Source organism: Pelmatolapia mariae, linkage group LG16_19, assembly GCF_036321145.2.
Source record: "Pelmatolapia mariae isolate MD_Pm_ZW linkage group LG16_19, Pm_UMD_F_2, whole genome shotgun sequence".
Lineage (NCBI taxonomy): Eukaryota > Metazoa > Chordata > Actinopteri > Cichliformes > Cichlidae > Pelmatolapia > Pelmatolapia mariae.
The window spans coordinates 41,339,943-41,412,031 of NC_086241.1; the positions used below are offsets into that span (position 1 = coordinate 41,339,943).

Sequence of the window (72,089 nt, forward strand, 5' to 3'; positions counted from 1 at the left end):
TAATGTGTGATGCTGCAGAACCACGTCATGTTGACGGAGTAGCGTATTATTTGGCATTATTGCAGGCAAACCAGCATATGAAATATGAAACAGAAAAGAAAAGTATGTTTATTTTTTTTTATTCAAGATCTGTTCACATGTACTTAGCAAGTACATACACATGAAATGCAAACTATTTACATGGCAACGCACAGCTGGCAACCTCTGGCTGTATCTTGGTCATATGGTCAACGTACTCACAAATTGGAGGCTTAAAAACGGCCAAATCTTGTACCCAACCGTTTGTGAATTAGATGTGCGCCTCCAGGAATTTATAATTCCGAAAATAATTCGCCGTGTATGCGCTGACTCAACAGACAAGGTACGCAAAAATATTGGGATAGGACAACGGCGGTAGGCTGTCTGGGTTTCCACTCCACTGCCTTTTTTCATACGGGTCCACATTACCGATGCACGCTATTTTTTCCATGTACCGTCTCTTGGCGTCTGGGCGCAATCGTTCGCGATACAGTCCTTTGTCTTTTGCGCTGATTTTAAGCATGGTTCTGGCAGTCCTGCTATCAACACAGTGTGTTTGTTTTGATTTGTGGCCTTCTGACATGGCGCCGCGATCCCACAATGCACTGAGGCGTGATGTCAACTCCAAAGCCCTGGAGCATGATGTCACGAGAGGGGGCGTGACCAGGTTTTTTGGTTGAGCCGCCATGTTAGTAGGCCAAACAAAGCACACGGGAGCGAAAGCACACGGAAGCATCAGCTATGGTTCGTACGTGCTGTGTTGTCGGTTGCAACGTTAGATCACACGATCGGGAAGGGAATAAGCTGGAAAATGGGCTCTCTTTTTATCGTTTCCCCTCTTGGAAGCAACGTGAGGGATCTCATGTATCTGATGTTACCAAACAAAGACGTCAGGCTTGGATAGCAGCGGTGAGATGAGCTGATATCGAGTTCTCTGCCATCATTTTTTGTTGGTGTGCTCCCGACATTTTCATTCCGGTAAGTTCTAAAGAAATTCATATTGCTCTTTATAGGCTTTTAGTTTTATTTTCAATGCGCTGAGGTCATAGAAAATTAGAACAAACATCCTAATGTGTGATGCAGCAGAACTATGTTCTGTTTATAGAGTAGCTTATCGGTGACAACTCCTCCAGAGTAGCAAGTGGAATTTCCCATTTTTTGCGTACGGCTCCTTTTGCCTTTCACTGCAGACGGTGTGTTTATGTTTTCATCTAGAGCAATTTTTTGGGGCAGCTGCTGAGGAGAAGTCAATGTTATGTGCAACCTCTGGCTGTATCTTGGTCATATGGTCAACGTACTCACAACGTGGAGGCTTAAAAACGGCCAAATCTTTTACCCAACCGTTTGTGAATTAGATGTGCGCCTCCATGGATTTATGATTCCGAAAATGATTCGCCGTATATGCGCTGACTCCACAAACAAGGTACGCGAAGATATCGTGATAGGACAACGGCAGTAGGCCGTCTGGGTTTCCACTCAACTGCCTTATTTCATACGGGTCCACATTACCGATGCACGCTATTTTTTCCAAGTACCGTCTCTTGGCGTCTGGGCGCAATCGGTCTCGGTACAGCCCTTTGTCTTTTGCGCTGATTTTAAGCATGGTTCTGGCAGTCCTGCTTCCAACACAGTGTGTTTGTTTTGATTCGTGGCCTTCTAACATGGCGCCGCGATCCCACAATGCACTGCGGCGTGACGTCAACTCCAAAGCCCTGTAGAATATGTAGGATTCCGCTCTGATTCAACCTTTGTCTATCAATAGGGCTTTGGAGTTGGCGAATCATTTTCGGAATTATAAATCCCTGGAGGCGCACATCTAATTCACAAACGGTTGGGTACAAGATTTGGCCGTTTTTAAGCCTCCACGTTGTGAGTACGTTGACCATGTGACCAAGATACAGCCAGAGGTTGCACATAACATTGACTTCTCCTCAGCAGCTGCCCCAAAAATTGCTCTAGATGAAAACATAAACACACCGTCTGCAGTGAAAGGCAAAAGGAGCCATACGCAAAAAAGGGGAAATTCCACTTGCTACTCTGGAGGAGTTGTCACCGATAAGCTACTCCATAAACAGAACATAGTTCTGCTGCATCACACATTAGGATATTTGTTCCAATTTTCTATGACCTCAGCGCATTGAAAATAAAACTAAAAGCCTATAAAGAGCAATATGAATTTCTTTAGAACTTACCGGAATGAAAATGTCGGGAGCACACCAACAAAAAATGATGGCAGAGAACTCGATATCAGCTCGTATCACCACCGCTATCCAAGCCTGATGTCTTCGTTTGGTAACATCAGATACATGAGATCCCTCACGTTGCTTCCAGGAGGGGAAACGATAAAAAGAGAGCCCATTTTCCAGCTTATTCCCTTCCCGATCGTGTGATCTAACGTTGCAACCGACAACACAGCACGTATGCTTCCGTGTGCTTTCACTCCCGTGTGCTTTCGCTCCCGTGTGCTTTGTTTGGCCTACTAACATGGCGGCTCGACCAAAAAACCTGGTCACGCCCCCTCTCGTGACATCACGCTCCAAAGCCCTATATGTCCCTTCCCATTGCTTTTCTTAATTTTGATATTACTATCACTGTTTTCACAAAAACCCCAGAACAAACAAACAAACAGCAAATCCTCAATGATAGATTTTTTAATGTTACTTTTATTTAACATCCATTGGTATGGCTCAGAAGCAGAGAAGTGATGGTACCTTTCACCCACTGAAAACATTTGTTAAGATGTGAAAGCAACAGTTTGATGCTATATGAAGTAAGAATCGAGAACACAGCATTTGGTGACGTTTGCTGTCAGGGTTTTGTTCAAAGAAACCAGTAGCCAGGCTTCTGCTTGTCTGAATGCTGTCATTGCATCCTGTTTTCACTTACATTTCACACAGACTTATTTATTTATAGTCTAAATAGTAGTAACGATTAATCCAATAGCAGAATGAAATATTAATAACCTGTAAACTGGGCAGCGTCAGGTTCAGTGTCACAGGTGTTCAGTGTTGCTTTGGTCTAGTTAAATCCGTTAGTGGTTTCCTGTCTGAGATGATCGGAGGGGGACCTCCACACTTCGTGCTCGGTACGGGGACTGCTATTCTGGTTCGTGTTAGTAGACTGGTGCGCCACTCTTTGACTAGCGGTTGCGTAGCTTACGTGAATGTTTTGTCGTAGCAGAGGCCCAGGTAAAAGGAAGTGGTCCCCCGTGGACGAGTAGCTACCGAATCGGGACGAGAGTAAATGGCACTTAAAATATTCAACGAATGAGTTTAAGCTAATCGAGGTGATAATCAGAAAAGCATCCAGAGGTGAGTTTATAGTCGAGTTGCTTGATTCTTCTTTGTAAAATACTGCTGTGGTGTTTGGCCTCGCTAGCTGTTAGCTAGCTGGCTGACATGATGATGGTGCATGGTGGCCGCAGTAACCATACAGATGTTGCACTACATTTAACGCTGTAAATTTCAAGTGAAGCCATGGGTCAGATTCGCCTGTAGCTCAGGGACAATGCGAGGAAAAACACACAGCCAGGCCAGTTACCGCCGCAATACACAGGCCCAGTCTTTCATTTATCGTGTGCTAGGCATGCTACGTTCCCTTACTGTTTTGGTCGCTGTGAAAAGGTTTTCATTGCAATTGTACACGTCTCTGCTCAATCGGCAACGCTTTGTACAATGCTAACGGGTTCTTAGAGACGTTTGATTCTTTACATCATAGTTTAAGGCAGCATTACGTAAATAAGTTATTTTTTGTAATATGGCACACTTAGCAGTAGCTATCGTTGTACTTTTATAGCAGTTCTCAGGCCAGGGACCTTAAAGTTCTCGTTTTCTTCTAGTACATTTTTTAAAACCACCAGTATTCAAATGTTTACTCAAACTAATTTAATGTCGAGTTCGTGTGCATCAGCTCGACTGGTTGTCTGAAGGTGTTCGGTGGAAATGTGACATTTAGCTGCTAACTAGCCATCCAACACACATTGTGCTCTTTGCCACTTGCTGACAAGTGGCGGTTAGCACTGTTGCTCACAACAAGAGAGTCCTGGTTCAAATTCACCATCTGGCCTTACTGTGCAGAGTCTGCGTGGGCTCTCCTCCCACCGTCCAAAGACTTGCAGTTAGTGGGGTTGGGTTAACTGATGATTCTAAATTGCCCATAGCTGTGATTGGCGACATGTTCAGCTACCTCTTGCCCTAAGGCAGCTGGGATAGGCTCCAGTCCACCGCAACCCTGAAGTGGATAATCAGAAGAAAAAGATGTTTTGCGATTTACCACCACCTTTTCAACAGCAAATTATATTTTTACTATATTCAATTTTTTGGCTGCAAAATGAGATTGTCAAGCACACCTAAACTGCTGCTAAAACTTCCCATAAGATAAAGTCAGTCTGCGAAATCATTTGTGACACTGGCGGTGGTCATTGACAAAGACTCATTCAGACTGATGGCAACATGTTGGCAGTCTGTCCCCTTTGATAACTTAGACAGCAATTATTTGCTTCAACAATCTCTCTCTGTGAGTGACTGCTGTCAGTCTAATTTAGAAAAATAGCCTCTTATCAGGCAACCTGTGCAATCGCCTTGCGATCAGAAGTGGTTGTGAGTGTGCCACACTCAAACTCTGGGCAACCATTTAGTCATCACAAGTTGCAGTCGGTTTCAGAACGTGAAAAAAAGTCAATACGGTTTCCAGGTACCCAGTGATATATTATTTACATTTTTATTATAAATTTTTCATTTTTGTGTAGATGTAAGCAGGTTAACACATTAGCTTCCTCAATTTTGTGATCCAAACAGTTAGCACCATGCACCTGTGTGTTTACATCTGTGTGGCCATCTTTGAGGTGGACTTTGTCCCATGATAAGCCACACAGAGGTCCACACTTGGTTTATAAATGCTACAGAATTTGAGCTTCTCCTCTTTCTTTCTTTCTTAACCTTTTTTTTTTTTTTTTTTTTTTTTTTAAACCTGCATGTTGACATCTCGTATATGAAATGTTAAGGCTTCCAGCATTTGCGTTACCAGTGTGGTCTGCTTTAATTTGAAACACTTACTAGATTTGTGTATGTGAAAGACCTCACTTCAGGCCTGTTGTGTCAGGTTGTAATCTTTTAAATTGCAAGCAAATGTGAACTGCTTCATTTACAGCAAGAAATGCTTGCTGCACCAAGCTGACTGCTGGGAATGGTTATAGCTGCCAGGGCTGAACAGCCTTCAGGCAAGCGTCAGGTGGTCTGGTGACGATTTCAGGTTTAAGATGTGTTGAAAAGTAGTTGATTGATGGATCAGAATAAGTGATTCTCATTTATAGATTACGTGAATCTTATTGACTGAGCTATGTTTGAAATACATGATCATAACAATGTTCTGATTTCTCAGGTCTGTTTTGAGCCAAATGTGGGGAAGCATTAGGAGCTGAAGATATATTTTGTCATGAAGCCCAGATTAACATTTGTCTGCCTAGCCCATGTGTCTCTGTTATCAGTAAGTATTTATTTATTTATGCATTTTCCAACATATTGTTAGCCATTCTTAAGTCTTAAATTCAACTTGTTTATACCTTAAAACACCCTAATGTTATGTCTGTCATTTGCAGCACCCTAACAAAATATTTTCATGTCCACTGCCAGTGAACTGTTGAAAAGAAGAGGATGACGAAATGAGATAAAGTGGACGACTGGAGGAGCCTAGCCCCCTCACCTCCACCAGTTTGAAGCATGGCTGGCCTACAGCTTGTTACTCCTGCCACCTCACCCATGGGGCCTTTCTTTGGTCTTCCATGGCAGCAGGAGGCTATTCATGATAACATTTATACACCTAGAAAATATCAGGCAAGAAGGCTACAATTCATGAGCATTTGAGTGATCATTTATTACTGCTGATTTCCTGTGTGTCTTATTATTATGTTTGTTTTAACTGATGAGACTAAATAATAAAAAAAATGGGCTCCTATGGCTCTAGTGCAGTCAACTCTATCTTTAATCATTACTCCGTGGTCTTCTGAGCAATGTCCTGAGCACAGGATGAGCATGGAAGGCAAACGACCACATTTGCTGTCAGGAGCAAAGCTCAGCTCTTCTGAAGATATGGAGGCAGACATCACTGATGTTGTACAAAGCACAATCCTATGAAAATGTGCTCCAAGTATCATACATCTTTCTACCAGTAGCAAAAAAACTGAACAAGTAGCATAAGCGGCAAAGCAGGCATTCAGTGACCTTAGCAGAGGTACAGCCACAGGACTAAGTTATCAGGCAGCCACTTAATTGCACAAACCTGTCAATGGAAAGCAATGAAACTAACGCCCCTCTGTTTTGTAATTAACAAGGGAAAGTGAGGACTCGGAATTGTCATTTGAATGTGCCATATTTTGCCATATAGACAATTTTTTTTTATCTGTAAGTCTTTGCAGTTTGATGGCTTATTTAAAAAACAAACAAACCCCAAAACAATAACAACAACAAAAAAGTAACACACTTATATAGGGACATTAATGATAAAGAAAGGATACAATATCGTAGTTTGCTTGTGTAGTCATTCCTCAGGATTTTGAGATGTGTATATTGACCTGTAATTGTCATAAGTAATCCAGTACTCTAATTTTAAAAGACATCTACTACTTTTGTTGTTCCCCGTTTTTATACCAAGGTGTTTTTTTTTTTTTTGTTTTTTTCTTTTGGGAGTGGGGGGGGGTCCACATATGTATACCAGTTCCACGTACTGGTTATCAGTCTAACTCATAATACTGGAGTCCTGTTCCTGAGTAATACTTGCTGATTGCTTATGGCTCAAAAAGCAGAGAAACAAAGGTTCAGAACTATGACATGTGAACATTCAATTATTCCATCACACACCTTAGTATATTTTAGTGGTAGAAGTATTAACAGAATTTAAGTTATAAATAGTGCTAGATCACATTAATCAGAATGTTCTGGATGTTGGTTTTGAATCATTTTTGATGAACTCCCAGCCTTAGTGATCAGTGATCCGCAGTGGTTTTAAAAAGCACTGTGCTTTGTCACTTTGTCTCTAGTTCTGCTATGGGCTTGCTGTCTGTAAATGTGAAACTGCCTCCACAGGTTGAACTTCTTGAAGCAGCTCTTGAACGCAATACCATCGTCTGCTTGAATACTGGCTCAGGGAAGACCTTCATTGCAGTACTTCTAACAAAAGAGCTCTCCCACCAAATACGTGGACCTTACCAAGAAAATGCGAAGAGGACTGTTTTTCTAGTGAACACAGGTACCTGTGCCAGAAATGTCTGTGAACTTGTTTATTCAGATTCAGCTGGTGTGACATTGTGCTTGATTTTTGTCTGTGTGTCGTTCTGTATCTCTGCTCTGTGTTCCACAGCTGCTTCTGTAGTTCAGCAAGCAGCTGCAGTCAGGACTCACTCTGACCTCAGTGTGGGAGAGTATACAGATCTGGAGGAGACCTTAGCATGGACTGACCAACGGTGGAGTCGACAGATAATAGAAAATCAGGTGTGCTTAAGCTGATGCTAGTTGCATGCTGGGATGCTCTTACAAGTTTGTCTTCCTTTACACACAGACTTGGAGAGTAAAACAAACTGTATGAAGGGCAATACTGATTAGATACAATAATATGTCAGATTGTTTATCTTTTTGTTTTTTTCACCCTTTTAACATATTTATACAAACTAATTGTTTTAGCTTCTTTCAGTGTACTCACTTTGAATGTACACAATATGAAACTGGGTCCCATTTAAACACAGATGGAACTTAAACTTTGGTCATTGTTGTTCCTGAATGTCATCACATTCACATAATAAGCCAACAGCATCCAGTTAAGCGAATATTGTCTGATGCCAGTGTTTTTCTCAGAAACACCATTACTGTGTCATAATAAAAATAATATCTGTACTTGCATTTCTTTTTCATACCTTTAAACACTGACTTATTGGGCATGGTAAGCCCAGCACTCTGTTTCCCTTCATGCTGCAGGGGGACTCTAAATCCTCCAGTGTACTTTCTGTCTGTGTTTTCACTGGGGTCTGCTTGGGACAGGGTGATAATTTTGTCATTAGATCGTGAGTGCGAGGGTGATTGCAGATGTTTTTTTTGTTTTGTTTTTTTTGGTGACTGTTCAGATTTGGCTGTGGGCAATTTACATTACATACATGGCACCAAATACACATCCAAGGAGGGAGCGGGAGAGACAGAAAAATAGAGATGTATATCTGATAGTTAGATATCCTGTACTCACTGTTGGTAGTAATCTCTTCCATTGTCCTTGTCAACTTTCTGTAAGGTGCTGGTCATGACTTGCCACATATTCCTTCATGTTCTGAGGAATAAAATCTTACCATTGTCGAAAATCAACTTGGTGGTGTTTGATGACTGCCACCTGGCCATCACAGACCACCCTTACTGTCAGATAATGAAGGTGAGATTATAGTCTTTAAGGAAATGGGATTACGTTTATTGTAATAGTGGCAGAGAATCATGCAGAATCATTGTGGATGACCTGGCTGTCCTCTGTGTGTGCAGCTGTTTGAGGGCTGCTCCTGCACTCCTCGTATCCTTGGTCTCACAGCTTCCATTCTGAATGGAAAGTGTGACCCATCAGAACTGGAACAGAAGATTCAGAATCTGGAAAGAATCCTTAAGAGCAATGCTGAAACTGCTACTGATCTTGTGGTCCTGGACAGGTAAGCCTTATAACTGCATGCATTTGACACTTTCCTCGGCTTAAGGCCCTCACATAGCATGCGCTGTGGTGAGCATGAGGTTCAGCAAAAATTTGCTTTGACTAGCCACTCGCAGGTTTATACTGTTGTGTTATTGTGTGTCTGTTCTTTGTTGTTGTTGTTGTTTGTTTGTGTTTTGTTTTTAAAACAAAAAATAGGGTTAGGGTTCTAATTAGGGATGGGAATCGGGTTCTCTACAAGAACTGGTTCCCAGTAGTCCAGTTGCTTGGAATTGTTAGTGCTTATCGGTTCTTGCGCTCTCAATACAATCAGCTGATTTCGGTTCACATGTGAGAGGAAGAAAATAGTGGAGTGGTCTATAGCCTGAATATAGACGTTACTTTTATTTTTATTGTGGTGAAGCCAGCTGCTGCTGAACTTCAACAGGTAACAAACTGATGAGCAGTCAGGCTGCAGTCTCCGTTTCTACCAGTTCGTGTTTCCACAGTAGAATCACTGTGACCATCACTTTGAAGTGTCTTTGTGCTGGTTTTCATCTTTGTTTTGTGTCTAAACTGAAATACTAAGAGAACAATCACATGTGTACTCATTAGGGTGTAATTAAGTAATGTACTGCATTACTTTTAAGTGTTCTGTGTAATACCGTTTTTACTATACTTTTTTCAATAATGACTCCAACACTGATCACAACAAAGATGGAAAATTTGACCACACAGCATGTAATTAATTTGCATGAATATATTGTCATTGATATGCTGCGTAGAGATGATGCTGACTCTCTGAAGCCAATGGGAATCGATAAGGAATCTAATCGATAAGCGATATCGATAATGGATTTGGAATCACTAAATTCTTATCAATTCCCATCCCTATTTATAATAGTGTGAGAAAGTGTTTGCGCCCTTCCCGATATTTAAATAGTAGACACAAAGATAACACAAGTAAACACAAAATGCAGTTTCTAAATGAAGATGTTTATTATTAAGAGGGGAAAAATTCAAGCCCCCACTCCTTCATTATAATGTAAATTAACTGTGGTGTATCACATCTTTGGAAAGCAGAGTTCAATTTCTCTAGCCACAGTCAGGCCTAATTACTGCCACACCTGTTCTCAATCAACAAATCACTTAAATTAGACCTGCCTGACAAAGTGGAGTAGACCAAAAGATCCTCAAAAGCCAGACATCATGCCGTGATCCAATATTTCATCAGAACAAATGAGAAACAAAGTTTTTGAGATCTCTGTCTGGAAAAGGTTGTAAAAGCCATTTCTAAAGCTGTGGGACCCCAGCAAACCACAATGAGAGCCATCCATCACAAGTAATGAAAACATGGAACAGTGGTGAACCGACTAAAATTACAGCAAAGACTCATCCAAGAGGTCACAAAAGACCCCACGACAACAACAACCAAAGAACTGCAGGCTTCATTTGGCTCAGTTAAGGTCAGTGTTCATGACTCCAGACACCCTGGAGTCAATATCTGAACCCCTGTAGCCTTGTGGGGTGGCTGTAGCTCAGGTGGTAGAGCAGGTCACCTACTAACTGGGTAGTTGGTGGTTCGATTTCAGTCTGCATGCCAAATATCCTTGGGCAAGATACTAACCCCATGTTGCCCTCCGATGGATGCATCGGAATGCGTGTGAATGTTAGACAGAAAGCAGTTAGGAACAGCACAGAAAAAACTGCTGGTGTGAATGTACATGTGTGCTCAGAGTAGAAAAGCGCTAAATAGGAACGGGTGTTTTGCTGCCTCACGACCTGGAAGACTTGGTAAGTGGAACCTGCTGGCTACCAAAACACCTTGAAGGAGAATGTCCAATCATCTGTTTGTGACCTCAAGGTGAAGCGCACTTGGGTTCTGCAGCAGGACAATGATCCAAAGCACTCCAGCAAGTCCACCTCTGAATAGCTTAAGAAGAACAAAATGTAGACTTTGGAGTGGCCAGGTCAAAGTCTTGAGATGAATCCGTTTGGGACGCTGTGGCATTGCCTTAAAAAAGTGGTTCATGCTCAAAAACCCTCCAATATGGCTAAATTACAACAATTCTGCAAAGATGAGTGGGCCAAAATTCCTCCACGATGCTGTAAAAGACTCATTGCCAGTTATGGCAAATGCTTGATTGCATTTGTTGCTGCTAATGGTGGCTCAACCAGTTATTAGGTTTAGGGGGCATTCAGTTTTTCACACAGGGCCATGTAAGTTTGGATTTTTTTTCTCCTTTATGGTAAACAGCTTAATTTAGAAACTAAATTTTGTGTTTACTTGTGTTTGTTTTAATATTTAAATTTGTTTGATGATGTGAAACATTTAAATGTGACAAAGGTACAAAAAATAGGAAATCAGGAAGAGGGCAAACACTTTTTCACACCATTGTATGTGACACATGTGAAACTAGACTGAAAACCAGTAATGGTGGCAGTGAAATGCTCACAATACAGTGTCATGTTTTAGATACGCCTCTCAGCCAAGAGAAGTGGTGTTGGACTGCGGTTCCTATGTGGACAAGAGTGGCCTCTCCTCCCGTTTGCAGGCTGAACTCAATGAAGCTCTTCACTTCCTGAATGACTGCAACATATCTGTGGTCAAGGAGGACCGTGATCCCACATTCATCTCCAAACAGGTCAGAGTTCCTGTTCCAAGGTCCTGTGCCTTTTAAAATTTATTGTTTCTTCATCTCAGTTTTATTTATCCTACGGTTATTTACTTCATCATACTGTGGAGGTGGTTTCTGTGCCTCTCACTAACAGCAGAAAAGACCAGCATCGTTTTTGCAGGTTTTGTATATTTGTACACGAAGATTGGGCGATATGTCAAACTTTTACAACCAACAATCATCAGTCCAATAACCGGCGATAGTCGCACAGGTCAGTTTTTGATGGGTGACCAATGTAATCGTGCACAGACTGATTTGCGCATTCAGAATTTGTTTTGTTTGGAGGGAATATTTTACCTTCTTTTCTTCTTTCTTTCAGGATTAATATAGTTTTTGGAATATTCATTTATTTATTTAATTGAGATGCGCCAACTCGCACAGAAGACTGTACATTACGTTGGAGATTTTTTTTTTTTTTTTTTTTTAAAAACATTTTTTTTTTAAATTTATTTTTAACTTACTTTTGGTTTAATTTTGTATTTGTTGTTTGGTCGAGTGTGTAAGTCAGACAAACACTGGAACGGCCTGTAAACACGGTTATAGTGGAAAAAAGAAGGCAGTTTCTCTTTGTTTCCCTCCCCACCATTGTGGGGTTTTTTTTTTCTTAATTTAAATAAAATGTTTTATTTTTTTCTGAACGTAGGCTACTGCCTTTCTTTTTTACTGTTATGAGTTTGAGTAAATGAATTGCTGCATTTGTTTGCAGCTAGAAGAGGATGCCGTTAAAATAGTGGCATTATTTTTTCCGTTGACTGCTTCTTTTAGCTTCAACCAACATTATTAGAAAACTTACTCATGGGCAAATAAATAAATAAATCGCTCTTGTAAAAACGATGGGTGAAAGCCTCAGCCTGTCGGCGATAGTCGATATATATGTCCAGTTGCCCAACCTTACTGTGTACACCCATGTGTTGGACTCATCAGGCTGTTGCTTTATGCATTTTCTGATCCCTGAGCGTTAACCATCGATATAATGCCTGAATTATGCTTCAGCACTAAATCTAAGACATAACTGGACGTGCGCCTCCCGAGAAATGTAACTACTCATCGGGCCGATGCAGTCAGCAGCTATTATGATTTCAGCACCATTAGTGGATTCTTCGCCGCACTTCTCAGCCATAAAATGTTGTGGTATTGTCGTCACCATGCCAAAATTGATACCATACTAGAAGGCTGAGGGGTACAACTGCCAGTATTTTTGAATTCATCAGTGAGAGAATAATGGTCATCATCCCTGGATAAGGAATAATAATTTTAGTATCAATATAAGGGAGGTTGCTGAAACAGTCATAATGTGGTATACTGGGTATACCACAGAAAAGAAGATTTTGTAATTTGCCATGCTTATTTAGGAGATTTTTTACTGGTGGCTATCCAGCCATGATGATGGAAAAATGTCCCCAGAAAAGATTCTAAAATTACAAGTAGAAAGGTGAGCTGTAGAACAGCCGACTCTGTGAACTTGTTGTTTATACTGTGCCCTTCCCGTCCAGGTCCTCAATGACTGCCGGGCCGTACTGCAGGTGCTGGGGCCCTGGTGTGCAGATAAGGCAGCAGGCATCATGGTGCGTGAGCTTCAGAAGTACATCAAACATGAGCAGGAGGAACTCAGCCGCAAGTTTCTACTCTTCACGGACACTATTCTGCGCAAAGTGCACGCTCTCTGTGAGGAGCATTTCTCCCCCGCCTGCCTGGACCTCAAGTTTGTCACGCCAAAGGTCCTACGGCTGCTTGAGATCCTGCACGAATATAAGCCGTTTGAGCGGCAGCAGTTTGAAAGTGTGGAGTGGTACAACAACCGCAACCAGGACAACTATGTGTCCTGGAGCGACTCTGAGGATGAAGATGAGGATGAAGAGGTGGAAGCCAAAGAGAGGCCTGAAGCTAACTTTCCCTCTCCATTCACAAATATCCTGTGTGGAATCATCTTTGTGGAGAGGCGTTATACAGCTGTTGTCCTCAATCGGTAAGGACTTCAAGGAATAATTGCTGCAGCAGAGAGACTGGTGTTTTTTCGTGTGTGTCTGTCAGTCAGTCAGTGCTGCAGACATCAGAAGGAAACTGGAGTAATACCAGCAGGAGAGAGCACTGACTCGTGGTTAATCTGCCTGTCATAGTCTGTAATTAGTGGACATAAGTGGATGAGATCATATAAAATTCGTCTGCATTTTTACAATTTTTCGAGGTGTTTTAAAAAAAGGAAAAAGAGGAAAAAAAAAAAGTATTTTTAAAGCAGCTGAGTGCAACAGTGTGGCAAAATAAGATACACTGGCTAGCTTAACGATCGTAGCTTTGGGATTTAAAAAAAATCCCCGGTGTTTAGAGCCATTGAGTTTACATCTTAAGGTACCAAAATACCCTTTCTGTTCTTACTTTGGTGGCTGAGTGATAGAGGCGTGTGGTGAGAATGAACGCGCCCTCTAAATCGTCAGTGCAGCAGGTAGTTGGTGATAAATCATAAAAGTTTGGAAAGATGGCATCTCTTGTTTGACTGACTGCATGTTTTTGTCCTTGGTGAGTTATCACTGACACTCTTTCTGTTCTCCAGTCTTATCAAGGAGGCAGGGAAGCAGGACCCAGAGCTTGCTTATATAAGTAGCAACTTCATCACTGGCCACAGCATTGGCAAGAACCAGGCACGCAACAAACAAATGGAGGTGGAGTTCAGGAAGCAAGAGGAGGTAAGTGAGAGATAACTTGGGGATGTCAGCCATCACACACTCTCCATATTAGCTTCTGAGTGGTGTGGCACTCTGTGAAAAGTCAAGTGTGACTATTTCTAAAGAGTCATTCTGACCCCACTGACCTGTGAGGACCTTGGAACAGGTCTTAAAAATTTGTTTGGAGTTATTTAATGGTTTTCTCTAATCCTGTGAGCTAGCACTTGTGGTTGTGTGCACAGTGAGCACCATGGCAACAACACTTTCTCTTTCTAGACTTTTCTCGGTCAGGTGCTTTTCGGAAATGTTGTGCACCTGGTCTCCGGGTTCAGACGCTGCCACTGAATCTGATAAGATAACTACAGGAAGAAATCGTGCTGAATATAAAAGAAAACTTGGATTTTGAAAATGAACGATGGAGAGATATGTGGATACCGTGCTAAATGCTTGGTTGTTTTGTTGTCATCACTTCCTGAACTCAGGACCCCTTTTCCTTCTCTGACAGGTTCTTCGCAAATTCCGGGCTCATGAAACTAACCTTCTGATTGCCACCAGCATCGTCGAGGAAGGCGTAGATATTCCAAAGTGTAACTTGGTGGTGCGGTTTGACTTGCCTACAGAGTACAGGTCCTACGTCCAGTCCAAAGGCCGAGCTCGGGCACCTGTCTCCAACTACATCATGCTGGCTGACACTGGGAGGACCAAAGCCTTTGAAGAAGATCTCAGTACCTACAAGGCCATAGAAAAAGTAATGTTTTCTCTTTATCTGACAAGACTGAGATGCTTAGTCTGTTAATGGATTGTAAGTGTGTCAGACCCGGGAGATGTTGGCAAAGGAGCCAAATGACCTCATTTTCTCTCAAACAGATCTTAAGGAATAAGTGCTCCAAGTCAGTGGAGGTGAGTGAGTTTGAAGTGGAACAGGTGATGGATGATGACAACATTCTACCACCCTATGTCCTGCGGTCTGAGGATGGAGGTCCTCGAGTCACCATCAACACGGCCATCGGTCACATTAACAGGTGTGCTTTCTGATTTTCAGAATGTGTTTATTTCCAGCTCAAATACTTTGTTATTGATCGAGACTGCCGGTTGCTCCAAGCAGCCTCTTTTTGTTTGTCACTTTAAATCCATGTGAACTGCTGCCCACGGTTTCTGCTTGCATGGAGCCAACATATACATGATACTGCTGCTTCTTTTTCTCTCACTCATCATTTTACATGTCAATATAGCTGAAGACGGTACAGGGTTCCCAATCCAGTGAGAGTGTCAGACACACACAGTCCAATCGCCATCACATCAGCACTAAGTTTGTAATAAAGAGATGAAGTGTTTGCATGTTGTCTCTGTGCCAGTGTGGGTTTCCTCGAGGTGTGTGTGTTTCATTCATGATTCCTGGGTACAAGTGCTCGTGGCAAAAAACAGTAAAGCACTTTGAGATGTGAGAAAGAACCAGCAGAGCTCTGTATCTATCAAAATATTGCCATAAATATTTGAAAAGTACTTTCTGCCCTGGTGTTCAGGTATTGTGCTCGGCTGCCCAGCGACCCATTCACACACCTAGCACCAAAATGTAAAACCGTGGAGATGGGGGATGGATGTTTCCAGTCTACTCTCTACTTGCCTATAAACTCCCCTCTGCGAGTTCCTGTCAAGGTAAGTAAGGCTGTTATAATTTTCAAAATTGCCATTGTAAACATTTTGACGTGCTCCTTTTACTTATATTTCTAAAGGATGATTGATATTTTGACTTGCACCTATTTTACTGATGTGATTGAAATTTTACAGGGTCCAGTGATGAATTGTGCCAGACTGGCAGAGAAGGCAGTTGCACTAGTATGCTGTGAGAAACTCCACAAAATAGGTAAAACCACAATAACAATCTTGCAGACTAATCTTGTTTTGTTTTTTTTTGTTTTTTTTTTGTCTTTATTGCTTCATCTTTTGCCTCTTCCTTCTAAGGTGAACTGGATGATCACCTGATGCCCGTGGGAAAGGAGACGGTAAAATACGAGGAGGAGCTTGATCTTCACGATGAGGAGGAGACCAGTGTCCCAGGCCGGCCTGGTTCTACGAAGAGAAGGCAGTGCTACCCCAAAGCTGTACGTCATGCTCATTACAACAAGAGTTCAGTGATAACCCAGAGCAAAAGTTAACGTGCTGGAAAATAGAGGCAGTGAAAGCTGCAGTCTCACTTCAGTATAGCAGGTATTTGATGCAGGGAGGGCATGGCTGAACCAGTTTACAGACTGTTTTTGAAGTAATTCAGCTGGGGGGCGGGGGGTCAACTGGCTGTATCCAAACTCATCAGTGACTCTCTGGAGTGGCAGAACCTTGCTATCTCGCACCAGTAAGTAAATGCATTGGCATATACAGCACTGTGCTCCCCTCATTTCTTTGTATTCTGCTTCCTTTAAAGTAGGCTTTAGCAGTAGTACTCTAGACTTCTTTAAAGAAAAACTGTGAAAGACCTTAGACGCTGGCTGCTTTCATACTTATCAGTCCAGTTTCAGTGCCTGACATTTTCAGAGCCAAGTTAAGCCATTTAACACTGACTTTTACATTAGCAAAGACTCATTTTTACATTGTATCTTTAAATGCTTTACTAGCAGCCTGTTGCTAAAGCACACTATTTGCTTTATCTTTATCTATAAAAATACTAAAGATGGCACAATATACAAGCATAAAATGGTTCCCAATGATCTATTAACTGTAAACTTGCCAAAATATGACATGGTGACCTTTAAAAAAAGGAAGGAAACTGGACAAGTGGAGGTCAACACAAGTAGCAGGCCTAGAAAAAAATAATCAGCAGGTGAACGGTAACTGAATGGTGCGCTTCATCCAGTTTGGTTGGAATTATGATTGAAGGAATTATGAATGCAAAAAAAGTACCGTCATATTTTGATCCACAGTGCACTACCATATGGAAAACATGTTACTGGTTAATGTTGAATGAGTTTTCATCCCAAACGCACTGCCAGTGCAGTAAAGGCAAACCCGGATGGAGAAACATGAGGGCTGACTCACATGAGCATACAGTACTGTGCAAAAATCTTGTGTCCCTTCTCTGTCATCTCCAGATACCGGAGTGTCTGTGTGACTGTTATGCAGTACCGGAGCAGAGCTACTACCTGTATGTGATTGGGATGGTGCTCACCACTCCCCTCCCTGATGAGCTCAATTTCCGTAGAAGAAAGCTCTACCCGCCAGAGGACACCACCAGGTGCTTCGGCATACTGACTGCCAAACCCATACCTCGAGTACGTTGCTTCCGCACATTTGAGTACCTCAGTGCTTCACAATATTCTTCAGCATTTATTCTGTAGACGTGTTATACATGTGAAAATGAGCAGCTTTGCTTTGATCCAGATTCCCCATTTCCCGGTGTACACTCGCTCTGGTGAGGTGACCATCTCCATCGAGTTGCAGAAGTCTGGCTTCACGCTCACCACTGCCCAGCTCGACCTCATCACTCGTCTCCACCAGTACATTTTCTCCCATATTCTCCGCCTGGAGAAACCTGCACTGGAGTTCATGCCCACAATGGCTGACTCTGCTTACTGTGTTCTACCTCTGAATGTTGGTGAGTGCTCAGTTCAGTTTGTAAATTCATTTCCACCTGTGTTAAAATGTTCGTTAACCATCTTTCCTTCTCTCCTTTGGCTTCTTCAGTTGGAGACTCCAACACACTAGATATGGATTTTAGGTTTATGGAAGACATTGAGAAGTCTGAGGCCCGCACTGGCATTCCTACTACTCAGTACACAAAGCAGAACCCCTTCACCTTTAAGCTGGAGGACTACCAGGATGCTGTCATCATTCCAAGGTAGTGGAGCGTCACGTGTCTGTACTGGTTTTGTGTGAACGTGTCAGCTGTATGAAGTATATGCTGAGCCAAACTACGTGATAATCGCCTCGCTGCTACTTTCCAGGTATCGCAACTTCGACCAGCCTCATCGCTTCTATGTCGCTGATGTGTACGCAGACCTGACGCCACTCAGCAAGTTTCCTTCGCCAGAGTATGAGACTTTCGCTGAGTACTACAAAACAAAGTACAACCTGGACTTGTCTAACCTTAACCAGCCACTCCTGGATGTAGACCACACCTCCTCCAGGTCAGTGGCACCAAATCTGGAGCCAGGTTCATAATTATGTGGACAAGGACAGTTTTCTCAGGCATGTGAGAAAACACAGAAAAGCACAGAAGCAGATATGCTGTTCCACTGGGCTTTGCATAAATGTTGTTAGGAATTGGAGCCTTTTTTTTTTTTTTTTTTTAGGAAGTACCTCCCTTCCTGAATAATAATGTTATAGCCAAGAGTGGAGTCTGTACTGGTTATTTCATGAAAGGCAATAAACAGATTAATGCCATTTCCAAGTGTGAATATGCTCACGTGCTAGCTTTTTATGGGAACTGTCAATATGTAATCCACAGAAGTGTGGAATAAAGGTCAGGAGGAAAAAGGCAAACCTGTGGGGGTGCTTGTTTAATACTATGCGTATATATAAATTTAAATGTTCACTATGGTGACCAGGCTTTCCAACTCTCTTGTCCCATCGCAGACTGAACCTGTTAACCCCTCGACACCTAAACCAGAAGGGCAAAGCCCTGCCACTCAGCAGTGCAGAGAAGAGGAAGGCCAAGTGGGAGAGTCTACAGAACAAACAGGTACTCGCTGCCTCTGTTAGATTGTAGGGTGAGGAGATATCCATCAGTGTAGGAAACCTAGTATAATTTTGTGTGTAAAGAACCATGGGACATGCTCATATTTCATTTTTGTGTGTTTTTTAAAGAACGTTTCTAGCTATCACTTTACTGCTGGTTAGTACAGTGGTCCTGTTTCCATCCACTGGTCAGCTGAAATCTTTCTGTGTAGAGTGGGCATGTTCTCCCTGTGTCTGTGTCCGGGTGCTCAGGGTTCCTCCCACAGTCCAGATACTGGTTCTGAATTGGCTGTGGGGTAAACGCTCGTCTCTCTGGCTCCAGCCCCACTGTGAATTTGAACTGGAAAAGAGGATGGATGGATTGATGTTGACGATTATTATTATTATTATTATTATTATTATTATTATTATTATTATTATTATTATTACTGATTTCTATAACCTATTATATCAAAGAATACTATTCCCATAGATGCATTATTTAATATGGCATGATCATGTGTGTGGACAGGGTTGATGGTGATCTGTTAGCTTTCAGGAATTATTAGACCAGTGAGTGCCAGAGACCAAGTCTTGTTGTGAGTTGCTGTTTATTCCGACAATCTCAGTCTCATGTGCTTTGTGTTTGTCAGATCCTGGTTCCTGAACTGTGTGCCATCCACCCTATTCCAGCCTCCCTGTGGAGAAAAGCAGTGTGTCTGCCCAGCATTCTTTACCGCCTACACTGCCTGTTGACTGCTGAGGAGCTCAGAGCTCAGACAGCTAGTGAGGCTGGAGTGGGAGTCCAGACCCTCCCCCCTGACTTCAGGTTGCTGTTACATACACAATAGAATAACAGATTTCTGCGTCACACTTTCCAAAAGACTTATTTCCTGCTGATTCATACACAACCACAATTAAAACTGTTCATAGGAGTGCAAGTGTAGAAAATGGGTGACTGTTGGTTAGATTATAAAGCCTTTTGACTTGTTAGACTAGGAAAGGACTATATAAATGTTGGTGTCCTTAAAATTGCACATTTTTTTCCTATTGCACACTAAAACAAGTTGATTGCATGATAAAGTTGTTAGAATGCTGGTGTGGGTGGCACATGTCAAAGTAACATCCACAAGAATGGCCAGACCAAAGTTTCCCATTGGGACTTGATAAGTTAGTGTTAATGTCTGATCTTAGTTAAGAAAACCAAATCTTCTCTTTTAGGATTTGTTGTTTGTGAACAACTTGTTTGTGTGTGCACACGCTAACATGTAGATGCTCTGTATGTGGCAGATATCCAAACCTGGACTTTGGCTGGAAAAGGTCTATTGACAGCAAAACCTTCATATCCTGCCCTGAGTCCTGCAGCGAGGAAGGTGCCAGTCACTGTAAGCACCAAGAGACTATAAGCCCTGATCCCAGTTCCCTAATGCTTCCCAGTGGTGAGCACTCTTCCATGTCTGAGCAGGAGGACTTCAAAGCTTTAGATTCTGAAGAAGCCCCCTGCACCAGGAACCTAACTAATGGCACTGCCTTCGTTGCTAGCTGTGACGATGGCAACCAAAATGAGCACCTTCCCCAATGTGACAATTGCCAATGCTCCCAGCTCAGCTTTGCTGGGCTGCAGAGCTCCAAATCAGTACAAAGCACTACCTCAGTTCTTGTGCAGCCCCCTCACACCTTGAAGAAGCCCAACTCCAGTCCTCCACAGCCTAGTGATGAATGTACATCGGGGAGGACTTCAGACCACACAAAAAAAGCTACCTCAGTCTGCAGCCGAGCAGCCACGAGTCCCAACACTCCCACAGCACCTTCTGATGTCTGTGCTCATCCCCAGCATGGATCCCACGCAGCAAACTCACCCAAGAGCTTGGGGCCCAACCCTGGTCTCATCCTGCAGGCCCTGACCTTGTCTAATGCCAGCGATGGCTTCAACCTGGAGCGGCTGGAGATGCTCGGTGACTCTTTCCTGAAGCATGCCATCACTACATACCTGTTCTGTACCTACCCTGATGCTCACGAAGGACGTCTCAGCTACATGCGCAGCAAGAAGGTGAGACACATGTTATTTCTCTGAACCGTGTGGGTAACACTGTGGCAGTAGTAAGGTACAGGCCGTACATGTGTGTACACAGTAACAGTATATAATGGAATGCAGCCCGGCTGAAGATGTACAGAGTCCCAAATGGAAATTGGCAAATTAGCATATCACATCAGACACACTTTCATTGCTGTCTACAACAAGGCACATGACACAAAATGACTTGGATGAATTAGCATTTGGTCTGTTGATTAGTGTCATTTGGGAACAGCTGCAAACCTGTTTGAGAACTCATCTTTGCACTGTGTCCTGGCTTGGCTAATGTCACAGTGTCCATTAAGACAAGGTGACTTCATTGTGTTACTCACACTCTGCCTGATGTCCAGGTGAGCAACTGTAACCTGTACCGTCTGGGAAAGAAGAAAGGGCTTCCTAGCAGAATGGTGGTGTCCATCTTCGACCCTCCAGTTAACTGGCTGCCTCCTGGATATGTGGTCAACCAGGACAAGAGCAGCACCGACAGACTGAATTCAGAGGAGGTCAGTGGATTACTGCAGCTTTATACGCTCTGTTTTTTTCTCTTTGTTGTGTGGTAGTCGATCGGTGTGTTCACTGAGGAGTTTCCAAAGGTTGTTTCATGTAATGATGATGACAGGCCAGTAGAGGGCAGACTTTCTCCATGTTTTGCAACTCGTGGTGAGATTGTGTGCTTGCCTGTCGAACAGGTCTGAACTCTCATCTGAACTCCTGGAGCTCAGATAATGTTTTTCATAATGAAGGTTAAAAACCAAAATCCTTAGACACACTCTTTTATACACCACTTGGGAAAAACGGCTTGAAATAAAACACAGTTAATGGTCAGATGTGAGCTAAAAAGGAACAACCTAAAACAGAAAAGACTAAAATCTTTTCCTTTTAGATAATAACCTTCAGTGAATCAAACCATATGCCCAAACATCCAGTCATTGAACATTTTAAGGAGATCTATTTGATGATGATACGTACCATAAAATTAGATGTTCACCTGACAGTTTGTTCATGGTTCGTGTGGTGGTAGCTTTCTATATACTTTTCATCCCTGGCATCCCTTTTCGTCATCCACATATGGAGGTGGGAAATTACACAATGCTTTATAGCCTTTGGTCCAGATTGTACCAATAATCTATGAAAGTCTGTTGCTAAGAGAACAGGCCAAAGACAAATTAAACTTTATGCTGAACTGAAAGTAACCTAGTGCCCCACATGATTTTAATTAGACACATTATGTGCATCAACAATGCTTAAAAGTGGCATAACAAATGAGATGGAGTAATGCTGTGTGAATGCAGGAAATATCCAGAGTGCTGAAAACAGGCCTGTGATACTGTGTTTTTGTTGAATGATATACTGTCCCAGAAATAACTGCAGGAAAATGTAAAACAGAAATAAATTGCAATAAAACTAATGCTTAACAATAAAAGGCAGTAAAACACTGAGACAGGCTCATTTTCTAATTTAGTTCAGATAGCAGTCTCCTCTGTGTTTTTACAGAAACATTCACAATATGGAGCAAGACACAGTCGCTATGCACAATTAGACTTTTATTAAGATTTTAGTTATGTTTTTTGATAATGCTTAGGACATATCGTCTGTTAATGTCAATGTGTGGTCTATATATGCATACTTCAGTAAACACACATTAAACTGTAGGCTATGAATGACAGCTCACATAATTAAAGTTGCATTTTGATTAATTTTGCCTCTGGAAATTGATAAGACTTCAGCAGTTCTGATTACGTTATTGTTATTGGTTATCGATTTGATTCCTTATCAATTCTCATTGGCTCCACAGCATATCAATGAGTTTACATTCATGCTAATTAATTGCATGCTGTGTGCTCAAATGTTTGTGTGCGTTGGAGGTGTTCCTTCTCTTTGCTGTGATCAGTGTTGGAGTTATTATTTTTAAAAAGGTAACATATTACATACATGACACAGAACAATTTTCTTAAACCTAATGCAGTACATTACTTAATTACTCCCAGGAGAAAGTAATTTGTGCTGAAGAGACTTCAGTGATTATACTATAGAAATATGAACTATTGATTTTTGGACTATATTGACTTTTTTTTTTCTCATGCAGGCCAAAGAGGAGCTTTTGGCTAACGGGCGATCTGGACATGAATATGATGAGGATGATGATGAGGGCGAGGATGTAGATGAAGATGGCGAGTTGATGCTGAAAGATGAGCCAAAAGATGAAGTGAACATGGAGGATGATCTTGAGTATTACAAGGAGCACATCCGCTTCATTGACAACATGTTGCTGGGATCTGGAGCATTTGGGAAGAAGATCTCATTGAGTGGCTTCCCTCCCAATCTTACTCCAGCTTCAGGCTCCTCACCAGCTATGGAATCTCCGTATGATTGGAAGACCCCCAAGAAGCCCTCCCATCCAACTGCAGCTCATTACCCCACAGAGCAGGTGCCCAGTGGGCCCTCACCTGAGGAGTTTGACTACAGCTCGTGGGATGCAATGTGCTACCTGGACCCCAGCAAGGCCGGTGAGGAGGATGACTTTGTGGTAGGCTTTTGGAATCCATCGGAAGAGAACTGTGGCACTGAGCTCGGTAAGCAGTCCATATCCTACGACCTGCATACAGAGCAGTGCATCGCAGACAAGAGCATCGCTGACTGTGTTGAGGCTCTGCTAGGTTGCTACCTGACCAGCTGTGGAGAGAGAGCTGCACAAATGTTCCTGTGTTCACTGGGCCTCAAGGTGAGCTCAGAATGCATCGCAATGCAGAATAAAAATGAACACACACAAAAATGAATAAATTGAGAATCCTAATAAAACCACATGTCCTTTTGATGAGCATAAACATGATGTGGAATATTTCCTGCTACTGCTTCTCCCACAGGTTTTTATTATAACATCTAACTATAAAAGAGTTCCCCGATTTTGGAGAATGCACTTTTTCCTTCGCCTGTTTGTTCTTTCAGGCTTGTTTAGCATTTGCAGAGAACCTGAGTAGTACAAAGTGAAAACCACAGATGAAAGTGGCTTCTTCAAATTTAGATTTCACTTTTGTAACAGTGGAAAGTGGCAAATACTTTGTTACTGTGTTATTTAATAACTGTAGAAAAAACTAATAACCTGGGCCTGAACTTAATACATGAATTTATAATATTGATTTGGATACACTTTACCAGCTTTCAGAACAAACTTTTTATTACTGTTCACTGTTTTGCTGTTGGCCTCAGCTTTGCAACACGCTTCACCTGAAACTAAAAACACACTTTTGGTCTTATCTTCCTGACTCGGTTCAAATAAATAGTTAATTATATTTGATAATATTTTTATAGTAATTATAAATAATTCAGTTACATGTCAATTACTGAACATGCCAGTTAGGAGATCGCAAACTTAAGCAAGCTCCTCCCCCTGCATCCTAACATGGAGTTTATGGAGTTTGAGTGGCGACATGTATTGTTCAGGAAAATATTGCAGTGATGTTCATGATGTTAATTTTTGTGATGCATAAAATATTGAGAATTATGGACCGAGTACTTACATCAGTTCAAATCTGGAAGGACCCAAGCTTTACAGACATAGCACTGTTTGAAAGTAAGGTTTTAAAGAATGCAAGGCAAAACTGTTTATTTATATAATCCATTTCTCGCTCTCTCTCTCTCTCTCTCGCTCTTTTTTTTTTTTTTTTTTTTTTTTTTTAATGACAACAGGTTTTACCATTGGAGAGAGGGACACTGACTGGAGCAGTGGCACAGGTTCACACTCATACTCAAGTCGCAGACCTGTGTTACGGCTGGCTCAAGATCCCACCCCGTTGCATGCTGGACCATCCAGATGCAGAACGAACTCTCAACCACCTCATATCTGGCTTTGAGAACTTTGAAAAAAAGATCAACTACACTTTTAAGAACAAGGCTTATCTCCTGCAAGCCTTCACTCACGCTTCCTACCATTATAACACCATTACAGGTCAGTAAACCTTATGCTTTACTGACTTTGTCCTTCATTCTTAGTTGTGCATCTCCAGTTGACAAATCTGTGCTTCTTTCACTTTTTCTTAGATTGTTACCAGCGGCTGGAGTTTCTTGGCGATGCAATTCTAGACTACCTCATAACAAAGCACCTTTACGAAGACCCACGGCAGCACTCTCCTGGAGTACTGACCGACCTGCGCTCAGCGCTCGTCAACAACACCATCTTTGCCTCTCTGGCTGTTAAATACGATTATCACAAGTACTTCAAGGCCATCTCGCCAGAGCTTTTCCACGTCATTGATGACTTTGTGCAGTTTCAGCTGGAGAAGAATGAAATGCAAGGCATGGACTCTGAGGTGAGTCCTGTTTCTCTGAAGAATGTGGTTATTATCGGTTCTGCAGGAACAAGCCTAATCTTTGTTGTTGTAGCTTCGCCCTCTGAAATAAGTTCAAGAACCGCTCGCCGCGAATAACGAGGCTGTCAGCTTTTATTAAGCTGTTTTCATATTCCAACGTTTGGGTTTCATTCGTCTGCAAAAGGCTAGCTTGGCACCAAAATCTCCTTTCATTGTGCTTAAGTACTTTTATGCCTTAGGGGACAGCAGGCGCATAAACAAGAACGCATTTATAAAAATAAAAAAAGTGAGAGAAAGAAATTAAGCAATAACTCGCACACTCTTTCCTACCATAGCCATTGGCTTAATCCTTTCTCAGTGTTTCTGCAGAGTGCCCTAAGCTGAACAATAAAATAACATATTTGGGGATCAAATCAGACAGAAAAAGCTGTAAAAGCAATGGAGAGATGACTTAATGTGAGTTGGTAACGCTAAACAGACAGAGGCTTAAATTCTGCAGCTTTACAGGAAAGTCACTCACAATGTCCCCATTACACAGAAGAAGATTGATAGCATAGAGTTAACATGGGGTGGCTGCAGCTCAGGTGGTAGAGCAGGTCACCTACTGAATTGGAAGGGTTATGGTTCGATCCCCGTCTGCTTGGTCAAGATGTTAACCCCATGTTGCTCTCCGGTGCATCCATCGGAAATAAATGCATGTGAATGTTAGAGAGCTTAGAAAAAAGTGCTTGTGCAAATGGGTGAATGAGAAAAGTTGTGTAAAGGTCTTTGAGTGCTAAAAGTAGAAAAGCACTATATAAGAAGCCTCAGACTGGGAACAGTACTGGACTCCATATGTAATTAACTGGGATCTGGTTATTGTGTTGCCATCAGTGCAACCTGTCAGAGTACAGATAGACATTGAGAAGGGAGTTTTTCCCTTCTAACAGGAAGGAACCTCTGACAGAAAGGGGCTCAGGGAGGGGCAGCTGTAACTGGTTGGGGGGTGTGTCAGCTGACGCACAGCTTTGTTGTTTTTGTGTCCAGCTGCGGCGCTCCGAAGAAGACGAAGAGAAGGAGGAGGACATTGAAGTCCCTAAGGCCATGGGAGATATCTTTGAGTCGCTAGCTGGAGCAATTTACATGGACAGCAGGATGTCATTGGAGACTGTGTGGCAAGTGTATTATCCAATGATGAGGCCACTTATAGGTGAGAAAGAGTGAAAGCATGTTTCTCTATTTATTTCTGTGTTTCTTGTTTATCCTCCGTGATTGATGGGCAGCGCATGCAGAGAGCTTGAATGACTGCAAACATTCATGATAATTTGCCACTTCTGTGGTTGTGTCAATTGAATCGTCATGATACCATCTCTTTCTACCTCACCAATCTTCATCCCCTTACCAATTACAGAGAAATTCTCTGCCAATGTGCCACGCTCTCCTGTGAGAGAGCTGCTTGAGATGGAACCAGAAACTGCAAAGTTCAGGTAGGACATGAAGAACACAACTCTGACACGCAGCTGCTGCTTCGCTACACTGACTGTACATACAGGGGCAAAAGTGCAGTGCTTTAAATTTATTAGGCCATCTCTGATTTAAAAACAAGGAAACACAATTATTTTGTGTGTCTTTCAAAAGGATTTTTAAATATCATCACATATTAATCAAGCGAAATATTCCACCACTAAAAGTAGTTTTTTCTGTTCAGGAATATATGTAAATAACAGCTTTACTATGCAGTACATGTACAAATTTATAGATAATAAAATAATTATATTTTCTTTAAGATGGGATCAACTATTAAAGAAACAGAAGTAAGGATTTTGTAGATGCTATTAACTCAGGGCAGCTGAATTTAGTGGTAAACTTTTGGACAGTGTGTAATTAGCATAATGACCAAAATATAAAAGGTAGACTAATCATACTGGACTAACACTGGTCTCTGACATCTTCTTACTTATGCAAAACTCCATCTCTGGAAGGATGTCTGTTCTTGCATGTATTTCCTGTTTTAGATGGCCTCATATATTTTTAACCCTTTAAAGCCAAGCGTATCATATTTGATACAAGGGTTTTTGTGTGTTTTTGATACTTCTACATCATCAGCGTGACTTTTCTTTTCCCTTAAAAAAATGATATAAATTGCATGATAAATGTTTAATGACTGAATTGCAAAATGTGGCTAATGTAGCAAATGTGATACAAATTAAAACTCATATATGCAGATTCAAATTTGATATATTTTGTTATATATTTTGTCTAAAGGTTCAACAAACACTGTTATCAAAAAATTAAAGATTTCTGGGAGTTATTTCATGGTTCATGTTTTAAAGGGTTAAGCCTCTATATAATCACCTTTTTTTCCTACCTTTTTGAATCATTTCTTATTGGACTTGTGATATTCAACTTGAATACTGAAAGAATGCTGGTATATTACTCAGAATAACAGTTGTTCCCTGTTCCCGCTCCTGTCTTTGCAGCCCTGCAGAAAGAACGTATGATGGGAAAGTCCGCGTGACGGTGGAGGTCGTCGGAAAGGGCAAGTTTAAAGGTGTTGGCCGCAGCTACCGGATTGCCAAGTCGGCGGCGGCGCGACGAGCTCTGCGCAGCCTCAAAGCCAATCAACCTCAGGTCCAAAACAATTGAGCTCTCTTACTGAGCTGTCAGCATTAGCACCTAAGTTACCGAAGCCCACAGAGCAACGTCGGCTTCCGAACACAGCGCGATACTAGCCCTGTATCTTTAGCCTGTGATGGCACAACAACGGCACCCAGGGAACACTGTGTGCAGACACAACAATTGAAGAAGACTGATATCACAGCCAATTTCACATTAGATATTCTACCTTTCTTCTTTTTTTTGCGCAAACACAATCTTTACTTTTCCTCTCTGCTTTGTGTAATCATGAGTGCTTTATTAACGTTTAGCAAAGTGTTTATAAAAAAAAAAAAAAGGTCAGGTCACAGTGTCAATTCCCCACTGTTCTTTTTGTTGTCATCTGTTTTTAACCTTGTGTCAGTGAGATGAGGCTTATGCTTATTGTGTAGTATTAGATTGTACATAGTTCAATCAGAGGTGTATGTAGGAAGAAAAAAAAAAAAACGCTAAACTCCTCAGCCTGTGCACTAGTGCCAGTCAGTTTTAAAGCGGTTTGTAAAACGCTAACGGCAGACGTGGCTAACAGATACCACTGGAGCAAACACCTGGTGGGATTTCTGTCTAATCTGTCTTGAAATGTATTCTTGATCAGTTTTGCACTTATTCCATTAGGATCTGTTATTTTTTTAAATGGTGTGGTCAGATTAACACCAAAATCATATACGTAGCAAAGTATATAAATATATATGAAATGCATAAATGATATTATTGGCCTTAGATGCTAAGGCTCACCGTCATCCTGCAAAACGGATAGGAATTACAACATTCCCAGTTACTGTAATTTAAACTAGTTTCTAACCGCACTTGAGGTTGCATGTTCTTGTAGCTTATGTATAAACCGAGACAACTGGATGGCTTCTATAAATGTTTCAAGTCTACGGCTATATGTAGTGCGACAGCCAGGTGAGATGTTTAAGGCATTAACTCTGCGATTTGGTTTTAGCGATACTAAGAGTGGATGGAGTCGACTTGGTCAGTCTTGCGCAATAGATGTCTTTCCACAGCAAATCATTCAGTTTTGATACGAGGAAAAAAGAGAGACATATCACCCGTTCAATATGCTGCAGAATTTTCTATGAATTGGATACTCGTGTGTGACACGGAATCTTTTCAGACCGTCTTTGTGAACAAGACCAATTCATTTCAACAGTGTTCCTCACATCCCTTACCTACCAAAGCTATAGTAGATGTGACACTATGAGAATGAAGTCAGTTCCTGAGGGTAAGGATACCAGCCTCGTCTGTGGTTTTTGCTTCTTGCTAAATGTCTCCCCCCTCCCCCTCATAAATAAGCCCTTTTCACTTGAATACCTCAGTTAATTGCATGCATTTTCTTGTCTTTGTTTTTCTTTTTTGTTTGGTGCTATTTTTTTTTTTGTATTAAGCTTGAACTTCTCATCTTTTTTGCACTGTAACTATAATACCTCTTTATTTGACCTCCTTTTTTTTTTTTTTTTTTTTTTTTTTTTTTTTTTAAAACTGTTTAGTTTGGTGGTCCTGTTTGTTTGCTATAGAGCTGTAAAAGAGAGCTGTGTGGTCGACTCTTCTCCCCTCTCATACTTGAGGCACTTGATGATTTTTAGAGGGCGGGGATAGTAATTGTTTTCTCTGCACATAAATTAGTTTCATCGTCTATTCATTTCAAACGATTTAGTTTCTTTTTGAATTCAGGGGTAAAACAGACGATTGATTGATCACACGAGGATACGTGCTTGTAGAGGTAATCGGATTGCACTCTTAAATTTGCTCCAAAAAATAGGCGGCGAAAATACTTGACTTAACTCTTCAGTTCTGTCTTCATAAATAAGGGTTGGAAAAGACTTTTACCTGTGTGACACCTGAACGATCTGGTATAGCGATCTGAAATCTAATCGGTCACAAAATCCTCCACACAGGTCTTCTACCTCAAAGGACCGTCCTCTCAGTGTTCATTTCTGCACAAGACTGCAGTTCAGTTCAGTGCACTCTGACAGCGCCGTGTACATCAGATCTTCAGTATACAATAAGCCAATCTCCAATTCCATCATAATGATTTGCGTCGCTTGTCTTGAATCAAAGATGTGACTCAGATCTTAGTGCCTTCTGTGGGAGGAAACCAGCGTGTGCACGGACTGGATCGCAGGCCCTGCTCGTATCTGATGTTAACATAGCTATTCAGTGTTCTGATCCAAAGTGGACAGCCCACTTCACTCCTGTCATTAGAATGCATCTCCGTGGGTGTAGAGTACCACTCGTGATTGGCTCTCAGTCCTCCACTCTGTATGCAAATATGTGCCTGCCTCGACACCGTTTTCAAAAACCACATGCCAGATCCTGCGCGGGTGCATTTTCCAAACCAGCGTTTGCCCGTGCTCGGACGGCTCGGTCATTACCTGTAGTCGTCTCCAGGTCAAATCCAGATGACTTGCCATGTATGGGCTACGGACAATGTTAGCTATGATCCTTGGCCAAGGTGGGTCATTGTTTAGAGTGGGCCTGTGGAAACTGACTTGGGGAAGGCATTTAGCTGCAGGATTGGATTTTTGGCCTGGAGTTTTGTTTTGTTTTGTTTTACTGGCAGGTTACCAGTCAGTGGAGTAGCCTCCTGAGTAGCGTTGTACACAGCATGTTCAGCGACACACTGAATACACAAATCAACATGAATGTATATGTTCTTGCTTTTGATCTAAACTCCCTAATTAAACTGAAGATTATTCCTAAATAAATCATGTCACTGATTGGCTCCAGTGTCCTTGGCTGACTGCAGACATTGTCTAACTCTGACCCGTGCTAAGTGTTACTAGAGAAAACATAAACCTGAGAGCTCAGGACAGGAACTGGCTCTGACTGGTTGCCCGAAAGGGTTCGATCAACAACAGAGGGCAGAAGTATTCTGTGTTAGAAACACCCAAACTAAGTTCAGACTGATAGCTGCTGCACTACGGTAGTTTTGAATATGTCGGAAGAAGGCCACAAATTCCAAATTTCCCGTTTGTTGACCCGTTTGTTGCAGCAACCTGATTCTTTCTTTTTCCCAGATTTCCATTCACTTCCTTTGGTCCTACAGAATACCACGTGAAGAGTAAATGTGAAACTTTGCAACACTTCAGTCCACCTTTTTACAGCTTATCACTGTCAGAGTGCAATCTGTTATTATTTCTCAAGCAGGCAGAGTGGAACTATGAAAACCAGGCTGTGATTTCTCATTCCCCCATTAGAGACACTGTGGGCTTGTCAGTTTCACCCTGCCACTCCTCAGTCTGTAGTAAACACACAGAGCTGAACACACTAATCATCAGTGAGACTCTGGGAGGGACAGAAGAGGGATTATTTAAAAAAAAAAAAAAAAAAAAAAGGAAAAAAAAAATGTGAAATCGCTCACGGTGCCACGCCCACTGTATTATGTGTGACCGATGGAAAACGAGGATCACGAATAATCTTGTCAGCCACGTGTGGCATCGGTCTTGAACAGCCTTTTCAGATGGAGATGAAGACGTGTGTGGGAGTGCTGAAATTAAGGTAGCCCTGGATTATTTGGAGTGGGCGATGTTTTCTTCTACTGGCAAAGTTTTTTTGTTTGTTTTTTTCTTTTTGTACATGTAGCACAATTGAGCATTGCACTTGGGCGCCATACCTTACCTCATGTCAAAGTGTGAAAGGGACTGAACAATGGAGGAAAAAGCAGTGTGTGTATATATGATGCCATGTTATTAAGGACTAACTTGTGGTTCAGGCTTTGCTGCTGTCTCAGTTGCTGGTGTTACACAAATCTATGTTTAAAATGAGAGAATGAGACGATTGGAGAGGAAAGATAAAACCGTGCCTGCAGGCTCTCACCTGACAAATACACTGTAAGAAGAATCTCTGTAATTGGGGCTAAAATGTCTGGATGTCATGTGTCGGATATCCTGCCTTAAATGTGTTTGGAAATGAATTGTAAAGTTAAACTGACACTTTGAATTGAATCCTGCTTTGTCACAGAATGCAAACTAGCCCACCACAGGAGGAGAAATGAGGCTGGCACATGTAATCAAACTTCCAACCTTTTGAGAACCTAAAGGAAAAATCTACTCATGCCCGTGAGAAGCAGCTCACATGAGCACGTCTGCTCTTCAAGTGTAGGTTGAAAGTGGTCTGTCATTCAAACGAATTGGACCATAAACTGTTTACATTTGATTGTCTGTGATCTTCTGTGAATTCTTTGCCTGTAAAATTACTGCTCGTTTCCGCTGTGGATGTAATTAGAATGTTTTGACACCAATCATGAAAAAAGTGACACTTTGAAGTCAAACTATATAGATTACTGTAGTAACACTGTTTGGTCTTCAAGTTGGGATTTATCAGAACACCTTCAGCATCAGCAGCAGTCTTCTTTCTGCAGCTGTTATAAACAAGCAAACACTGCACTTCTTGGTCCTTTGTGCAAACTCCAAGAGTTACTATGGAGACTCTAAAGTGGGTCTCCTCCAGTAGGTCAAAGTATCTAGCCCATGCAGCTTTGTGTCCACAGCTCACTCTGTAATTTTCCATTTAATTGATGTGACTACATAAAGTCTGTGGAAACAACAAATTGTCCTTTTCAAGGTAGAGTAGAGCCTAACCAAAACAGCGAACTTTCAGTACTGATATATTAACTGATACTGGCTTTGTAATACTTTACCATTGTGTACTCTGGATTTGACAAACTATGATTATGTCATTTCTTAATTACATCAAGCGTTCCTGAACTGTGGTGCTCTTAAAACAATACATTGTCTCAATAATACTTTATTTTATTTTGAAATGTCAGGTGCTATTACTGATATGGAAACGTTGATGCAGGGTCCACATGTCAGTTTCCAACATGTGTTCCTAATGGCTCTGCTTTAGTGCGAGCTTAGACTAATGGATCTGATGCCTGATTAGAGTCAGTGAATTTTAAGTCTCGGCGAGGTGTGTGCAGTTTAACAAACAGGGAAGATAAACAAACAGCATATTGTGGTGGTAGAAGTGCTTTAATGTTTATGGTGCTGAAGGTGGACGTGGACTCACTACGGTGTGCTCGTGTATTTGTTTAAGACCTTACAGTAGATATCAGTGGGTACTGTGATGAATGGTATGACAATCTTGGAAAATGGGTAAGGTTTTCTACAAGGCTTAATTACAATCAAGTTTCCAAAGTGTTTACGTTTTCTGTGATTGACTGTCAGAAAATTCTTTCTTTTCTTTTTTTTTACACATCCACCGTGACATCAGAGTTTCAAATGTTTTTATGTTGGGCAGGCACTAGATCTCTATGTCAGGTCGGCCACATGCATTTGGCTGATTGGTTGTAAATTTGTAAAGCAAATGTCACCGTATCCAGCATTATTGGTTTTTTTTAAGGTCGGTTTTTCCTTCAAGGATCAAATATGGAGTGTAAGAAAACCAACATTGCTTTGTTAAATGTTAAACGGTGAAAAGTGGGGTAAAGAGAGAACTCTTGGCAGCAAGATATTGGTCTCATGAAGCCAACATGGAACATCCTGTTCACCATGCAGCAGAACACCAGCAGAATGGAGCTACACAGATCGAGTGAACTGTTATCAGTATGAGGAATTATGGGCCATCACAACCTGCAGCAAATATATTTAAGGGACTTTGTAATACCGTGCTGCAGTGGTTTGCGGTCTGCACCTTATGGATCACAAATACCTTTAATTCCCCCCCATGTTTTTATAATTGTAGCCTGTTATATCTACAATAAAAATAATGGTATGGTTATTCTGTGGAGCTCATTTTTTTTCTATCAGGTGGAACCCTGCACACCATCTTGGTTGAGTATGTTGATAGGTCAAGCTATAATTAATGGGCAGCCAGTTACACTATCACCACCAAATACCAATGTTCTGTTAGTAGTGACGGCTACTATAGCCAAACTAGACCCTGGATTTGAATAGTTTAGCAGTTGAATATATTGGTCAGTGTCACACTCCTCTTTTCTTTTTGTTTGTAATGAATTTATAACTGTGTAGAGAGCCTTTCTGGCTTTCTTCATGAACCATCATGGTGAAGCAGTCCTTTCAAAAACTTGTCCAAACCTTGCTAGCAGTTAGCATTTAGCCTTGCTGCTCTCCCACAGCCCACTTGCAAAGCAATATAATATTCTACAAAGTTGCCAAAAAGTTGATTCTGTTCATCTGGACGCAGAGTTTTTAGTGAGAGAAATGTTTCACTCATCCAAGTGACTTCTTTAGTCTCAGCTGACTCCAGGTTTCCCCAACATAAACAGTTCATTGCACAATGACTGAAACTAGCACCACTGAATGAACAATGGGCTGTGAGGTCAGTTCCTTGATCATTAATATGCAAATTGTCATGATCAATCAATTACAATTCATCAATGGTCATGACACAACCCATTGTTCATTCAGAGTTACTGTTTTTTTCCCCACATGTGAGGTATCCTATATATGCTGTCTTTATATTCTGATAAAGGTTCTGAGACTGAAGTTAATTTTGCCAATACTTCTAAGTAACCGCTCAGACGTACTTGCTGAACATCTTTGTTATAACCCCCAGTTTGAGAACCAGGGGGTTAAATGTGTCAGAGATGATGATCATTCCAGAAAGTATTGTAGGATTTGAGTGTTACAATACAGTCTTTATATCTCATGTGCCTTCGTTGAGCTTTGGTTTCTCTTTAATGACTGACTCTTTATTTTTACATTGATATTATTTGCTGATTTCGATGGTGTATTTACTGTTCTTTTTCTCCTTCAAACAGTTCAGGTATCACTTTCTAGACTCTGGAGAACTTTCTTGTGGGATCTGCATTGTGTGCCGAGTGCAGCCTGAAATATCATTTTCCACTTTGTTTTCGTGTCCTTCCAGTTGAGCCGTTTCAATCATTGGAATGAATGATTAACTGTTACTGTGTAACACAAAGATGAGCTTTATGTTTTATCACACCTACACTGTTTCAAACTGCATCTACTAAGTTCAGAAAGGATAACCGTTCAATATTGGAACAAGTATAAACAGCAGTTAAACCCTTATAATCCAATTATAATCCAATATTGGTTGTAGATGGTATGCATAATCTTAACCACGGATTTATAAAGATAATGTTCATAGATGGTTTACAAACCATCAGGCAATAATCAAACACTGATTTAACATAAACGTTCATTTAAGATAATGTACAGAAATGAAACAACTGTGAATGTATTTAAGTTGTTTTTTTTAAGGTCTTCTAAATGCGTAGGCCATTTATCACTTTTAAGTCTGTCCTCTGATTTGAGCTTGGATGGGTCTAAGCTGCTGAATTCAGCTCTGTATGGACGTACAGCCACTTGGGTCTGAAACTCATCAACAGCACCCACTATACTGGCTCCGTCTCAGGTGCCTGCTGACAACATACCACAGCAGTTAATTCAGCCCCTGGGAACCAAACAGGAATACTCAAAGCAGGTTCACCATCAGGGTCACATTTCACTGGACTAAACCGGCTTAGAGGCAGCTAATTTTTCAGTCAGACCAATGTGTCAGTTAAACTTCAAACTTCAATTTGTCTTTTTTTGTTGTTGTTGTTCTTCCCATGTTGAGATGTTCATTCCTATCTGGAATTTATAAAATCTTAAAGGCTAACACATTCTTATAAACCTGTCAAAGTGTGAGTTTGTAAAGGAAATGCCCCAATGGCTGTGAAAGGAGCAGCTCCGAGAAAAAGGCTTGTCAACCTGTGAAGCACAGTTCAGGCTACAATCTATGAAAAAGCCTGTAGAAATATTGATATTTCCATATTTACATGAAAATGTAATTTAGGATAGAATAGCCCTTTTTATTATTGTACAATGAAATTGTGGGTGCTACTCACCAACTGTGCAACAAATACAAATGGTATGACAACAGGAATAAATAACAAGAATAAATACAAAACAAGAGAAAGGCGCACATTAAAAGGACAAGTTGCAAAGTGCTTAAATCTAGTGCAAAGGACTTGGTCTGAGTAAGCAGTCTGCATGTGAGTGGCCTGAGGGATACTCAGACCATGGCTCCGATTGATGGGTGGAGGGGTGTGGGGTGTGGAATGGTGGTTGTTTACAGTCTAAATGGCCCAGGGGGAGTAGCTGTTTGTGAGTCTGTAGGTGTGGGTGACCTGAGGGAGGGCAACGAATCAAACAGATGATGGGATGGGAGGAGTCACCTGTGATGGCCCTGGTTTTCCAACTGTGGTGGTGTCATTGGCCCTTGTGGAATCCAGCTCCCATCAGGGGCAAGTCTGACTGTAAACAATGCAAACCATGCGCTCAACAGAACAGGGGGCATCCACCAATATCAAAAGGCATGTGGCCTTTTGTTATTGGTGGATGCCCCCTTATAGGACAACGCTTTTGTTGCTACCTCAGAGGGGTAGTTAAATAACTTCTAGGTGGCAGGACCCCTGGATGAGATTCACTCCGAGTTACTCAAGGCTCTGAGGTTAATCCAACCATCTACATGTGCTTTGTGGACTCCAAAAAGGAGTATGTTAATTTCCCTCAGGCTGACCTGTGGAGAATTCATCAGAAATACGGGGCACGTATCCTTTTGTTATTGGTGGTTCGGACCCTGTTCTGTTGAGTCCATGGTTTGCATTGCTTTTACAGTAAGTCAGACTTGAGACTGAGCTGATAATTGAATTATTGACTTTGTCCTCAGCTGAGGTCAGAAGCACTGAATCCCCAGTGTATACTACAGTAGGGGGAGAAGGCTGCATCCCTCTGTGAGACATGAATAATCACAATACAGGGTGGGCCATTTATATGGATACACCGTAATAACATGGGAATGGTTGGTGATATTAAAGTCCTGTTTGTGGCACATTAGTATATGTGAGGGGGCAAACTCCTCAAGATGGGTGGTGACCATGGTGGCCATTTAGAAGTCGGCCATCTTGGATACAACTTTTGTTTTTTCAATAGGAAGAGGGCCATGTGACACATCAAACTTATTGGTAATGTCACAAGAAAAACAATGGTGTGCTTGGTTTCAACGTAACTTTATTCTTTCATGAGTTATTTACAAGTTTCTGACCACTTATAAAATGTGTTCAATGTGCTGCCCATTGTGTTGGATTGTCAATGCAACCCTCTTCTCCCACTCTTCACACACTGATAGCAACACCGCAGGAGAAATGCCAGCACAGGCATCCAGTATCCGTAGTTTCAGCTGCTGCACATCTCGTATCTTCACACCATAGACAATTGCCTTCAGATGACCCCAAAGATTAAAGTCTAAGGGGGTCAGATCGGGAGACCTTGGGGGCCATTCAACTGGCCCACGACGACCAATCCACTTTCCAGGAAACTGTTCATCTAGGAATGCTCGGACCTGGCACCCATAATGTGGTGGTGCACCATCTTGCTGGAAAAACTCGGAACATGCCAGCTTCAGTGCATAAAGAGGGAAACACATCATCATGTAGCAATTTCAAATATCCAGTGGCCTTGAGGTTTCCATTGATGAAGAATGGACCCACTATCGTTGTACCCCATATACCACACCAAACCATCACTTTTGTTGTTCCAACAGTCTTGGAGGGATCCATCCAATGTGGGTTAGTGTCAGACCAATAGCGGTGGTTTTGTTTGTTAACTTCACCATTCACATAAAAGTTTGCCTCATCACTGAACAAAATCTTCTGCATGAACTGAGGGTCCTGTTCCAATTTTTGTTTTGCCCATTCTGCAAATTCTGTGCGCCGATCTGTGTCATCCTCGTTGAGATGCTGCAGTAGCTGGAGTTTGTAAGGGTGCCATTTGTGAGTAGCTAATATCCGCCGAAGGGATGTTCGACTAATGCCACTCTCCAGTGACATGCGGCGAGTGCTACGCTGTGGGCTCTTGCTGAATGAAGCTAGGACAGCCACTGATGCTTCTTCATTAGTGACAGTTTTCTTGCGTCCACATTTTGGCAAATCCAACACTGAACCAGTTTCACAAAACTTAGCAAGCAGTTTGCTAACTGTAGCATGGGAGATGGGTGGTCTTGTAGGGTGTCTTGCATTGAAATCTGCTGCAATGACCCGGTTACTGCGTTCACCAGATATCAACACGATTTCGATCCGCTCCTCACGTGTTAACCTCTTCGACATGTCAATGGCTGTGAACAAAGAGAAACTTGTAAATAACTCATGAAAGAATAAAGTTACGTTGAAACCAAGCACACCATTGTTTTCCTTGTGACATTACCAATAAGTTTGATGTGTCACATGGCCCTCTTCTTATTGAAAAAACAAAAGTTGTATCCAAGATGGCCGACTTCTAAATGGCCACCATGGTCACCACCCATCTTGAGGAGTTTGCCCCCTCACATATACTAATGTGCCACAAACAGGACTTTAATATCACCAACCATTCCCATTTTATTACGGTGTATCCATATAAATGGCCCACCCTGTAGTTTTAAGGCTGACAAAAAGTCTTGCTGCATGTTCTCACCAAGCTTTTGCTTTAGCATTCCACTTAGCTTGCCTCTCATCAGCTGTCATCTGCCTCCAGAGTCCCACAAGCTACCGAAGCTTGACCTGTTCTAGTCTGATGTCTCTCTTCGCCTCAAGGCCACGACAGTAAAAGAAAACTAATCTTCAAAGTCAAACAGAAAGTAATCTCTGTCCTCCTCTCTCTGTCTTTCAGAGATGAAATAATAATAGATGGAAATAGATAAACACAACAGAGTACACCGATTTCCACCGATTTTAACGGTTAAATCATACAAATAAGCAAAGGAAATTCGTCTTTGTTTTTTAGACACATGTGCACAGCTGTTTTAGTAAACATAAGTGCCTCAAAGCTACTGCTGTTATGATCTAGCGCTATATAATTTAAAGTGAATTGAAAAAATAGAAATAAATAGCTTTTTTCTCTGCATTTTTCATCCACAACTAAACAGATTTTTTGGTCTCTGTAAATGAAGCTTTTAAAAAGCTACTTTGAGGTTTACAGTTTTCAGAAACTTAGCTTTTGAAATAGTTTGTAGACAAAGAAAACAAAGATTTTAATCATGCAGCATGAAGGGTGTATGCATTCATCTCATTTTTTTGTTCTCTTATTGTTTGGAGGCGCTCAGGATAATGTTTTCTCCTTGAAGTAAAATTGCAAAGACTTTCTAGATTTCATCATCTACAGTACATAGTATCATCTAAATATTCCAACAATATAATTTAGATAAATCTCTGAGCACAAGGGACATGGGTTGCCCTGCCTGCATTGAAATAAAAGATACAACCAAAAAGAGCCAGGACTGCTGAGAAACTAAAATCCTCCCTCAGACTCCCCCGAAGTGCAGCAGCTGCTGTCCTCACTTCCTACACTGTTGTTAAACAGGGGATACAAAGTGTGAAACATTGATGCCGTTTTTTCCCTTAAGCTGCATTTTCTCAGTTTAAATATTTAATCTGTTTCTACGTTCTCTTTTGAATTAAATATGGGTTTATGAGATCTGCAAATCATTGCATTGTGTTTTTCCTAACATTTGAGACACCTTCCAGCTGTTTTTGGAATCGGACCAATGGTTCACATCATTACCAGCATAAACCAGTCAACACGCTTCCTAGCGTAGAAGGTCCAATCTACATTGAAGCACATTCCAGAAGGTGGTTTCCAGGAACATTATATCTTCAACAGTCCAAGAAAGGAAAAAAAAAACAAAAACAAAAAGTCAGTCAGCTGACAGTTCATTCAATGTATTATTTCATTTAAAAAAAAGAATATTGTGCTTTGAAGGCCTGATCATTTATTTTTTACAATTTCAAATTAAGAACAATTTTCTTTTACTGCTAAACTGTTTTTCCTTAATGTTAGGAACCTCTCCACAATGTCTGGAGCCAGCCTCTGTGTCTGCTCTTTTTATACCCAGTATTGTTACTGATTAACCTCATTAGAGGAGATGTTCCAGTATGCTAACCTTAGATAAGGAAGTCTTATTTAGATTTTAGTCCATAAGTTCAGATGTACTTTTAAGTTGAGAAAAAATGCAGGGGTGGGGGGTGGGGGTGTTGTCTGTGGTCAAACAGTCTCATATTCCATTGTCCCAGATTTCCACAGAGCTTTCAGAGTAGAAGATATCCACAGTGTGGTGAGGTTGGAAATAGAACTGTACAGAGTGACAGACTCTGCAGCACTGTAGCAGGCTACAGTGAAAATCCCCAAAAACTGTTCAGGCAAGCCCTCCCTCCTCTTCCTTCCTCTTGCATATTTATTCATGTTTTCCTTTGATTTTACTTTAGAATAAATCGCTGATGTGACACAGCAGCATTCTGTACATTATCAGCACAGGCAATAACTCACCATTAACCCTGCTCATTCCCCCTCTATAACCCCTGATTCCACCTCAACTCTGTTTTCAACAAGGCTGACCCTATTTGCATTCAGCTTACAGTGTATCCACAAGTGTGTGTGTAAAACACACAGTTTAAAAAAAAAATATGGCTTACTTTTAATGAGAAAAAAAAAGTACACAAGAGTGGCAGTATAGATTAAAAGTTTACAGTTTTACCACCAGATATGTTCAGTGCCACCATCTTGGATTGCTATCTCAAGGTTTGTTGATCTGTTTCGACTTTCCAGTTGGGAAATCTGAGTTGATTGGGTGTTCCACATAACATCTCTGACTGGGAACTTGGACTTTCCAGCTTCCACGCACCAATAAGCCTGGGCTGCTGAGGGACTTGTTCTCTCACTGAGGGTTTCTCACTCTGCTCGTTTCTCACCTGATGTGTTTATATCAGGACTCCCTTGAAAAAGAGGTTTTTAATCTCAATGGGACATTCCTGGTTAAATAAAGGTTAAATAAAAAATAAAAATTATATGCCTTTAACTTTTATCTCCCACAGTATGTTATGCATCCTTTGTTTAGTTCTGTTCTTTTTGCCCTCATTCCCCAACCAGCTGACACAGATAACTGTGCCCTGCCTCTATATAATTAAAATTGAAGTGAATGGAACTGAAAATACAACTTTGAAAAAATTAAACATAATTGTCAGAGGCCCCTTCTGAAAGTGTCACGGTCCTGGGTCAGTGACCCAGTGTTTTGAGTTTTGTATTACTATTGAACTTTGTTTTTGTCATTATTTATCATTTCTAGTCTTCTGGCTTCTGTCTCTGTGTTCCATGGTTGCTCTGTATCCCCTTGTCAAGTCCTGTGTCCTCTGTGTTGTGTTTCCTGTTTTACTTTGAAACTGTTTTACTATGTCAATGTATTGAGTTTTCCTTCTCCCTGGTCTCGTCATGTCTGATTACTTGTCATCCCCTGTGTTACCACTGCTCTCAGTCCCCTCGCGTTTTCAGATTTGCTAGTTCTAGTTTCAGGTTCGCATTACTTTATTCTTAGTTTTCCCAGTTTAGATTTTGGTAAGTTTTCTCTGTTTGCAGCTTTGTTCAGCTCAGTTCAGTAAAGGCTCACCTTTTGTGATCATCCACCTTTGCCTGCATTTGGGTCCACTCCTGACTTTCTCTCCACACGATTTGGCTCTGTAAATCGTGACAGAAAGTTCTGAAACGCTGGTAAAAAAAAAAATAAAGCTTGTTTCTTAAGAGAAGAAGTAGTAAACATATCCCTGTCCTATACTTTTTCAAGCATGTCGCTGACATCAGTAAGCGAGCAAAGGAGAGTGACAGAATTAGCTGAACCTTTCAGCTAATTCGGTCACTCTCCTTTGCTCGCTGCTTTTTCTCATCACACCTAAAGAGCTGAGACGGCTGTTATAATAAAAACTTGTGCAAACCAGAAGTAAATAAGAATCAAGCTGCTGATTGAAGCCTTAGTCAGTGTTAGCAAATAGGAAAAGGAGCTGACAGTGCTTGCTTAGGCAGATAATTAACACAGTGTCACCTTTCTGCAATACTGCGATTGCTGTTGTTTGTTTGTGTGCATGATGCTACATGGGGATACTCATCATTCTCTGCCAAAGCAGTATTTGAAGGCTGGAGGAGGACCTCTAACCTTGAAATGCTGTTCCCCTTTATCTTTGTCTGATGAGACGCAAATATTGAAATGAAGTCTGGGCACTGGAGGCTTGAGAAGCAGCATGGGAGCAGTGGGAGAGTTGCCACATAATTAGAAACATCATTTCAGCTCCTGCTTGGCCTATTTTCATTCAGCATTACCACATCTCCACAGGTAAATTGCTCCCTGTATTCCTGTGATGATGGTAATGAGCAGTGGTTAGGTCTGACACCACATCTCTTTGATTTAACATAAATGAGAAATATGCCATCAACAGGGGGGACTAAATCAGAGTGACTTTAAATATGATATGAGCCTAGCTGAACTAGAGGGGGTGAATCACAGAGTAAAAGTATGATATTAGGTTGGCTGATGGAAAGAGGTACTCACACCATCAGAGGTGTGTGTTATCATTTGTAAAGTCAACTCTTCTTGGAAAAAAACTTATTATGCAGATAATAATATATGAAAACCATATCAGCTTTGGTGGTGGCTCTGGCTTCGTTTTCTCAGATCACAGCCTGTCACTGCATTTCGCTCGCACTACATTTCAGCTAATTGTGCACTCGTTCAAACAAGAGGGAAAAATCAAATTTGATCTCCTCCTACAAGAGTATTCGTTCGACAAGACATTTCATTGAATCAGACATTAGACTTTCTGATGTCAAATCTCTATTTGTCACAAATCATTAATAATATCAAAAGAAGTTTTGCTTCCGTGAGTGTGTCTCGGTTTTTGTTCCACAGCTCAAAGCACCAATCCTTTAATAAGATTGGCTACATGTTTCACAAGGACTTTTAATTGGGTTTGTCGTGCTTCTCAGTAAAATGCATCTTCAACTCTAGAGGCGAATAGACAATCAGGAAAAAGACAACACACAGGAAGCCAAAGAAGAGAAATGTGTGTACGGTTATGGCCTAAGCGCTGAAACCTGAAAGTTAACTTTGATTTTACTGTAACCCTATAATGCCCTATGTATCATATTTAATACATGAGTTTGTGAGACCTCTCTCATCAACATGAACAATACTTGCCATAATTTCAAAATGTTACAATTTTTTTGTCTAAAATTGACATTGTTGTTAACAAAAAGTTGCCAAAAACATCCACTGCATCAAAAAAATATATAATTAAAATATATCATACACAACATGATATAGCAAAAAAAGTTGTGGATTTTTTAAATAAAGGTTAATAAACATCTCAGTTCCAAAAAAATCAGAATTTTTTCAGCTATTTTTTGATGGGTTGGGTCTTACAGGGTTAAGTGATTGAATGCACGAAGCTGCTTGAGCTCAAAATGATATGAATGTGATAGTACTTACTGCCACATGTCACATTACCTTGCTGCACATGGTGATGGTACTATTGTGGGTTTTTAGGACCCTAAAAACAGGTACTGTAGAAAAGTACTGTAGATTATCTGATACCAATACTTTTAACTTGTAAAGGCAACTTGAGCAGCGTGTCATGATTTATGAGATGAATCATCATGAATGTGCAAATTCTGAACACACTTTAATATAAAAATTTTAGCACTTGTCAGCATAGGTTAATGAAAGAAAACACACCTTTCAGCGTTTCACGTATTTTAAAACAAAATTTCAAATGTAAATATAAATGTGTCTGTCTTTAAAGCACTTTGGGTCAGCTACTGATGTTTTAATATACTATATAAAGAAAACAGACTTGACAGTCAACACAAAAAGGTTACTCTTTCAGACATTTTTCTTAGTTAATTTAGAGGTAAATAAAATAATAAAATAATTTGTTTAACCTAATTCAGTGGCTAATTATATTATTTTGCCTGAATAGACATGTAATCACAGTTCACAGGTAATCAGTCTGATAAATGTTAAGTAAGGCTGAAGAGGTGACCTTTGTCTCAAACGTCACTTTCATTCCTATATGAGCTCCCTGGATGTTCTTTACCTCTGTGTGCTTTGGCCTGTGGGTCTGGGTCCATCTGAGGAATTTCCCTCCTCCTCTCTTCATTTCCTTGGTGCTTGTTCTGGGACAAAGCTTTTTTTTTTTTTTTTTAATACTCTGTCATGTCTTTTTATATGGTAGAGGTTGTTGCCACTGCAGAGAATTTTCTTCCAACCTGCATCACTGTTTGCAGTTGTAAAGTATTCCTACACAATGCTTCCTCACTGCAGCCTGTGCGCTCTTCCTCAGTGCCACTGAGTCACATGACTGCGGGACAACTAAAGACACCCAGGCATGGAGGAATGTGTAGAGCAAAGTGTGCCTGTGTGAGACAAGCACAGATATGAGTACTATAACACCCATGAGTGGGAGCAGTGTGTTGAACTTAAAGACAAACAAACTAAAGCATGGATCCTATTGTGCTAGTATCGATCTGATACAATATCATTTTGGTATTGATATTTGGATCAATCCACTAGCCCCTACTTCCTATTGCTAATATATCCAGCTTCTGAACAATCATCCGAGTATTTCTGTTGGTGGCATGACTCAGAGATGTTCTGAAAATCTGAAGTATGAAGGGTCAGTGGGCATCCATCAGGACAAGCAAGGCAAGCAGTGCTTGCCTTTTCAAAACTAAAAATAGACATATATTAAAATGTACCAAAGTAAATCGTTCTCTCTCTCCTTTCATCTTGGACACTGCTGTCACAAACTCCTCACCTGTTTGCACCCAGCTTCTACATTACTGCCATCTTGTGACAGCAGTCAGCTATTGTTGGCTTATTTGTAGACTGCAGCTCTCGCTGTCTCAAGGATGTGTCCGTCTCTCATTAAAGTGGGATTTATAGTCCTGCAAATGTGTCTGTCCATGTGCACTTTTCAGTCGGACAGAGGGGGGAAAGAGGTTTTCACCCACGCACGATTTGCTGCCATGCAGTCCTCTAAGATCCTGAATGCGAGTTGCTGGAAGCAGATAATTTTTGCCACTGCCAAATGTTGATTTTATAAAATCTATTGCTTCCATCAAATTTATAATCGACCTTTTTATTTTTAAATGGTATATTTTCCAACTTGTTTTAAAAAATTTGGGGTTGTATCATGGCATTATCTTCTTCACTGGTTTTTCTAGAAATTTCTTCTTGTTAAAAGGGAGTTCTTCATTTTTTAGGGAACCATCTGATTTTTGGAGTTTTTGCTCTAATATTGTAGGGCCTTTAAGAATCCTGAAACCACTCCCCACACTATATAAATAAATATGACCTGAATTCAGAAGTCAACTGTCAAACTAACAGTGACACACGGTGTACTGTAAGCAACTCAGAGTTGTGTATCTTGATGATACAGCATTAGGACTGGAGGTGTCAGAGATCGATCCACCAAGCTTGCAACTGGTAGATGGACTCTATGAATCAGATAGTAATTTGGATCACTCTTACAAGTGTAAATGGGAGAGGTAATGTGCCTTCATGAAATGTAAATGTAAATAAAGAATGTGATGGTCACCCTGACAGTGAGTACTTACGTTTTTCAAAGGTTGTTTGGTTTTCTCATCATTGACTCAGAGTAATTACTGGCAGTTACAGTGAGTTGCCATAACTACAACCCTTCCCTTACCCTAATATGCCATGGGCAGAGATTTGTTCTGGTCTCTGGGTTGACTATCCTACATTTCGAAGCCACTAGCATCATTACATTTTCTAAACACATTTGTGTATCTAGCAATGCTACTACTTAGTGTCAAACACTGTTTTTCTTTTTAACACGTCCTATATTTACTACTTTACCCATTGTTGCTGACATGTTGTGCAGCAGGATATTACTATGGAATGGAATGAAACACTACAGTAAGTAGGAGACAGCATGGCTTTAATCTTATTTTTTCCTCAACAATTTATACTCAGCTGGCTAAATTGTTGTTAATAAAACAAAAATCATTCATGGAAACAATTGTTCCTGACATGCTCAGTTGGACGTATTTTCTTGGACATTCACACATTCGCACTCCTTCAGCCACTGGATGAAATAGACAGCATATATGTAATGCTTCCAGTGGCTTGTTTGTCAAGTATCACATGTTGCCTGCAGTGATGGAGTGAAGAAATGGACCGTGAAAAGACAGGGATGAAATGAGGTGATGAGCAATACTCAGCAAATTTTTACTTCAAATATAAAAACTTAAGATAAACCCCTGGTCTTTGGATGTTGGCTGTGGTGACTGATGGAAATTTGCATCCAGATGGTTCTCCTAAGTGTTTCAGTGACATCAATACCAACAGAGATACGCCTCAACATCTCCCCATGCAGAGCAACTGTGACAGTATACGCCGAGCTGTGTTGTGATTGGTAATGTGGTACAGCTGTGACCATGAAATCAGGACTTAGCATAATTAGTCACTTTGAAGCAGAGATTTAATACCAAAATCTTCAACAAAATACCAGGGCATCTTTTGCTTCTTGATGATAATCTGATATCTAAAACACTCCTCTCATGTGTTTTTCTGCTATAAAACCATGCCATTTTGGGACTGAAGGATGAAACCTGGGTTCCATTTGAACTGACTGTTCATGAGCCAGATAGAAATATTGCGGTGAAATACCCTCAATTCCTATTTGTAAGCGGGAGCCCAATATGACACATGCACTTTTTGAAAAGAAAATAAGGAGCCCGAGTATAATATTACAGTGTTATTAAAGAGGGTTTTTCCCTCTTCTAAATACTTGTACTGGCCCCATAGAGCTTCAACATTGAGTTGATTTGCAGCAGTGTATTTGCGTGAGACCTTTGACAGAAGCCATTCACATTCTAGCGATATTCTGGGTGGTATGTTCCTTGCATAGTTTTAGTATGCAATATTTCATTTCATCAGGGCCCTGACACAATTAAAACAGAAAGTTATCCATTAAAACAGCAGTAATGAACACTTTTACCTAATAAAAAGCGTCAGTAAAATGCAGAACTAGGACAGGAGTGCAGTCCTAACCAGTTACCCATTTCACAGTTTAAAAAAAAAACAGTCAGACGACACTGTGGACGTCAAAGTCTAGAAACAGTCCTCTTCCACGAGGCAAGAAATCGCGTCCTCTAGGTAAAAGCCTAGTGGTACTGTATGCTTGCTTTCTTTGGAATTTTACCTTGTGTGTCACTTTGATATTGGACAATATGCTTCTCCAAAGCTCTACTCAGAAAGAGTGTTCCCAGCATGTTGACACATCACAGCAAGGGGCAGTATGTCACATAGTGAGAGTGAGACTATCTTGCCATTGTAAGGCAAAGAACCTACAATGATACAAAACAGAGAAAACGCCCCAAATCATACGACTCTTTGATCCAATCAAATAAATAAAAGAATAAAGGCTTTTTTCAGGCTGATTATTGGGTGACCTCTGAAGCCCAATGAAGGCTACTGTAGTGGGTGACTTTTACATACTTGTGTGCTGGTGTGTGTATGTGTCACTTTTACAGAGTTAGGACAAACAATTTATGGGGCTGACATTGTGAGCAAGATCAATACAATTATAGCCAATTACATGTAGTTTAAGAGAGGGATTAACCATGTGTTAATCAAAATACTGTGATTTTCTCCAAAATTCATGGATATAACTTAAATTGTTAATATACAAATGTGACTATAAATATCATAAAAGTAGGAATGTTTCTATATTATGTTTCATATACTTTATATCTTTTGACACTGTTCTTTTAGTGGCAGCTTAAAGAAAAAATCTTTCCGAACTGGTTGTTTGTGACTGCATCAAAGCTAATTTAGTAGACGGTGAGTGTCCTCCAGTGGTGTAAGCTGAGACCCTTGCAGTCGATGATGAGGCATAAATGGCCCAAATCAAGGTTCCCCTTTGGGCTGAATTGGCTCCAGCCACTCAGCTTTCACTCTCAGCTGTTTAATGCCTTCCCAGAGCAGCCGGGGCAAAGCTGCAGCACGGGAAGGCCTTTAATGAAGTGCTTTCAGATGGAAAGTCTTTTCATGCCTTGCAATGCTCTTATCAACCCCCCTTCAAGTCCAGAATAAGAGAATTAGCTAAGCCTTGTCCAAACCCCCACCCACCACCCCATCTTAAACACCAATCTTAGAGGCCCCCTGCACAACCCGTCTCAAATCCCCCATCCATTCATTTTCCCGCTCCAGTGCTGTCCATGTTTAATGAAGTTGTGATATATTTATGGCCAGCCAAATCCCGCTCTAATCCCACCCCTGATAATAATGGCTCTGTAACTGTTTTCCTTAAACATGCTGCATGAGTACTGGCTGGAGACTCACAGATCCAGCTCTGTGAATATTATTCAGTAACCTAATTTGCACTTTGTGTATGTAATGCACACCTATGCACAGAGAGACAGGGAGGTAGCTGCACAGCTCAGTGGCAGGCTGCTCAACTGTGAGGAGGTGGCTCTGGAAAAAAGGGGTCCTGCTGGTGTCACAAAATGGGCACCTTGTGGGGTTCAGAGGGCAAAGGCAAAAGCAGGGCTACCTCAGCCAGTAACGAGGTGTTGGTGGACCTGTTTTTTAGAGTTGGATTACATCAGAGCTCATGAGAGCCATTGTAAACATGAATAAACCTTGCCGGTCTCCAAAACGATATTCGAGAGAAAACAATAACATGCTTGTACAGAAATGACGTAAAGGCATTAATTCTGTTTCAAAAAACATTCTGAAATTTCTGTTGGCAGAGATGGAAGTGATTTAACTTTTTATTCTCCACTAAAAACAAAGTATAATGAACATAAATGTGTCCCGATCAGCCAGCACTCACACTGTTGATATAATGTAAAGGAGATTTAGATACACTAGATTTTAAGTGTTGGGGTCTTAGTTAAGTTCAGGATTGCAGCGTGTGGGTTTACTACAACCAAGCCTGCGTCATATCCTCTTAATATTCACAAATAACATTGCCAAACATTTTCAAGGCCACACAGTATTATTATGAATTTGTCTCTAAAGAAAATGTACAAAAAATCTACATCAGAAAATCTGTTAAATGAAAACTCTTCCATTAAAACCAAAATCATCCATTGTTATTATAATCATATTTATTTGGGTGTTTCTCTTAATTGTTTTTAAAAGTACATCTCTCTCTCTCTCTACACACACACACACACACGTCTGGTTTGCTATCCTCGTGGGGACATCCCATTGACATAATGCTAACCCTAACCATCAAAAATGAATGCCTAGCATTAACCCTAAACCTAACCATAACCCAATTGTAACCCTGACACTAAAACCACATTTTGAGCCTGAAAAATGCCTTCAAACTTGTGGGGACCTGGATTTTGGTCCCCACCAGTATAGTAAACTTCCAATTTTAGGTCCACACAAAGATATTAATACATGTACGCACACACACTACACAGTCTGTTGATCTCAAACTGAAACTGAACCAAGTTAAATTTCCTTTAGGGTGCAAACACGTTGATTGTAGCTGGTTCGAATGACAGCTCTGATTTGGCATGGTCCTGATTCAAGGTGCAGGAGGGTGGAGGAGGGGAGCTTTGGTCCTCTAAATGTAAAACTTTTACACCTGAGCTGTCAGTTAAGTGAGAAAGTGTGGATGACGGCGTGCTGGCCTGCACACGCAGTTAGCTCTGATAGGCCAGGCCCTTGAGAAATGACAGAGTCCCTCTCTGTGGACTCATGGTGCCATTTCAGGCATTCTGTTTATTTTCACCATTTCACCCAAGAATTTTAATTTATTTCATCGTCCTTTCATTTTTCTCAGCGATGCTGACTGTTGTTTAAGGTTACCTTGCCTCCTCAGGCAATTACTGTGTCAGGAAGACTGAGCTTAAACATCTGCAGTCACTGAACGACACTTTGCTGTATCGAGAAAAGTCCTCCGTCTGAGGCTTATGTATAAATCTTTACGCAAACCTCTCATAGTGGAAGCGATGTGATTTGTGGTTACTTAAACTGATGAAATGCAAACAAAAAAACCCATTGTTGTTCTCAACACTAACTTAAAAAAAGAAAATCTTGCCTCCACTGGAGTTTTCTGCAGGCCTTTTGTTTGCCAAGCCACTGCCAGAGACTGACTGCGGATTAGCATTTTGAGCTGAGAAATACCTCCCTATTACCCTTTTACATTGTGACAATTTCTGGGGCGATTCCTTTGTAATATTTCTTTGTTTAAGCTCTGTGCCTCCCTTATAAGAGTGAGTGAACCAAGCACACATGGCCAGTGTCAGCTGTAATTAGCTTTGACAGGGGCATTTAGTGGTTGTAATTCAAATCTAATTCAGAACATCTTAACCCTGAAGTCTGTCAAGACGCTTGAAATGCACTGGAACACTCATGGTCCCAATCAGGTCTGCATTTCTGTAGCAGCACACTGATGTGTCAACAAGGCCAGTTAGAAAAACAGGCGCAGAAACCTCATTTACAATACAGTTGGATACATGCAGTTTTCGAACCACCACAGACCAATGAGAAATAAAACTGCTAAATCTGCTTTAGATTTTGGCTCTGCCAGTGTTTATGTTTAACGCAGGAACCGTTTCAGCTTCATACCTCGTGATACCTTTTGAACTTTTCTAGCAAACAATGAAACATCAGTTTGTAGAAAAGAAAACAGACAGAGGTCTGACTAAAAGAGAGAGCAGAGGAGACTACGCTGCCCAGCTGAGGCCACTCCTCGATTTTGAACAGCAGCACTGTTGTAATCCTGTTGAAGTACTTCTGCCATGCACTGTGCTGCACAGGCAAGGTTTGAATTTGATTTCGTTTTCTGTGATCCCTCATATGCTTACTTTCAACATTAACACAGAGGCAGCATGTTCATTGATGAATCTGAATAGGCCAATCTTCAGTATCAATATTTCCAATGCCTTCCTAGCATTTGGAAATCTTTAAGTATCTGATTTGCAGAGCTGGACAAATCTGTCTGTTTTAATTACATACTGCCTGAGAGTAGTGTCGTGCCTCCTGCCAATCCCGGTCTTTATTCAGCACGGACAAATCCTCTGCCAGACGACTACTTGTAATTTTCTTTATAGCGAAAACTGTAAGCAGAGATTCAGCGAGCCTGAAAAGGCCAGCTGTTCGACAGCATGCATTTAAGACAGCATATTTGCATTTCCCCTATAATATAACACTTCTGTTAAGTGACACATGATTGATGATGGGGAGCGAGGTGGCTTTTCTAACCCCTGTAAGTGCTCTAAAAACAAATTAAAGCTTTCATCATTGTAACATCTCTATTACAATATGTGGTAATAGCCCCTCTTTCTATCAAATTATTTGTGTGTCTAAATAATTTTCAAAAATTAAACTATTAATCATTCCCTAGAGTGTCTGACAAAAGATCACGGTGAGGTTCCAGCGGAACGTGCTGAGTCTATTCATAATACACTTAGAGGTGTTTATGGCTTACTTTGTGAAATGGGTGTAATTGCTTAATTGCTCGTCTGCTGGTGGCTATGGTGTTTTGGGGGTAAAAGTTACCGTCTGACTTGAGTTTCACGGGAATTATCCTAAGTAAAACCAAATGTTCGCTTTGAGGTTTTCATTGCTAATTTCAAATGAGAATGTGTTTGTAGGATTCCCCCACCCCCACCCTGCCCCCAGCGCACACAGGGTATCATTCAAGCTCAAGCTCATAAAGCGCTATACAAATACAGGCCATTTACCAAGGTGGCTATTGTCAAATTAAATTCTCATACTAACAGAATAATACATGAAAGAAAAGAAATCCTTAGTTAAATTTCCTGCTTTGTAGCAGCTGGCTTGTAATTCCTCTCTCTGTCAGTCATGCAACTCACAAGATTGATTTCCTCAACATGCCTTATCCCAGCAACAGTCAGTTTTGGAACAGTAGGTAATAGCTTCACTCCAGTTAGTGTTGGAGAAAAGACAAAAAAAGGAGTGAAAGTTTACACATGGAGGTAAGTGGAGGTGTCAGTTGTTTAAGCTCAATGAGTTCTCTGAGATGGTATACTCTTTGTTATTAAGCAGGTCCAAGCAAAACACAAAGGAATCGTGTGTTTTTTATATGAGTAATGCATTAACCTGCTCGGGAAAAGTTCATGTTAAATGTATGGACTTGGACAGCACAAGATTTATGGCGATGGCTGCAGAAATTATGCTTTTCTTCCCCCCAAAGGCACTTTAATTATGTAATTACAGACAGCTGCTTTTCATTTGTGGTCATTGTTAATTAGGGCCCAGAGTCCACAGTTCAAGTGCTGGGTTTTCCTCTCTCCCTCTCTCTGATAAGTCCAGTTCTCTTGGGGAGGCGGCCTGAGATGATTAGCCAAATCCTCAGCAAAACTCATTTGTTATTCGAGCTTTGCCTTGCTGCCTCCTGCTGTGCTGGAGAATGAACCCCAGAGCCCAATTTCTTCCACATCCTCCTCTCCTTATCCCTCGAACTCATCAGCAACTATCATCCTCAAATAAGGAGGAGAAATATCCACGTTTCTTTTCCTTATTAGCCTTCAGGATGCAGGGCAAATTCATCAAAAGTAGGCAGCTGAGGAGCCCCAACCAACTGATAATCTAAATTAATCACACTCTTTACAGTGGATTCCCTTAAGCATACAGCACGGTAGGAGGGTGGGGTGCAGCAGTGGATGGATGGACAGAGGAGCCAAGGGAGGGAAAGGGACAAAGCAGAGGTGCACAAAATACATATCTGTTTCTCCGTTGTAATTGCTGGATTAATATTCAAGTCAAACCTACGTGAAGCAGACAAATGAAGCATAAGCCTCTGTTTTGGGAGAAATAAGAAAACACCTCAATATTAGTCATGGTGTATTCTGTGTTCTGGGTTAATATTCTGACTCGACCCTGTTCTTACTGTCAAGTCTAATTTGATGTTATGAATTAGCGAAATGTCTTACTAACTGGTCAAAGTACATTTTTCCACTTTACATATACTCTTCATGGGCATGGATGCCGTGTACAGCTGCCCATACGGACAAGCCAAATGGCTTCTAGAGAAAAGCCTGTGGTCAGCTGAGACAAAGACTGAGCTCTTTGGCTGCAATGACAGGTGGATGAATAAAGGTGAGGCTTTCAGACTCAAGATTATTATAGCTGCTGTGAAACATGGTGGTAGCATTATTTTCACACATCACAACTGGTTTTGGAATGGCTAAAGCAGGCTAAATTAAACTCCTTGAAACCCTATTGAAAATTTGTGAACTGTACTTAAAACCCAAATGTTAAATGGTAAATGAACTCTTTTCTATATAGTGCTTTTCTACTCTGTGCAAGAACAAAACTTGCACACAATTGCAATGCAAATAATAATAATAATAATAATAATAATAATAAGTATTATTATTATTATTATTATTATTCTGTAATAATATTTAATGTTTGTCATAACATGCACTACCTTTCTGCAGGTTTCTCTGGATCCAAACCACTGCCAGCTGATCAAGGGCATGCACCAAAAATGTCTAAATTTAGAAAAAGATCACAGAGTTAAAATATGTCCCTTCACAGAATACTAAATGCTGAGAAAATTGCCCTGACTAAACATTAAATTCCTGATTTTTCAAAAAGTTGAAAAATAAAATACAAAAATAAGTAAAATTGTCCCCTTCCTTATTTTATATTGTTTTGCATATTTCTCCCACTTAAATGTTATAGCTCATCACGCAGAATCAGTTTTGTGTACACATATAAGAGATTGGCCATTGGCTATTTCTTTGCATAACAGAATTGACAAAAGGTAATACTGACATTAGCAACATGTCCAGAATATTTGTTGCAAAGTGCAAAGATGTTGAAACAGAAAACTAATTATAATGTTAGACAATAGATAACCTGAAAAAATTCAAAATATACTTTTATTAAAGAAAAAGGGTTATTCAAACAATTTAAAAAAGTAATTGCCCAAAGAACTGGTTGTGGTACCCTTGCCCACTTTTCTTTGCAGAATTGTTTTAATTCATCCACATTGAAGGGTTTTTAAGTGTGATGCCAATAATGCCAAATCATTGATATCAAATTTACATCCAGACTTTGATTAGGCCACCCCACAATATTCATTTTTAGACATTCAGAGGTGTGCATGTTGGTATGTTTTGGATCATTATCCTGCTACTACATAAAACAACTGCATGGAAATAAAGGGAATGAAGCCCCCAACCGGTTGCAGCAGATGGCCACCCCTCCCTGAGCCTAGGAGTATTTTTTCCCTTCCCACTGTCACCATTGGGGTGGCTGTAGCTCAGATGGCAGAGCAGGTAACCTACTACCTGGAAGTTAAATGGTTCCCCGTCTGCTCCAGTCTGCATGCCAAAGGTCCTTGCTCATAGGGGGTCATCGGCTTTGCTTTGTATTACTGCAGGGTCTTTAACCTACATTATAAAGCCCCTTGAGGCAACTGATTTGGTGCTATATAAATAAGACTAAACTGATGTTGGACGTTCTCATTCAAGATTTTCTGGTAGCATTCAAAATTCATGCTTTCATCAGTTATGACAAGTCATCACACTACCACCACCATTTTTGACCCCTTGGATGAGTTGTTGATGGGCTCTTGGAGTAATGTTCTGTAGGTCAGTCACTCCTAGGAAGTCCAAGGTTTTTATGTTTCTTTACAATGGCTGAACTCAGCTTTCGGAAAAAAAAAGAAAAAAAAGTGGTTAATTTGTCAACATTATCATTATTATTATTTTGATGATCTGAAGCATATTATTGTGGAAAATATGCAAAAACAGCAGAGAAACCAAGATCGGGGCAAATGCTTTTTTGACTGCGCTAGATACTGCACAGACATACAGCAAAAACTGCAAAGACATACAGTGTAGAACATATTAAAAAAAACAAATAATTCAAAAAATTCTGCCAGAATGAATGAAACAAAAACAGAAGAGACAGATGAGTTTTCTTCTACAAACCTCTTTAACTCATGGAGTGCCTGTAAGTGGTGCCCAGTGAAAAAGACTCGCCCCGGGACTAAGTGCTTCCATTTCTTTTTTGTCCACTCTTGCCCCCGGCCAGCCTGACAGTACAGTGCCTGGCACAGAGCAAAGAGGAGCATCCCACGAGCCCCTCAACTGTCACACATGCGAATATGAATGCTTTCTTTCCTCAAATGAGCCACATCCATTTAGCACTTAAAAGAAAAATCCAAGAATAAAAAAAATATATCTGTTGACACGGGTGCTGCAAAAGCTCCCTAGCATGCTTTGAGTTTATGTGTGAGCGTGTTTGGATGATTGTGTGGGGAACACTTGACAGGTCTGACAGGGGCTTGATATTTTACTCATGGAAATGACGCCCTCACCCAGCCATCAGTGTCACACAGTCTCCCTGTGTGTCCATCACAGGCTTTGGAGGAGAAAAAAAGCCAAAAGGGGGGTTATTTTTTAAAAAGGATGTATTTCATGTTTGGAGTGGCTGGCCGATTGGCCTGTCAGTAGGGGAAGTGGTGAGAACTGACACATGTGATTACCTATGCATTAGGGCAGATAAGGGCCTTACAGCTCAGGAAAGCTTCAAAGGAGCAGTGAAATATTAAGGCAGCCGAGCACTGAATGCATTACAGTACAGGACTGTTTATCTAAAGCTTATGCATTCTGAATGTCATAATGCCAGATGAGATGTGTGTGTTTGCCTTTGTTGAATAACACACCACAAATGCAACTGTGCTTTGTAAGGCTTTCTGCTCTGTTTGCTCTGCTAAAATGCAACAACCCTATTTGTTAACAATTTGCAAAATGTTCTTATAGTTACTGCATTTCATAAACGCATCGCTTTGGTATGAGTTTAAAAATCAGTTTAAATTTTTAGATCCAACTGATAATTACAAACAGACAAATGCTGTCTTAAAGACGAAGCTGTGGTCCCTTTTATCCAAACCTCCCTCTTTAAGCTCAGCAGAGATCAACAGCTGGCAATCCTGATATTTTTGTAAGGATACATATGAACAAAATTAATTAGTATATAAACTGACTGTTTTTTTCTGATCCCAGTGGCCACTACATATACATATAAAACACACAAAATATAAAAATTCTTCTTCACAATAGTTCTGTTAAACTGAAGTTTGAACCTAATACAATGGATTCCAATTGCAAGATTCTAATGGCGGCATAACATGAAACACATTGTATAATACATGATATAATCTACTCCATGATAAATATGCTACTTTACAGAGTGTTTTATGATGGAATGAAAAACAAAGTGTGATTTATTAGAATTTCCAGTATTTATCTAACCTTTTATCTAATGTAAAACCAAATAGAGGACTATGTTAAAGTGCAAATATAAACTGATTTCCTACTGGAAGCAGTTTAACTATGACGGTTCTGTAAAATGTAGGATAATACTCTGAATATTATTTTTAAAAAACTGAATGCAGGCATGTTTCTGTACAGTTTTGGTTACACTTTCTATAACAGTTTGGTAAAAGAGAGGAAAAAGTTTCTCTCTCTCCACACACACACACACACACACACACACACACACACACACACACACACACACACACACACACACACACACACACACACACACACACACACACAAGGTGTGGCTGCTTCCTTACTTTTGGTCAGCAAGTAGCATGCACATTTTATTTGGCAGTTTAGTTTTCTTTCTGCAGGACGCCTCCCCTGATTTCTGTCTCCTCTCGAGATTGAACTGGGGATCTTTTGCTCATTAGGTGAATTGATTGATTGATTGATATACCTTTATTAGTCCCACAAGGGGAAATTTCATTCAATGGGTAACATAATGGGGATAATTTATTTATTTATTTGCATTTGGACACCATTTTTGCTTCATTATGCATTATGCTATAAATGCTGTCCATGACATCAAATTTGCTCGCCTTACCTGCTAACATGAATATAATTACTAGAACACTAGGTTGAATACTATAATTCCACCTGGACCTGTAAAAGGAGAAAAACGCACTGTTAAATAAATATTTTTTAAAATGTTCTTATCCTTTTAATTTTTTTGTCATGAATCCCAGACATTCCTGTAGAAATGTATAGAAAGAGAAATGTATTGCTCAAGGAAGAAAACTAAGTGTATGCCTTAGCCTCATAATGGAAAAAGGGATTAAGTGTTGTATAAAAAACAAAGGTCCAGTTTCCAAAAGATATACGATAGCTTTCTCTGGGATTTTTCTATCCACTTAACCAAAGCTTTTCAACAAGCAGAGTTATCAGGAATAGTCCACATATCATACTCATACACAGCTGGATTGTAACCATGGTAGGAGAAGGTCATTTAAAGACAGCATTAATCAAATGAAAGTTGACTTGGTCCTGATGGCCATTTCCAAATACCTCATTAAGATTCCTCAGTCTTTAAGACATTTTGACATGTTAACATATGTTTTATGAATTAGCTTCCATAAGATTTGTAAGGTTCGTTTTCTCTTCAACCAGGGGTTTTTAGGTGGATTATCTTGAAATAAGCAAACAGTTGGCAAGTGCTAATGCTCTCCATGAAAAAGCAAACACTTTCAGGCTCATAGGACATCAGTGCAGCAACTCAGGATACCACAGGCCAAGTCTGGGATATTATTTTGATAGTCATCTAAGTGAGCAAGGAGAGAAAGAGCCTTGGGCTGTATTATGGGCCATACCAGTGAACATCCATTAGTCAGGTCATCTTTGGATTCTGCTCAGAAATAATAGTTAAAGCTAAGTCGATCTCAAAGCTCTGGTCTCCAACTCTCAGCCATATGCTGAGAGTCTTGACTTGCTCTGCTATCACTCAAATGAAAATGACCATTGTTGGGAATTAATGTTCAAAAAAGACAGGCGGTGGGGAAAAAAAGTATACACACAGAAGAGGGAGGGGATCTTGATTTTTACAAAATCCAGGCCCGCAGAAGTAAAGGTTGGGAGAAATACCCTTGATACTTCATTTTATGAGTGGTTTGAAGTCATTGTTTTGTAATAATATATAATACCTGGGTCATCTGCAGTGAAACGACGGCCATGACCTGGGCCAATTACAGACAGGCATCAGCGAAGCCTCCCTTTAAGTCCTGTTGCGCCTGAATTCTCCTGACAGTGGATATTACTCTGCTGTCAGGGCACAGCCATTACAAAAACCTTGCAGTTTGCTAGTGTTCGGCTCCCTCGGAAACAGCAGGACGTTATAAATCTAATAGGGAAAAACACCTCAGTTCAAGTTACCGAATTGGATCTAAAATTCCAATAAGATTGAAGGGGTGGTAGGGTGTACTGGAAGTCTGACAGACATAGATTGTTTTTACTTGTAGACATGTTTTTCGTTTGCATTGCAATTTGTTAATTCAGCTAACGCTGAAGCATGGCTCTTTCACTGTGAAAGCTTGTTCCAAGTACAAAAAGGCTGTTTGAACTGAGGTACTGGTTACTGTTTTGTCTTTTTGTCATTACATCTCCTTTTTTGTGATGGGGTGCTTTTAGCCCAAGAGAAGTACTTTTCTACAACATTCATATGTGGGTGTACATATCAGACTGGCCAGCCTGTACATTTTGCACAATCCCTGTCCAACCACCCAGCAACTATGACAGAAGACACATCTGACTCCTTCTGACAGTAGACGTATGATCCCTGTTTTCAATCCTAATCCTTGAAGATTTATCGGTGCCTTCCCTGTGTTCATCCCGATTTTTACTCCAAAGTCTTCCCTTCACCCTTGTGCAGGGACCTATAAAGGTTTTACGGGGTTCTGCAGCTGTTTATTAGATCCAGCTGCCTGACTCTGTATAGTTTTATGAGATAGCATCATCATCATCATCAACTTACCTTGTTATAGCAGCAGTGCTGAAGAATTGAACTTGGTTATGTAATGTTATGTTTGTTTTGTAGTAGAATCCAATTGAATTGTGTCAAATAAAAAGGCCACCTAAAAATGGGGCAGTCATAGATCTCCATTTGTGAGAGATATACAACTTTGACCCCTTGATGCCGAGTGTATCATATCTGAAACAGAGTATTTGCGTGATTATTTTCCTAATGAAAAACTTAAATAAATTGCACAACAAATTGTTTAGCATTTTTTAAAAAAATGCCAAATATAGCAAATATGATTTATATTTAAAGTCGTATACAAAAATTTAAATTTAATTTAATTAATTTAAATTAATTTTTTAAACAAATTTGACAGATGGTTTAATAAACTCGCCGTTTTCAATTCAGCATTTCAAGACTGGACAGAAACTCAACACAGCTAAGATATAACATTATTAGTGGCAAAAAGGACAAATGTGTGTCCCATATGTGTCCTTAATCAAAGTGGGTACAAATCGACATTTTACAACCAGAAAGGTGGCTAAAGGGAAATCATTTAATTCAATTTTATTTATATAGCACTAAATCACAGCAATTTATATTGTAAGATATAAACCCTACATTAATTAAAAATAATTATAAGTTAATAAAAAAGTAATAAAAATAATAAAATCATATGTGATTGAAGTAACTGTTTTGATTTTATATTTTCAAAGCTGTATCTAGCTAAGAAGTTAGGTTAGTCATAATACACAAAACTGACTGTTAAAAAGCTTTTCACTATATCCTCTGTTTGTGCTCCTCATTTGTTTGTTTGCTTCTGCTTTTCTTTGTTTTTCTTCCCCATGCTTCTTCTTCTTTCTCTTTTTCTTTCCTTCTTATTATTGAACTTTGCTGTTGCTCCTGTTCATGCTAATAGAAGATATGATTTTTCTTTTAGTAAATTGCTCTCCCAACTCTTTGTGATCACAGAACAAAGAAAAGAATTATTCTTTTTCCATTAGCTTGGGAGGTAGAGCAGGTCCTATACCAATTGGAAGGCTGGTGGTTTACACCCTGGCTCCTCCAGTCTGCATATAGAAGTATCCTTGGGCAAGGTACTGACTCCTGAGTTGCCCCTGAGGCATTCATATGAGTGTTAGACACTTATGTGTAGAAAAAAGAGCTTGTATGAATGTGTGTGAATAAGGCTTGTAGTAAAACCGCTTTAGGTACCTATTTATAGCAGTGCTGAAGGACTAGTCCATTTTTGAAAAACTGTGCACAGTGCATCTCCATAGCCGCTGCATACATACCTCTTTCTGTGTATCCAAAGTCCTAGTAAGCAGACACCAATGTAGGACAATAAATCCTGCCTAAGGAGTTTGGGGGGTAGTGGTGGTTTAAATTACAGGCAAGGAAAAAGGTATAAAGAAGTGAAGCTAAGTCAGTTTGGGACTTTTCTTTTTTTTTTCTTCATATAAAACGAGAAAAACGATTTTATCGTTACAATGTAAAACACCTAAAGGTGACTGTTGTGGTCTTTTGGTGCTATATAAATAAAATTGAATTGAACTGGGAAAGACTGTTTTTCATCATTTGGACTCTTTGAGAGAAATGAGACTTCTTCTAGCTCCTCTTCCAGCACACCAGTTAGGTAGTTGGTAGACATGGTTGATGCTAAATGTAAAATCTTGTTTATACAAACCTTCAAGAGATGATAAAAGCAGGGCTGAAATAATACACAAAAATTTTGAATATGCAGCTATTTCAACAAGTGTAGGTAGAACATATGGGCTGCTTCATACACAATCTGGATTTTAGTATTACTGAGTGTTTACATGGGTTTTTAAAAAATTGTTTGCCTGGGAAGCAAGTCACGGAAAAAACAAATATTTCAACAGTAAACAGCGGTCGTGGTGGTTCTTGGTGGTCATGACTGTAAAGTGGACGTCTTCCAAAGCTGAGGTTCGTTTGATCAGAGAAGATATTAACCCGACAAGACCTTTTTATGAAACGGGTTGCCCACAGGTTCACTATCCTCACAATTATGCGTTCATTGGTTTGTCTCAGTCCTTGTACTGTGATGATTGGATATTTATGTGTGTACTTGTCTGTAATCTGGCGGTGGATTACATCACACCCCCGTGGTTTTCCAATTACCCCAGTGACAGACCAGGCAGTGGTAATGACCTGTGAGAGTTTGGTTCTGTTTTCTGGCTTCACTGGGCCTCCGTAAACCAGTTTGACTTTAGGTGTCTGTCAGAACTGGCTTGTATTTATACATAACTCAAACAAGTGAGGTCTGCTCCCCGTGTGAGGTATTCTGCCTTTCGCTGACAAGACCAAGGTTTCCTATTCACCATGCTGAGCCCTCTCCCAGCTAAGACATTTTAATACCAGGAGGATATGTTGATGGAAAAGGATAATAAAGCAATTTCTTTGTCAACAGCCAGACCTGGATGATGTTGAGCTGTTGGATTTGGAAAGGAATGCAGATTTGTTAAGACCTATTGGTCTCTTTCCTCGGGCCTCATCAATGTTAATGCCCCAACCCCAGTGACCTAGAAAATAATTCAGATGAAGTGGTCCCATTTTGAGCCTATCCATCCCCTCCCATCCCCGTCCTACTGATTTGTAGGTAAATCATGGCTGTCAGTATAGTAGCAACCCTGATTAAAGTTCAGGGGTTTAATAGATCATTTTAAATAACCCCCAGATTACTCCCCTCTCCCCAGCCGGTCCACCTGGACCCCTGCCCTGGGTGCATGGCAGTTTTCAGCCGTCGCAGAGCAAGCCAAGTCCAGCCTCACGGTTCCTGCCTATTCCCCCAGGATGGTGCACTGCAGGCCTAGACCAACATTCTCAGCTGTGTTCAATCTGCGCTGAGACAAGTTGGCTATGAGAAAATGCAAAAGGAAAAGGCACTTGTGCGCTCGTGGACACACACCTACACAAAGCGCATACACATACAGAAGGAGTGACATGGAAAATCCTGGACAGTTAGCGCACTTTGTTCAGTAGGTTCAGCTGGAATCTATCCAGAAACACCCTGACATCCATTGACAAACACATATACACCTCACACCCCTACCCCCACCCCAGCTCCCCTGGCGACTGGAGTCTGTTCCAATTAATTGTGTTTAACCATTCTAATCACACCTTAGCACATTAATCCTATTTTCAATCCAAAACACATCTGAGATGACCGGCATGTGGCCCACTGTTGCCACCGCAAATCAGATGAAACCCAGAACTGGCTCCAGGGCCCTTCTTCAGCCTGCACTTTCACTGAACTTGGACTTTCGGTCTCTTTTCTTCCCTCCACAGCTCATAGGTAGAATTTATAGCATGATGCTGATGCCTTCACTCAAAATATATCCCTGCAGAGTTTAACAATTACCTCGGGGTGAGGTAATAAGTAAAGGCCCGGTATGAGGAAGTGCGCTTTTTTTCCCTCTTCTTTGCTTGATTATGTTGTATTATTGTGTATGTATGGATACAGTCACAGTGTCTTATCAGTTTGACATCCTAAGCCGGCAAGACAGCCAGATAATTTGAGTCCAATCCATCTGCTATTGGAGTATCCCTGAAGGCAGGTCATGATACCATATCTATACTTTGATTTCATGCACTTGGCATATATTTAACTTGCACTATTTCAATATGGATCATCTAGCGGCTAACTGGTACCAACAAGAGCAAACTTGTTGTTCTGTGAACATATCTTATATCTCTGGGTTCTTTCTAGCTTTTTATGTAATTGGAGACATTGGCAGCAGTAAAGGTGTTTAGCGCCCCCAAAGGTTCCTTCTGGAAAGTCCTACAAAAATCACAGATCTAACCTCTCCTGGAGCTCTTAAAACCTTGCAGCCAAGGGTCCTGTAAAAGGTGCTGGTGCATTGATAATTGAGCTCTGCAAAGCAAACAAAGTGTCAGAAATGGTGTTTTAATGGGCACTTTTCTGAGACTTGCAGCAGCACCCGCAGAACGCAAGACACATTAGGCTAATTGAGTTTTAGAGTCTATGTAAAACTGGCATAGAGTGATCTTCAGAATTATGAAAATAAACAAAAGAGCTACTCATAGGAAAACAAATGGCTTGGAAGCTGAATAAACTGAGTGACATCACTGAGTCCCAGCTCAGCATGTGGAGAGAATGATGTAATGGGAGCTGAAGCAGTTCGCCTGCCATTGACTTCTCTAACCCTGAAGTCATTCTAGCCCCCACCCCCCTCCTCATAAGTCAGTCATACATTCAGCCATGGCAGGGCTCGGGGAGACGTGCTTTAATTAGTCATACGTTAATCAGTGCACAGAAACAAGCCTTTAAATGAGATTATTAGACACAGGAAAAAACTATTGTGACGGCATGACAAGTTCTCTGCTTAATGGCTACTTAACATAATGATGAGTAAATAGACATGGTTATGGCAGAGAGCTGTGTGATCTGCTTAGTCTCTTATAAAATACAAAAGTTAGATCGAGTCAGCAGCTTCTGTCCTTCATCTGTCTGAAATAAAACTGATATCATGAGGAAGCCTGTTTGATTGTCTGTTGTCAAAGGAATACAGTCCGTGAAGTGAATTACATACGTGACTGACCTGGTGAATATTTCTACTACATACTTCAACCAAAGTTGTACCTTTATATGCCTTCTGAATAATTCAGGCCATAAATCTGATGTTACCTGTTCATGTCACCTGATGGCTATGAATCTGATGTCACCTAAGCCGGTTAAATAATGCAGAAAATACCCATAAAAAGTTTGAAATAAATACTTCTTCAAAACATGTGTGTTTTGGGGGAAAATGCTCATTTTTTCTTTTACAACGAGTATACATTTGTTATTTATTTAAGTCCTTTAATAGACTTCAAAGAATGGACCTGTTTCATATTAGCACAGTAAAGCCAAATTTCACCAATTATGCCATTGTTTAATCTGTGCAAGAAGACCTTTTCCATTTCCTTCAACATATTGATGCCAAACAAATCTTTCTGATTGATCTAAATATTCCCTAGCTTCTGTCCAGGCTGCAAATGAGAATTAATTGTCTTTCCAAGTCTGGGAAAAGTTGAAGCTGCCAAATCACACAAATACAGTGGCAAGAAACATAAATCAGTGGTTTTCATTCAGACATCTCAGCTACACACAGAGATACTGCTGTGCCCTGATGTGCTGTGATCGTTATGGGCTGTTGTGGCTGTGACTTTGGATGTCTTCACTTTAAAAGTATCCCAGAACATGTGGTCAGGGACTGTTGTGACCTCTTGCACGGACTTTTTAGATAATGGCTACTAGAGTCATGCTGGTGCACATGTTCAAACCCTAACCCTACTGGAACCTGGCCTCTTGGAGCAGACTTTCTCTCGAAAATTGCATGCTACACTGAGGGATGTTCAAATAGAAACAGGTCAGGTTACCTTTTTTTGGTCACTGGGCGGTCATCAGGACTCATAGTGGGAAAGAAAAGCAAGTTCTTACTATGTGTGGTTTGTTTCACAGAGGACATAGAAACAAACATGGCCACTCCACGATTTGTGGGGGAACCCAAACCCTCCAGCTCTGAGAGACCAATTTAGCTTTATTTTTCTTAGCATCAGTTGTAGTAAAGGCTACCACAGTCTTGCACTACTGGATGATCAATAAAATCTGTAAATGTTTAAGCTTTGTTTTTTTTAATCTAAACACAGTACTGCTACACAAAATACACAAGTAACAATTCACAGCCATTCAAAACAACAAGAGGACAACAATGCACACTTGCATTTGATCATTTGGGGCACAACAGAGCCCTCGTACATTGCTTGTACACATGATCAATTTTGCTTAAAATTAATCGTAATAATTGTAACGCTGATATAAAAACATGGGTAATGATACTGAAGCTTTAATTAATGATGATGTCTCTCAAGTCATTTTAGTCATTTTAGTTACAGATAGCATGTTTTGAATGAATAGACTGAACAGATTTTTCATCTTTTTTGAAACCCAAATAACTATTATGGCAAAGATATTTTAGAATAAAAAAAACTTTTGACTGTAAAAGAGCCACTTTACTTTGTCTGGGGCAAGGGGTCACGTTTTTCCTTTAATTTGTCATCCATCGGTACATCCGAAGCACACTTACACTTTTCATTTAAAAAGATGATGTAAATGCTCTGCAGTTTCTCTACTCTAACTTTGAGCTGTGTGAGTTGAAAAAAGACTAAAAACAGGCTAGATTTTTCCCCTAAGCAGCAGAACAGTGAGAAAAAAGTTCTATATTAACTTTATACATGCTCTGAGAATGACTCTTTGTTTCCTGCCTTTTCCACAGCCACCACTTAAACTGTGCAGAATAAATAAGCTGGCAACATAAGGAAACACTAGAGAGACAGAGTGTGTTCTCTGGAGTCACGCCACTGCTTGGTTGTCATTGTGAATGTAAGTAGGCCGCAAGTGTGAGCAATCACTACAAATTATATGCTTTTGGAGGGATTTGATATAAAGGTATTAAGCCAGTCTGAGATGTTTGGCAGGCCAAATCGATTGGAATTATATTCATGGACATGATATGCACCACAAATGTGGCTTCTTGTCAATGTCATCACATTGCATATTTTCCGACTGTGAGTGTATGAAGTAGATCCCAGCAGATTGGTGTAATAAGATAAATGTGGCTATGGAGTAAGCTTGGGCCCGGTGAGGGCACCACATAGGAGGTGAGATGGAAATTCTACTCTTAAGCCCCTCTCGTTCTGCCTGTGCCTCTGCTTGGCTTACAGCATCACTGGAAACTTAAGAAAGCCTCTAACAGGCTGCTGAAGGGAGGAGGGTTTATATTCATTTAGACTCCATTTTCTTCTTTGTTTTCACCAAATGTTCTTTGAACTTCAAATGCAAAAGACCTCTCAAATATAGAAGGTCGACAAGTTCAAAATGATGTCCACTGAATTTAGCATGCATTAGTCTATGGTTCAATCTACCATCAACTGCTAGTGTGGCCAATTGTAGCTGGCATGTAGCCATCCAATCAGGTCCAAATTTCAAGCTCATTTTAGCTCATCATCCATTGTGATTTTTAATAATGCGATACAAGACTGTTATGACAGTGCACTCACAGTTATTGGGTCATGAAACGGGCCTGATGAAATCAACCAGGCTGTTTGTGTGTGTGTGTGTGTGTGTGTGTGTGTGTGTGTGTGTGTGTGTGTGTGCGTGTGTGTGTGTGTGTGTGTGTGTGTGTGTGTGTGGGTGGGTGGGTGGGTATGGGTGGAGAGAGACCATGCACAGCTGGAATGGTGATCCTCTCCTGATGCTTCATGTTAAAAGTGAAATGGTCCAATGTAATACTGAAACTCTGGATCATGTCAAAGCTGCCCCCCCAGGTGCTGAAAAACACCATTTATTTAACTTATTTGCAACGTGTTCAAATCAAAGTCACCTCACGTTTATGGATCTTTACTCTTTCCTCCTCATTTTAAGAATTGAGATAACAAAAACATTGTTTCCCTTTATTTTTGTATATATATATATATATATATTTTTTTTTTTTTTTTTTTTTTTTTTTTTTAATTAGTAACATAAACTTAGAGGGGCAAGTTATGCCACCTCAAGGTGACACAGACCCTACAAGTCTGTGTGCTTAACTATCCTTGGGCAAGATATTGAACCCTGAGTTTCTCCCGACATCTTCATTGGGAGAAACTTGTGTGTAAATGTCAGATAGAAAAGAATTAAACATAGAAAAGATTGTGCATGTGTGAATAAAGGAATGTTGTACGAAGAGCTTTGAGTGCACTAGAGTAGAAAAATGCTATATGAGAACCAGGGCATTTAATCAAGGCCTACCTAATTTTTAGTCAAATACACAGAGTTTACCTAATCTGAGTCATGACTTCAGTTTCTTATGAGGCTGCAGCTTGAGCTGTCAACAGTCAATAGTTAGTCTTTCTTTGCGTTTGTATTACTATATTTTTCACTCAGTTTCCATGGAGCTGATTCTGAAATTATGAGGAAATTGACAAACTGACATTTCTTCTTTGTATTTCTGCTTTCCAGGTTCAGATCATTAGGCAGTAGGGTTTTGTTCATTTTTTTTCTTTTTGGCTATTCTATTCACTTCAGTTCAGATTTATTTATATGACACCAAGTCAGAACAACAGTCAGTTTAAGCGGACATTGTAAGGTAAAGACCCTATGTCTGTGAAGGTTCTCAGTCATCCAGGTCATCGTAGTCTAAGGAGCTTGGAAAGAAAAGCGTCTGGACTTCTTTGAGTTGCTTGAAGACGTTTCACCTCTCATCTGAGAAGCTTCTTCAGTTCTGAGGTAAAGACCCCGTAATAATACAGAGGAACACCCAGCAACCAGGCCACCCTCTATAAGCAAACACTTTGGCGACAGTGGGAAGGAAAAACTCGCTTTTAATGGGATGATACAAATGGCACAACTAGGCTCCGGGAGGAGCAGCACAACCGGCTGGGGAATGAGGGGAGGAAGGGAGAATCCAAAATCCTGAAATGTCCTACTAGCTGAAATATTTTTGTAGCAGTTTGCTTTGGTCACTCTTCATACACTATCATGGTTTGGCTTTTCCCTCGTGTTGTTAATTGAAGCTGGAAAGGGTCCCATGATGGTTTTTGATGTTTCTTATCCATGATCATCTTCATCTTCTTCTTTTCCTTAGCAATCTATAGGCAAAAAGAGATACTGACCCCAAAACACACCTAAACTGCCGAATCTTCCTCCATTATTTACCATCCATCCATCCATTTGCTTATCTGAATGAATGGATGGTACACCCTGGACAGGTTGCCAGTCTGTTGCAGGGCTAACACACAGAGACAGACAACCATTTGCACTCACACCTATGGGCAATTTAGGCTACATCCACACTAATGCATTTTCGTTTGAAAACACATTTTTTTCTCTCCGTTTTGGCCTCCTGTTCACACTGAGACGGCGTTTTTGCTCAAGGAAAACGCAGCGTTTTGAAAACGCTCTCCAAAATGCATCCATTTGAAAACGGTACTTTTGCGTCGCAGTGTGGACTGCGAAAATGGAGAGTTTTTGAAAACGATGACACATTTTAGTCATGTGATGCAGTCAAGTGACCAATTAAACTAAGATAGCGGAGGGCATTATACAGCAGTTGTTTTGTTTGCTCTCAATTTTGACAGCCCTATTAAAGATTAATATCAGTTTGTACATGCTTCAGATAGCTTTTCTTCAAATTCTTTAATTCTCACTCGCTTTGGCAACTTTGTACCTTTGTGTTACTCGCAGCAACAACTCCACCTCATTGTTAGTCCGTTTAAAAAAGTTGTTGCTTTTCCTCGACATTTTGCCGCGACGTTTCAAAGAGCCGGAAAGTAAATAAACGGCAGACAGAAATGAGGCAGGCCGAATCTTCTTGCTTTTCCACGCATGTGCAATACTGGAACACAAGCGTTTCGCCGTTTCAATGTGGACTCGCAACAACTCTGTGAAAACGACAGTGTGGACGCGGAACATTTTCAGACAAAAATGCAGTTTCCAAATCTATCCGGGCTAGTGGACATAGCCTTAGATTGATCAATTAACCTAAACCCACTAACTGCATGTCTTTGGACTGTGGGAGGAAGCCGGAGTACCCAGGGAGAAAATGCAAACTCCACACACAAAGACACCGGCCTGATGGTGGAATTGAACTCAGGAACTTCATGCTGTGTGGTAACAGTGCTAACTACCGTGCCACCGTGCTGCCCATTATTTACCAATTTAACAAAATAAGCCGGATCAAAATAAAGTATACAATTTGTGCTGCCTGTCTGCACTCTTCATGGATATCTTGAACTCTTTCCTGGCTGAAGAAATATTAATAACATATTAATATTACTATAGTTAAGTAAATATCTACCATATTATTAAAAAGTATTTATTATTAGCTCAAAATTACAAATGAGATTTTGTTCAAACTATTTCCTTAGGAAAAGCAGCAATAAAACCATCAGTGTTAAATGGACTAATGTTGCTGTTGCATATGTTTGAGATACTTTATATTTGTTTTAATGTCCAGTATCATATTCTATAAATCATATGTTTGCAGTGGCTGTCCTGTGAGGATCACATTTTCTCTTCATCACACATGTTGACCAAGGCGGTTAGAAAGCCAAAACTCATCTGTTAAGATGCTAAATCACTGAAGCTTATCTACTTTCTAATGCTAGCTGTGTTTCCATATAAAGTGTAACTGATCTCAGAACAGTAAAAGCTGAGCCACTGGAAAAAAGCTGCTGACCTCTCAGCTTACTCAGCTTCGCTTTCACTTCACAGTAACAATAGCTGATTGCTGCCACAAGGCAGTAATGTAAACAATGGATGTACATATTAACGAAAGATTGCAAGTGCTACTTGTCTTGCTTGTCCTGGCAGAATGCCACTGACATATAGGAAGAGGAAATAGGAGGACATGTTAGGAGGCAGTGGGAGAGAAAGAAAGGCAGGGATGTGGAGTTAAGAATGGAGACTTTAAATCTCAGAACTATGACTATTAAAGTGAAAGAGCTGGCTGTTATGATGGCTAGAAGCATTTCAGGTGGGTTAAAGGTGTTCTACCATGGTGTGAATAAGAAGAGAAATGGAGTGGAGGTAATCTTGGATACTAGTGTGGAGGTGAAGAGAGAGTCAGACAGGATCACAGGGTCAGTTAGAAGATAAATAAAGACTCCTGGAATAAGCTGGATGAAGTGACAGAATGTTTCAGGTGAGGCGAGTGGCGATTGGAGCAGATGATGATGAGGTGTTGGTGTTAAGAAGAGAAGGACAGATGATGGTGAATTTTAACAGAAGTGTCACGGTACCAGTGTTTTGTATTTTGAATTATTATATAGTCTTTTGAGTTCATTATTTATCATTTCTAGTCTTTTGTTTTCAGTATTAGAGTTCTTAGTCTTCTGGTTTGTGTCTCTGTGTTCCGTATTTGCTCTGTTTCCCCTATACGCCGTATCCCCTTGTCAAGTCCACGTCTCTGTGTTATGTTTCCTGTTTTACTTTGACAGTCTGTGACCTATGTTAATATTTTCGGTTTTGCTTCCCCTTGGTCTCATCATGTTTGATTGCTCCCAGCTGTGCTCTCCTCCTGTGCATCATTTCCCTCCTTATGCCTCTGTGTATTTAAGCCCTGTGTCTTCTGTTTGTTGCTGGTTTGCCTGTGTCTCGTCCTGCGTCTCATCCTGCATCTCATCCTCTGTGTTTATCTCAGTCTCCTTGTTCCCAGTGTTCAGGTTTTTGTAATGTGTTCTACTTTCCTCATTTTTTTTGTTAGTTTCTACCAGTTTAGGTTTTCTTAGTTTAAGTACCCACCATGCTCTACTTTTGTTTGCGTTTTGTCCTCTACTACTGGGGGCGATCGTGGCTCAAGAGTTGGCAGTTTGTCTTGTAATCGGAAGGTTGCCGGTTCAAGCCCCGGCTCTGACAGTCTCGGTCGTTGTGTCCTTGGGCAAGACACTTCACCCACTGCCTACTGGTGGTGGTCAGAGGGCCCGGTGGCGCCAGTGTCCGGCAGCCTCGCCTCTGTCAGTGCGCCCCAGGGCAGCTGTGGCTACAATGTAGCTTGCCATCACCAGTGTGTGAATGACTGAATGTAGTGTAAAGCGCTTTGGGGTCCTTAGGGACCAAGTAAAGCGCTATACAAATACAGGCCATTTACCATTTACAAATAAACTCATTCACAGCTACGCTGTCATCAGTGCCTGCACTTGGGTCCACACTCCTGTCATCTCCTGACGATCTGCCTCACAGATCGTGACAAGAAGGATGTAAAAGAGTAGAGGATAGTACACATAGAAAGGTGCAATCTGAAAGTGATATACTGCTGTTAATGTATGGTTTGGAGATCATGGCAGTAACAAAAAGACACAGGAAAAAAAGTTGCAGGTGGGAGAGCTTGTGAGATGGTATGTTTTCATTGGCAGGTACAAGGATGGACAAGATTAGAAATGAAACAGAAGGAAAGTTGAGGTTGAGTGGTTTGAAGACAAACTTAGAGAGACAAGGTTGAGATAGTTTAAACGTGTGCAGACGAGTGATAGAACATATATTGGAAAAAGTGTTCCTCCTGTTTGACAGCTCTATTATCAACAGAGGAAGCCCACAGATAAGACTTGTTGATGTAGTGAAGGACATGCAGAGGGTTGCTGTTACAAAGGAGGAGGCTATGTAAATAGCCAACTGCAATGCGGGATAATATTGGGGTATTAATTTGTTCAGACTTATGGCTTTTAGAATTACTTGCCAACCTATGCATATTTAAAATAGACTCTCCTCACTCTATGACACACACGCAGATGAGAAAACTCTGGCAACTCCCTGCGTGATACTACAGACTTCAGCAACTATCACTGATTATATTCCGTGGGCCACAGCATGCGAAAGTGAAGTAACTCTAAAGATGCTGACCAAGAATGACTGTAGATTTGGTAAAATTTTAAGTCATGTTGGGAGAAATGACACCTGGAAGTCATGTGTAAATTTGCCGAAACAATGTTGTCTTTGCAGTTTCCACTCCTGGTCCCAATCGGACCAGGAGTGAAATGTTAGCCACGTTTTCCATAAACCGCTGTCTGTCTGAGTGGTGTCTAGAAAACGATGTTGGCTTTACTGATCGATCTACTTAATTGTTCAATTAAGTTTAATTCTATTACAGCTCAGTAATAAGGTGGTAATAGTAGAGTAACCAAGAACATAATAATGTGGTAATTTCTAAATTATTACCACTTAGTACCATTAGCAGAGTAATAACCACTTAATGTCCAAGTAATATCATGGTATCAACAGTGGCTACGTTTGAGTAATTTTTTACTGAAATTTATGTAATTAGATAGATATTATGGGCACACTGGGGGTAATAATATGGAAAAACAGCTTGGTAATAAAGTGGTAATAGTAGGGTAACAAGGCCTGTCGGTTTTAATGGGGAGTGTGTGGAAAAGGTGTTCAGTTTCAAGTTCCTTGGTGTGCACATAGACACAGACCTCCAATGGAGCTCAAACACCTCAGCGTCCAACAGCGTCCAACAGCGTCTCCACTTTCTGAGAATCCGCAGAAAAATGGACCTCAAGAGGGAACTGCTGATCGTCTTCTACCGTTGCTCCATTGAAAGTATGCTGACATACTGCATCTGTGTATGGTTCTCAAGCTGCACCATGGCACACAAAAAGGCACTTCAGAGGGTCAGAAAAATAATTGGACATCCTCTTCCCTCCCTGAAGGACCTGTACAGCACTCGCTGTCTCAATAGGGCATGCAGCATTCTACGGGACTGCACACACCCTGGACACTGGGTGTTTAAGCTGCTGCCGTCTGGCAGGAGATTCAGGCTAATGAGGTCATGGACAAACAGACTCAAGGACAGCTTTTACAACAGGGCAACAGACCTAATCAGTGCTTACAGCAGAAGGAGGCTTACAGCACTGAATAGGGTTCATATTCATACACTCATTCTGTTTATTTCTTTTTATTTCTTATTTATTTAAGTTAAGTTACTGTGTTGTGTTGTCTTGTTTGTGTTGTGCGTAGTGCCAATGCAGGAAAGTTTCCAATTTCGTTGTACTTTTGTACTATGACTGTATGACTGTGCAATGACAATAAAGAGTTATCTCTCTCATTTCTTTCTTTATTTATAAGAATTCACAAAGAAAAAAACAATATAGCATCCTCAACTGCACTAACAAGTCAAAAAATTAAAGCAGCAGCATTAATCTATTAGTTTAAATTAATCAACACTCCCAACTCACACTAACTGTCAGAATTCTCCAAATACTGGCTGAGGAGGGGGAGTGGAAGCAATCTTTCACTCCAGTGTAGTAATCAACCAAAGACCCAGACTGAGTCTTAATTAATTTG

General features: G+C 40.7%; 1 protein-coding gene across 1 annotated transcript; it reads left to right on the forward strand.

Moving 5' to 3' along the window:
* The first annotated feature begins 3,201 nt into the window (after nucleotides 1-3,201).
* On the forward strand, nucleotides 3,202-29,105 carry dicer1 (dicer 1, ribonuclease type III). The gene is made up of 29 exons (XM_063498715.1): nucleotides 3,202-3,329; nucleotides 5,398-5,502; nucleotides 5,649-5,849; nucleotides 7,098-7,260; nucleotides 7,372-7,502; nucleotides 8,290-8,424; nucleotides 8,529-8,689; nucleotides 11,144-11,312; nucleotides 12,839-13,311; nucleotides 13,894-14,026; nucleotides 14,511-14,753; nucleotides 14,873-15,027; nucleotides 15,529-15,661; nucleotides 15,794-15,869; nucleotides 15,968-16,107; nucleotides 17,089-17,268; nucleotides 17,378-17,591; nucleotides 17,681-17,834; nucleotides 17,941-18,123; nucleotides 18,572-18,677; nucleotides 19,306-19,481; nucleotides 19,943-20,702; nucleotides 21,077-21,229; nucleotides 22,813-23,448; nucleotides 24,414-24,672; nucleotides 24,765-25,033; nucleotides 26,060-26,222; nucleotides 26,424-26,499; nucleotides 27,493-29,105. Exons 3-29 carry the CDS (start codon nucleotides 5,736-5,738, stop codon nucleotides 27,656-27,658), a joined length of 5,721 nt encoding a protein of 1,906 aa, XP_063354785.1. The 5' UTR covers nucleotides 3,202-3,329; nucleotides 5,398-5,502; nucleotides 5,649-5,735; the 3' UTR covers nucleotides 27,659-29,105.
* Nucleotides 29,106-72,089: the final 42,984 nt, after the last annotated feature.

Coding starts and splice junctions, on each gene's coding strand:
- dicer1 (XM_063498715.1), top strand. CDS start 5,736: ATGGCTGGCCTACAGCTTGTTACTCCTGCCACCTCACCCATGGGGCCT. Junction 11,313..12,838: donor CCACATTCATCTCCAAACAG/GTCAGAGTTCCT, acceptor CTTCCCGTCCAG/GTCCTCAATGACTGCCGGGC. Junction 24,673..24,764: donor CCATTATAACACCATTACAG/GTCAGTAAACCT, acceptor ACTTTTTCTTAG/ATTGTTACCAGCGGCTGGAG.